This window comes from Pteronotus mesoamericanus, unplaced genomic scaffold (genome assembly GCF_021234165.1).
Source record: "Pteronotus mesoamericanus isolate MK-2021 breed Mesoamerican mustached bat unplaced genomic scaffold, CSHL_Meso_final contig_20, whole genome shotgun sequence".
NCBI lineage: Eukaryota > Metazoa > Chordata > Mammalia > Chiroptera > Mormoopidae > Pteronotus > Pteronotus mesoamericanus.
The window spans coordinates 39,670,338-39,742,426 of record NW_026555085.1 but is presented as its reverse complement, the minus strand read 5'-3'; the positions used below and the strand labels follow the sequence as shown (position 1 = coordinate 39,742,426).

Here is a 72,089-nt window from a genome sequence, read left to right as displayed (position 1 = left end):
ATATTCTCTCTTTTTTCATGGTCAGTATAGTTAAATGTCTCAATTTTGTTGATCTCTACAAAAAACCCAACTGTTGGTTTTATTAATTTTCTATATTTTTTCTATTCTCTATTTTGTTCGATACAGCTCTTATTTTTATTACTTTCGGTCTCCTGGTTGCTATAGGCTTAGTTTGCTTTTTTCTCATATCTTTAGATAGAAATTTAGGTTCTTCATTGATAGATTTCTTCTTTTTAAAAGGTAGGTGCTTACAGCTATAAATTTCCCCCTGATCACTATTTTTGCTGTATCCCATAAATTTTGGCATGTTGTGTTTTAACCTTCATTAATCTTAAAGTATTTTCTAATTTCCCTTGTGGTTTCTTTTATAAATCATTGGTTCTTTAGATGTGTGCTTTTTAATTTCCACATATGTGTGAATTTTCAAAATTTCCATCTGGTTTTGATTTACAATTTCCTTTCATTGTGGTTGAAAGGAAATATTTTGTATGATTTCAGTCCTTTTAAATTTATTGAGATTTGTTTAATGGCTTAACATATGGTTTATTCTGGTGAATATTCCATGAGCACTTGAGAAGAATATGTATTCTATTGTTGGGTGGAGTGTTCTATAGATGTCTGTTGGGTCTAATTGTTCAAATCTATCTCCTTGCTAATCTTCTGCCTATTTGCCTATTTATTATGGCAAGAGAGATATTAAGGTCTTCCAGTATTATTGGTGAATCATGTGTTTCTCTGTTTAATTTTGTCAGTGTTTGCTTCGTATACATTGAGTCTCTGTTAGGTACATAATATGTCTAAAATTTCCTCAACCTATAATGGGGTTATGTCCTAGTTAAACCAATGTAAGTTGAAAACATCATAAGTCAAAAGTGCATTTAACATGTCTAACCAACCAAACATCATAGCTTAGTCTAACCTAAATTAAACATGATCAAAGCACTTACACTGGTCTACAGTTGAAAAATCATCTAACATAAAGCCTATTTTATAATAAAGTATCGAATATCTCATATAATTTATGTAATTAAAATTTGCTACCTTCATGCTGAGCAATTATCTTTCATTTCAACACAAGAGTAATTGCCTTTCTCTTCTTCTTCTCACCAGAAACAGGGGACATATGGGTGTTTTGTAGACCTGAGGAAACATGAAAACACAAAACACAATATCCAGAAAATGTTGGCAACAGAGTTTATTGTACAGTATTGGTTGCTTACCCTCATGATTACACTGAGAGCTGTGGCTCACTGCTACTACCCAGCATCGCAAGAGACCATTGTAACAAATATTACTAGCTGGGGGAAAAAATAAAATTTTGAAGTACACTTTCTACTGAATACATATCACTTTTGCACATTGTTAAGTCAAAAAAATCTTAAGTCAAATCATAGTGAGTCAGGGACTGTCTGCATATTCATTGTACTTTCCTGGTAGATTAAACCTTCATTATTACAAAGTGTACATCTTTGTTTCTAGGAATAATTTTTAACTTTAAGTCTATTTTGTCTATTATTAGTAGAGCTGCTATAGCTCTCATTTGGTTACTATTTGCAGGTATCTCTTTTCCATCCTTTTACTTTCAACCTATTTATGTCTTTCTGTCTGAGTTTCTTATAGACAGCAATCAGTTGAACCATGCTTTTTAAAAATCCATCTGCTAATCTTTGTTTTTTAATTGGATAATTTCATTCATTTACATTTAATATAATTACTGATAATATTTACATCTTCTGTTTTGCTATTTATTTTCTATATGTCTTATGTCTTTTGTGCTTCTCAATTCTTCCATTACTGATTTCTTTCGTGTTTCCTAGGGTGCCATTTTAATTCCCTTGTACTAGTTATAGTATCCTACTATATATTTCTGAGTTATTTTCTTCGTGGTCTTTTTGGAGATTACTAGTAATATCTTACTAGTTAATTGGTTGACACCAATTAACAATCTTAATTCCATCTGCAACTTTAATTTTTCTTTGCCATATAACATAATTTATTAACAGGTTCAAGAGATTAGGATGTGGACATATTAAAGGGACCATTATTATGCCTACCACAAGTACTAAAAGTCAGTTTGTCCAAGACCTTTTCATTAAATACATGCCCACAAACACACATCACCCTGCCACACACACACATATACACAGTAATAGATCCCACAAAATAAATAAGCAGGCGACAAGGAAACTCCTGTATTCTTCCAGTGCTTCCCAACATCAGTGGCTCACTGAATGATCTGTATTGTTGGGTAAACTAGGCCAAGTAGTATTCTTTGAGACTTTACTCTCTGTTATTCTCCAAATCTCATTCATCATCAAATCCTGATGATTTACCTTCCCCAAATTTCCTGCGTTTCTACTTCTATCAACCTAATTGTAAGCCATTTTTATTAACCCTTTCATCACTATTATGGCCTAAGAAGCCTATTTAGACATTTTTTCCTGTTGCCCCACCCATGAAATGTTAATACAGTATAGCTATGATTAATACATTAAAAAAAGTATAAAGATTACTCTTTTTATTCAATACTGGATGAAGAATCACTAAGTAGAATTTCTTAGTTAAAAGATAAATTAAAAAGTTATCAACATTTAACTTAACTTCAAAACTGTACGCTGTTCCAGTTAAGATGGTGACATGAGTAAACATGGCTGGCCTCCTCACAGACCACATCAAAATTACAACTAAATATAGAACAACCATCACTCTGAACCATCAGAAATCCAGTTGAATGGCAGTCCAACCACTATGGATTTAAAGAAATAACATCCATCCAGAATGGTAGGAGGGCCGGAGATGCTGAATAGACAGGTCCCAAATTTACATGTAGATAAAAATTCAGGAGAGATATCTCAGGAGCAAGGAGTCCAAGCTCCACACCAGGCACCTCAACCCAGGTTTCCAGTGCCAGGATGATAAGACCCTGTAACATCTGGCTGCAAAGAACAGTAAGGATTGATTAGTGGAGTCCCAAGCAGTTCCTCTTAAAAAACCCACACACGGAATCACCTTTTCAGATTCACTCTCTCTGACCTTCAGCACCAGAGTAGCAGCTTGAAAGGAAACAGTGGAATACAGGGAGAAACTGAAGTGTCTGGCAACAAGGTGAGAACTGGCGGACAACTTTCTCCCATACAGAAAGGCAGGCAAAGGTCATTGTTTCTTTTCTGAACCATCCCCACTACAGAACCACAGAGCTAGCAGATGGGTGCCATATCTGAGACTCCATCAACCTGGCTCGCACTGTTTGCCCTGCCCTGGAGATCCCCAGAGACTCTGTCCCACTCAAATTAAGGGCCCACTAAAGCTGTTAAAAGAGACTTTTCCATGTGAATGGCTGATCTTGGATCATGCTTCACAACTTCCTAAATCCTATCAAACAAACAACAACCTTCCTCAGAGACCACAGCCCTCCTACCTCTTGCTAACTGACTCCAGGCCAGCATCAGCAGCAGCCAGCCTAGATTCACAGCCTGGAATTGAATGGGAATTGCGAAGCCTAGTGCAAGCAGCAGCCATCGCAGATTGCTTTATAGGTCAGGCAGGGTAGGCCTGAGCAAAACATAGGTGGGGTAAATCTTGGCCTGCACCACCCAAGAAACTCCCAAACCTGTGCACCCAGTGAACAGCAACAGACCACGTCGGAGCATCTATACTCTGTCTCCACACAGCAGATCCTCCCTGGGTGGTGGAAGTGTTAGTCAGTGGTCACAGCCAGTCCTTGCAGCTGACTGGCCTGGGTAAGTCCCTCCCACTGACTTACAACAGCAATCAAGGTTCTACTACAAGAGGAGGGTATACTCAGCCCACATGGAGGACACACCTTGAGTACCCAGCTTGGGCGAGAGGGAAGGCTGTGCCATTGGACCCTACAGGACACCTACTACATTAGGCATGTTACCAAGACAGGGGGCTTTACCTAATATGTAGACATAAACACAGGGAGGCTGCAAAATGTGGAGACAAAGAAACATGGCCAAAAAGACAGAACAAATCAAAACTCCAGAAAAAGAACTAAACAAAATGGAGATAAACAATCTATAAGACGCAGGGTTCAAAACACTGGTTATAAGGATGCTCGGGAGACTTAGTGAGGACCCCAAGAGCATAAAAAATGATCCAGTCAGAAACAAAGGATAAACCAATAGAAATAAAGAACAATTTACAGGGAATCAAAAGTAGAGGGGATGAATCCAAGAATCAAATCAATGATTTGGAATATAAGGAAGCAAAAAACAAGCAATCAAAGCAACAAGAAGAAAAAAAAATCTATAAAAATAAAAGGATAGTGTAAGCAGCCTATGAAACAACTTCAAGCATTCCAACATTCACATCATAGGGGTACCAGAAGAGAAGAGAAAGGACAAGAAATTGGAACTCTATTTGAAAAAATAATTAAAGGAAACTTCATTAATTTGGTAATGGAAATAGACATGCAAGTCCAGGAAGTACAGAGAGTCCCAAACAAGATGGATGCAAAGAGGCCCACGTGAAGACACACCATAATTAAAATGCCAAAAGTTAAAGATAAAGAGAGAATCCTAAAAGCAGCAAGAGAAAAGAAGTTAGTTACCTACAGGGGAGTTCCTAGAAGAGTCTCAAGGGATTTCTCCAAAGAAACTTTGCAGGCTAGAAGGGATTGGCAAGAAATATTCAAAGTCATGAAAAGCAGGGACCTACAGCCAAGATTTCTCTACCCGACATTGCTATCGTTTAGAATGGAAGGACAGATAAAGAGCTTCTCAGACAAGAAAAACACCGAAGGAGTTCATCATCAGCAAACCATTAATATATGGAATGTTAAAGGGATTTATTTAATAAAAAGAAGAGTTCAAAACCATGAACAATGAAATGACAATAAGTACATATCTATCAACAACTGAATCTAAAACGAACTAAACAAACAAGAAGAACAGAGACAAAATCATGGAGACGATTCAAAATGCCCCATCTGGTATTTTGAAGGTTGCCAGATGGGAGGGGTGTGTGGGGTAATGGGTGAAGAGGTGGGGAGATTAAGAAGTACAAATAGGTAGCTACAGAATAGCCATGGGGACGTAAAGTGCAGTGTAAGAAGTGAAGTAGCCAATGAACCTATATACATGACCCATGGATATGAACAATGGTATGGGAATTGCCTGAGCTTGTAGGAGTTGCTGGGTGGAGGGAGGCAAAGTGGGGAAAAATTAGGACTACAGTAATAGCATAATCAATAAAATATAATTTAAAAAACTTTATATGCTAAGCAACTTCAAATGTAATTTATATGCTAATAAATTGTAATGTATCAAATAGATACATACATATACAAACAACATAATAATTAACAATGGAATCAAGTTTTAAAATAACAATGAACTGTTTTTTCCAGCAAAAATAAAACTATTGGAAAATTGAATTAATTTCTTAAAAATAATTTTTTGTGAACTTGTAATTTTTGTTTGATATCAAAAAAATACATCTCAACTTAATCAACTGCTAGATATCCATTCAAATGTTGTTAACATTTTGTCTTTTCAATATTTGACAAAATGAATGACTAGTTGATTAATTTTGTCAAATTAAATAAAATATAAACTATTTTTATTTAATTCTTAAAGTCCAATTCACACACAATACACGAAGATCAAACATAAACAACATCTACAAGGTGACCAATAGCAGTCCATAGCCATTTTTAGGTCATCACTTGAAATATAATTCAGGATCAAATAACCATGCAAGAGAAAGTCTCCAATCATAGCCATCTCTTCTGTAGTTGTCTAGCATTGATCTTGCATACATTGTATACCTTCCATGAATTCAATGCCAATGCTCTTCATATGATGCTCCCAAACAACACCAAAACCCAGTGAGAAAAATCAAATACTAAGGAATAAGATTTTATCAGTCAGGGTTGAGCTACTGAGGGCCACACGTCAAAAGTCCAAATTTTGCCTTGCTGAGGGTAATAGTCACCCCATTGAGAGTTTGTGGTCTAAACAATTATCATTTACCATTAGTAGCCTTAAAATTATTACACCTCAATACCTCCTTGGTGATATTCTGATCTATTCTTCACAATGCTGTCAAATTATTTTCCAAAACATAAACCTTGATCACTCTACCTCCTTCAATACTTCCAGTGGCTCTCAGAATAATGCCAAAATGCCAAGCACTGCCTTAAACTCATGCATGACCTGATTCTTACTTATATCATGTCATATAATGACTTCAACCCAATCTGCACTCCAGTAACACTGCCCTTCATTTCATTGAACTGGGGCCACAGATACTTCACAGAGAAGATGCCTGAAAGCTTCTTCTCTGCCATCTTCACTTATTTTAGTCTTTTCTTCTGACTTTTTCTTCATAATTCCATTAAAGAACCCTTTCCTATTTTCCAATATCACCAAATCTGCCTTAAAAAATAAACAAACTTTGATACCACCATACCTTCCCTTCAATGACACTTAGCGGTTGTAATTTTATATTCATTTGTGTTATTAGTTCTATAGTGTCTAATAAGTTTTAATTTTTTCACCAGTATCACCCAGTGTCTAGTATAAATCTGTCACATGGTAGGTATTTGATGAGTTTATTGAATGAATGCATAATTGATTAATTAATTGTGTGCCAAAGATCTCAAAACATTGAGTAGTTCAAAGCAGTAAGAGAGAAAAATTAATGAAAGCCACAAGATAATAGTCAGCAAAGGCTTGACGAGACAAAAGTAAAACTATTCTAACAAATATAAAACTATGAAAACAAGCAATATGACTCTAGACCTTGTGTCTTCTATTAAATTATATTTTGGAAATTTTAAAGTCCAATTATAGAAATTATGTTTGACTGAGAGCTGCCATATTGTCACCTTTGAATGCTCGCATATGTGGTAAACGCTAAAACTGTTCCAAATATAATGCCTTTGATTCTTTAGATCACGTCCTGGAAATGTACAATGCCTTAGGACATCACTGCAAACCACAATTATCACAGCACAACTCAGCAGTCACACATAACACAAGCTTGCTTTTAGGGATCTGTCAAAACTGCTGCACCAGCGATTTGCCTCCCAGCATTCTGCCATGCTCTCGGCTGATGACAATGCCTGGCACTAGGCAGAGGAGTTCTCACAAGCCTTAGGGTGGGAAGGCAGCCACTAACCTCTATCAACAGAAAATGGTTTTCAGACCAGTTACGGCACAAGTGTTTAATGCTATCCATGCTGAGGACGGCATTAATGTGAGAAGTATGACGGGTTTTATTAGAAAGTTGGTACTCAATCCTGCCTTCATCATTAACCAGTTACATGGCCTTGGAAAATGCATTTGACCTCTTTACCCCTCTGTAGAACATTAAACCAGATAAGTAGTTCAAGCATTTCACTACTAAGCTCTTCTGTTAATAATATTTAACCATGGACCTTGTCCTTCATGTAGAATGATATTTAGATAATAGAAAAGTCAGTTGGTGAGCAATAATTTTTTCACTTTTTGTTTTGTTAAAAATTCTGACACATCTCTAAGGGGGATTAAGAATAGTGGTGACAGGAATGAGGGAAGCTGTGTGAGGCAGAGAGCAGGTGGGTGATTGGACTGCTCAAAGGAGAGGTCAGTTTCCTCAGGTAATTAAGCAACATTTTCGTGTTCTATTTTTTATGGAACAAAATCCTATAAAATTTTGCACCTTAGGGAAAAATGCCCAGCAAGAGTACCTTTCACTTTGTCTGGGCATTTTGAAATATTGAAAAAAGTTCATGATACCCCATTACCACCTCTGTGATTAGTTAGAGATTTCAGGCTAGACTCCATTGTACAAGACGACCCCTGAGGCCCCTAGTAAAAGTGTAGGCCACAATACATTTTCCTTAAATGAGCTTGGGGGTCACTGACTTCTGTAATCAGGGAAAATTTTTTGGAAGGGAGTAGTTATCCCTGTACACATAAAATTACAGGTAAGAAGGCAAAAAATTAAATTACATGATTCAAGAGAAAATATATGTTTCTGGCAGTATGCCTATTATAAATATTTTCTATCAGTGGTTTAATTCATTTACCTTATACATTCTCACTGGGGTACTACTGCATCCAACAGGACAAAAATTGTTTCTTGGGAAGTGTTTTAAAAAATCTTATTATTACAATGGATATGGCCCTCCAAAGCTCAACCTTACCTACTAAAATTTTATTCCTTTGTATTTAATTCCTCTTCTTGGGTGTTGGGTTTTTAGGGATATCACACGAGGAGCATTGAAACCGAATTCAAGAAGAGTGCACAAAACATAGGCCAAATCAGTTCTACAAAACTATGGTTATAGGAGCCCGCAAATCGAGGACTTTCTCTTTCTCCAGCTCAGTCACTTAGTGAGAGGTGGCCTGCGCATGGCTATAGGCCGCTGCTGGCCTCATGTTTTTTTGTTTGTCTTTTATGCTTTTGTGTGTGAGTTGGACTTTAGGAATTAAATAAAAACAGTTTATATCTTATTATTTAATTCAAAAAAGTATTTAATACATTACTAATTATGTCAGGTGCTGGAAAAAATGTCAGCAAAATCTGCATGAATTGCTAACTGCCAAAATAAAGATTATAGTCTCATATCAAGCAAAAGTCTAAAGTTAAGTTGACTATAAATAATTAAGAAATTAATTCTCTTCAATTGTTTTACTTTTGCTGAAAAAAATAACACTTTGAGTGATTTTTTAAAAATTCAGTTACATTGCTACCATTATTCTACATTTATATATTTTGTTAGGTTTTGTCCCCTTTCTAGAATGCAGTTCCTTAAGACTTCTTTGCATTCAACAGCTCTCTGTCTTTTTAAAACTTTGCTTTTCTTAGTTTGTATGATTTCTTTTTTCAATTTAAGTACAGATGTGATTGTCTGTCCCAACTTTCTATGTCCTAACTAGAGCAGAATGCCAACGATTTTAGTTTTGCCACCTTGATAAAGGGAAAAATACTATAGAAGGATTTCCTATATTTGAATTAAACCTTTAAGGAAGTAAGGGCATGTTAGCATCTGAGACGAGGTTTCCTTCTCCTGTTCAAAGACACTAGGCAATTTACTCTGAAAGGGATCCCAGGACAAGAAAGAAGCCAAAATGAAATTTCTAGAAATGGGCCACAACAATGGAGACAATGCTGATTCTCAGGCTGTGGGGCTAAAGCTCTTCAAATTATTCTCATATAAAGCCAGTTGATCCTCATCTTTGCACTAAAATGTCTCATGGTTCCTTTCAGGTCAAAAGCAGATGCGAAAACTCACTAGAGCCTTTTCTCTCGGTCTAGTAAGAGGTGTTAGTTAAAATAGTGTAAGATGCCAGAGTAGATAAAGATCTAGAGAGGAATTCTAGTTTGATGTCCTTGTACGGTGACCCTGTGTGCAGCCCAGGTTATAGAGGCCCAGAGCCAAACAGAGCATGTATCCTTTTGAAGTTATGTGTTCTGATAAGAACCATGTCCCTGAACTGAGGTGTTCCTGTACACCAAGTAAAGAATGAGAAGAGTTAGCTGAAAAATCAGTGCAAAAAAATCTGAATAGAAAAAAATATATAATCACTTTGTTATGTAATAAGATTTGGTTTATTATATTGAATGTTTCTTCCTGCCTTCATCCTAAAGCTTTAAAATACTTCTTTGGAAACCACAGATCATTTCTCAAAGCTTTTCTTCAAGGCCAAGGACATAAGTAAAGCTCCTTAAGCTCCTTCCCCCATCTTTGGCAAACAGAGGCCAGTGAAACCCCTCATATGTTCAGAGTCCAAAATACAAAGAATGGTTCTGAACTTAATCAAAATATTCAAGGCTTTTCCCTTCATTAAGAGAGGCAAAACAGCTTGTTTTAATATATCTAATATTACATAGTTGGAGCTAATATTAAGGAACTGTCCTGGCATCTGGTCTTCCTTACAGCCAAAGGTTTGTGTTTGTGTGACAGCTAGCCATGGTGAAGATCACGCTGACTCTGGTACCTCATTTGCAGAACATTGTAAACTAGGAGGCACACTATCAGGTTTTCATGAGGTAGACAATTAAAGCAAAAACTCTCTGGGTCTATTCAGATTTTTGGAAGCTGACATGCATAGCCCAACACCTCTATTTTCCCCATTAGATAGCCAATGTAGAGAATAGTTAAGGTACCCAAAATGCTAGTGGTAAGTGACTGGGAAATACCAGCCATCCCTCCTCCAGTTGTTTTTTTGATTTCATCACTATGAGCTCTTGATGCACTTGCATGACAGGATTCACTCCTCAATGATCCATTTCAGAAAGACAGCATCATTTATTATAATGCGACTCTACCTAGCTCTACTCACCAAATTCCCTCTTGTGACTTAGTTCATGCCCACAAATCAAGGCTGAGTGCAGCAGAGATGCAACTAACTATGCCCTACTTCTTCTTCAGTAATGGAAGCCCCAAAGATTAGCTCGGCATATAGACACCCAAAATAAAGACTGCATTTCTCTTGTAGCTTAGAGTGGCAATGTCAATAATTTCTTACTGATGAAACAGTGGCTACAACTTCTGGAAGATAACCTTTAAAGAGAAACAGTGAGCCCTTTTCCTTCTCTTTTCTATTTTCTTCTCGTATCTGATGGCTAAGATGCAAACATGTTGGCAAAAGGTGGGGCAACCATCGTGGACCACAAAATAGAACCTGCATATTGAGGATTGATGAAGCCTGGGAATCCAATAATTGTGAAGCTGCTAATCATCCCCAGACCTTACTTGTGCATGAAATAGAAAAAAAAATCCAACCTGTTTAAGCCACTGTCATTTTCCATATCTAACACTCTCAACAAGCCTAATTAGAATTTGGTACCTAGATGGTTGGCACTGCAAATAACAGAACTCAACATGTGACTTAATGAAAGTGGCCAAACAGTGAAAAGTAAGCAAACTAGAAAAAACTGATGATACTTGTTATTCTGTGGCAAATATTGGGTAGTAAAGTGACCATAGGAACCTAAGGGCAGGCAAGGGCAATGGTAAAAAAAATTCAAAATGTAGGCATGTATTGAATGTTTCTTGCTGCCTGCAGCAAAGTCTTAAAAGGAAAAGATAAACTCAGGCTAGAATTGAATGATGCAAAAGCAGAAAAAGAAAGAAATATAGCTTAGCTAAGAGAGGCATACTTGCTTGCAGCTTGCAAACTAACTCGACAACAACTCTGATAATGCAGAGTTTACAGGGCTAAGTGATATGCTCTGAATCAATAGTCATAGCGAGAAATGAGGCTGTGGCCCCAAGTTTTTTAAAGCTATTTTTATTAAGAATTATCTGCTAGACAATGGGAGACAGCCAAGCAGCAAATATCAGAATAAAAGTATTTTTTTTTCCTACTCAAGTCTATTATCCCTTCAGATAGCCATTATTTGTTGAGAGGAAAGGACAGGAAAAGCATAGGAGCCAGTATTTAAAAGAATAATCTTAAGACTTAAAATGTATGTCTAGACAAAACTGGCTATTGTCAATTGCCAGTGGAACTGACTGAAAGTAAATAAATTGGAAGCCCACCAAGTGATAGGAAGAAGTATATTGCTAAAGACAATACAAACTTAGAAAACCTGAAACTGTTTAACCTTCAAAGCAATCCTTGAGTAGTACCCTTAGGAGGAAGAAGTGGGATACATTTAGCAGCTTTCAAATGGGATGATCTCTTCAATGCCCACTTCGTCCTGGTCCTGGGGGACACAGCGCAAGGAAGACCCTCCTTGAGGGAGAGTCGGAAGGTATGCAGGAAAGTGGGCATGGGAGATCCTCCTGAAGAGGAGACTGCGAGACTGTCAAGGCTGCAAGACAAGCCAGTCAAGGAACTTAATGTTAAGGAATGAGTCTTTTCTACCCCAATGCACTATAGTAGGTGTTTGGGAGAGCAGATAACTTGGCTCCATCCAGACCCAATGAAGAGGACGGAGAGGACTGACTATCTCCTGGAGATCCTGGACTTTGAGCTGGACACTGTAAATGGAAGAGAAGGATGGGATTTGACGGGTTTCTCTCTTAGACACAGGTGAGTCTGTTCTATGTTTGAAGATAAGAGTGTGCACAGATATTTGGGTGGCCGAAGAGAAGCACTGTGGCTGAAATGCAGTGTATTAGTTTTCTATTGCAACTGTAACAATGTGCCATAAAATTAGTGACTTAAGACAACAAAAATTTTTATTTTACAGTTCTATAGGTCAGAAGTCCTACATGATTCTCACTGGGCTAAAATTAAGGTATTAACTGGGCTGCATTCCTTTCTCCAAGTTCTAGGGAAGAATTTGTTTCCTTGCCCATTCCAATTTCAAGGAGCCACCTGCATTCTTTGGCTGATGATCCCTTTCTTCTTCTTTAAAGCCAGAAATGGTGAGTTAAGTCCTTTTTTACATGAAATTTCTCTGATCCTCCTTTTGTAGTTACATCAGCCTGTAGGCCACAGTGGGGAAAAGTTCCCTGCTTTTAAGAATCCATGAAATCCAGGATAATCTTCCCATCTTAAGGTCCTTACTGCAGTCTCCTCTCCATAAAAAGTAACATATTCACAGGAATATTCTGGGAATTAGGATGTGGGCATTTTGGGGGAGACAATTATTCTCCCTACCACAGCTAGTTATACTTTCATATCTGTTTTCCTTTTCTTCAAAAGTAGGACCTCCATGTTGTTCACTGGAAGCAGGAAGCATCACTGCCCAGAATGAAGAGCATGTTGCCCAGCTTTCTAGGATATGTTTGATGTGACTAAATTCTACCATGGGATGTAAGTGGAAGTGGTATATGCAATGTCTGGAAGTTGCCTTAAAGAGAGGACATTTCTTTCTCTTTCTCTTTTATCCTTCCAGTTGGCCAAAATGCATGCACGAGGAGTAAAGCTGGATCAGGCATCCTGGACCATGGCATAGAAGCTGTATAATGAGGGTGACAGAGCAATGTGATAGGAGACTGTGTACCAGTTGGTCACGGAGCTACCATATCAAACCCTGTGTTTTTAATGCGATAGAGAAAATTTATTTCTATTTTCTTAGCTTCTGTTATTAGGAGGGTTTGATGCTGAGTCAAACCTATTCTTATCAGAATTAATCAAATAAAATTATTCTTAATTCAAATCAATTCAAAGTAGAGAAAACAAGGTAAATGGATAGGAAATGAAAAAGGGGCTTTGGGGTTTCTCCAGGCTTTGGGCAACTAGAGAAAGAGGAGTCCTGGTATGGCCATGAGCCAGAGTGACACAACAAAAGTCTATGGTTCAGATTGAGCAGTTTTCTCCACTACGGGGACCTCTGATCAATGTGCGAACTTGGAAAAGGCAAATTTTAATTTTAAAAGTTAAAACCTATTCATTTTCACAAACAAGAAAGAAAGGACCCCTAAAACTCAGCGGCTTAAAAATAACAAAGGCTTCTCACTCACTGCACATATTTAATATGGGCCAGTAGGGAGCATTGCTCATTTTAACAATTCAGAGACCCAGGCTGAGAGAAGCTCATCTGCTTTGTTCATGGCAGCAGGAAAAAGGGAGTCTGATGCATCATACATTGCCTCTTAAAAAGTTGGACACAAACCTAATGTCCATTGACAGATGAATGAGTAAATAGAATGTAGGACACTCATACGATAAAATATTATTCAGCCCTCAAAAAGGAAGGAAATTCTATCCCATGTTACAAAGTGGATGAACCTTGAGAACATTATGCTAAGTAAAATAGGCAGTCATAAAAACACAAATACTATATGATTCCACTTTTGTTCACATTTAATTAACCAAAGTAAGTTACATAGCTATGCCTAACTCTAAAAGTCAGGGAAGGGGAAGTACAATCATAACATGGGCCCATAAGAAGTAAAGCAGACATATTTGGTAACAGGAATGAAATATTTCTTCCTGCATCAAAATGCATTACTCACTCTCTTTCCAGGGAAGATAACTCAAAAGTCCCAGAGATGATGTCAAGTTCAAATATAGGATCTCTGGATGAGGCATGGTAGTCTTTATATCAGAGAATAATGTGCAACTAGCCTCTACAATAGGTCTATGTGCAATGCTTCTTGATTCATAGACCCTTCCCTCCCCTTTCCAAACACACACACACACACACATACACACACACACACACACACACACACACATGTGCACAATCCAGTGGTAGAGCAGGGTCAGGACACTTTTAATAAATACTCACATTAAAAAAACAGGAAGAATGGGAAACACATGGCATTTTGCAATTCTAATATTACACTGGGCAGAAGTTCTAGGCTCCCCTCAGCCAGAAGATGAAGAATGCTCTGAATGGGCTCCATGGGGATTTCCTAAGATGGGCTCCCCTGCCTGTTGATCTCCATGGTCCTTGGATTTTCCCTTTGGGGGGCTTCTTCTCTCTAATAACCTTCTGGACCTTGTCTGAAATAGGCATCGGAGACTCTCTCTGCCTTACAGATGGAGCAGTTTTCTCAGCATAATTCTTGCCCATGGATGGTAGGGAATCCCACGATGATTTTAAGTTTCAAATAATCACAGTTGTATTTAATCCTGATTGGTGCCTCTTTTAGCTGTAAAACTGTCTTCAAACCTTGAACTCGGTTGACTTCTTACCTATTCCTACATTTCCTTTCTAGGCATATTTCTTTGGTATACTTCTGTGCTCTCTTGCCCCAATGCCTCTCTCAAGCTTTCTCTCTCTTTCCTTCCCACCCTCGTTCCCTAATTGTAGGTTCCTTCAGCCCAGCAGTGAGAGAAACACCTTGTCAAACCCTGAACCACTTTAAGTCATTTTGAATCATTTGGTCCAATTGAAAGGAATTCCAGGTCACCATACCCTAATTCATGTTTAGTACTCTGATCCTAGCTGCAAAGCTGAGTTTTAACAGGTCTGTGTTGTTCAAAATATCCATTTTACTTTTTACTATTTGTGTTGAGAAGTCTTTTCCAACCTGATAGGTCCTTAAATTTATAGACTCTCATCTCTTTTATCCATACAAACTGACCAATTTTTGTGCAAACATATCTCTTTGTTGCAATATCTTGACAAATGCAGCTAATAGCAATCAAGTTAAATAGTAATAATAATTTATTTTCAATATGTTCCCTAAAGTTAGGTATGCCTTTTACCTCCCAATTTGCTGAAGGTAACATTTTTACCAAATGTTTCACCATTAGAAAATCTGTATTTCCATCCTTCCAGTCTTTAGTAGTAGTTTCCCTGATTCCCTCTGACCAGCTGTTAAGCCAATGCCACAGATTTTAGGGCATATCTTATTATTAAAGCAGCACTTAACTTCTAAGTTTTTGTCACTTCAGAATAAGATAAATAACTCTATGGTTACAAAATTTCCACAAATATCAGCTTTAATAAAAGATTTATTTTCACTTGTGCCCTATGTCCATTGGAAGACCCTTCAAAAGGCTCTGTTCACCATGGTCACTCAGCAGACTCACACATACAGTCTCCACTGCAATATCCCTCTCCATAATCATAGCTTAGGGAAGTAGAGGACCCTACTTAATGCTGAAACTATTTGGTAAGCAACACTTATAGAAGTGCTATAACTCTGAGTTCAGATGCAGGAAACAGAACCCAGTGTATCTAATTTAAGGAGGAAGAGACAGATTCAAGGATTCAATGGCTTATGGATAGTTGGGAGACCTAAATAAATAGACTCGAGGTTGAACTTTCAGAAAACTCTCCCAAAGTCACATCCCAGAACCGGTTATCAAAGGAGCTGTACTTCTTTTGCAGTCGGGAATCCACGACTGTCAGAACTCCACGAGAGTAAAAACACTCTCAATCAGGAAGTCATTATTACTGCCAGTTCTAGACCACACCACACCTGCTACAGTCTATGCCTACAGAGTGAATGCAGGCTCCTGCCTCTGAAAACCCCCAAAGCTGGAGCCTCAGATCTCTGCTGATATTGTCACAGGGAAATGGAAAGCCCCAGGCAAAGCAGACGCAGTTAAATGTGGCCTTCTCTTAATCTTTACTTTCCAAATCTCATGCTAGTGCATACAACTGGCCAAACTCAAATCATGCCCAGAACCTGAGCTATAGTGGGATATGGTGGTTAGACTCCAGTGGTTTTGTTTTGTTTTGGCTAGGCCTACTGCCAAAATTAGAATTCTGTTAGTAAGGAAGAAAGCTAGTGTGAATATTGTTGAGCAGGTAACTAGCAACATTTGCCTCAGATAAACACTATTATCTTCATTTTACAAGGAAAACCAGGTTCGAAAAAGTTAATTTGATCATATCTCAATGACTTGGGATTTGAATTCAAGCCTTTTAACTGGAAATTTAGGACTTTTTGAGAAGCATTTATTTGAAAAATAGTTAAAACTTTATAAAATTTTTGACACATAAAGAAGCAAATCAAATTATTCGGAACACAAACAAACAAAAAACCATTTGCTAAGGATTCTAAAGAGCAGAAGTGGGGATAGGAATGAGAAAAGGGGAATGGATAAGATGTTCTATAGGAATAGCATGATCCCATGCTTTAAAACCACAGCAATAACAAAAAACCCTCTGTGCTTAAAAACAGACAGAAAGATTGTAGCACCATTTGCTGGATAAATATTTACTGCCTTGTGGCTAGAATTCTTTATAACCTGGCAAAACTCATTTTATTGCCTATATTGACTCTTACCCTATGCTTCAGAATAATAACTATTAACCAAGCTAACCTAAAAATCATCTCTAATTGTTATATGGTATTTTCCAGAATTATTTGTTTGATTCTCATTTCTCCAAACTTGGATTTTTTTTTTCTTTTTGCTTTCATTGAGAAAAGGAAATATTCTTACCTGGCCTAAAAGGCAGGGCCGCTGTGAATAATGACAGGACAAGGATGCTGGATATTTCTTACAAATTCTTAAGAATTCTGAGGTTTGAAGAAAATGCTGAAGACATCAGAAATGGGAGGCCAAGATCCCCAGCTCCGGGGGCAGAGGGTGTGGTGCTGCGTGAGAACGTGCTGGCAATGGCGGTTGTCTACAGGAATGCATTAGTCAGGCTGAGAACTCTGCAATGACACTTAACCAGTCTTTGGCAGCTTGCAGCTTGTGGCTTTTCCCCTAAGGGAATGGAATGTGTCCTTACCTTGCTGTGTCCTTGCCTTGAACCTAGAGGAGTCCCTCCTTTCACTTCTCACTCCTTAAACATGGCTGGCTTTTGGCACTGGACATGCTAACAACCTGGCAGAGAGGGATGAGCTACCAAAAGTAGCCCAATCCCTAGTTCTAGCTACCGAGCATAGCTAATTCTTCCCCAAATAGTTATTTGGGAGCTACAAAGAGCACATTAATTACACTCCTGTGAGTTTAAACATCAACAACAAGAAGGAGAGGTAAATAACACAGAGATTGAAACTGAAGAGGACTGGGGGAGGGGAAAAATATGTGTAAAACATACTAGAGATAAAGAATCTGCACATATTAAGTTTGATTGAAAGCTGGGGAAAAAAAAAACTGGGTTGCTGTTGGAAGAGCACAGGGCACCCTGGTCCCCCTTGCCGTTAATGCAATGACAAGGTATGCTTGTACAATCATTGAAGTAATACAGACTTGCAAGGCTGTGGTTTATGGGGCTTTGGGCAGGTTAGGTGCCCATTGAGGATGTGGGGCCAGGGAATTTAATCTTGTCAGGGGCTCCAGGAGCCACCTGCTGCCTGGGCAGATGGGAGGAGGTGTTTTCCTAGGGATCTGGAGGTGTGCAGTTTTTAATCACTCTTCAGGGTCCTTGCAAGATGAGAAGAGGAAGAAGAATGTGAATGAAGTTAGCAGGTAGTGCCAAGAAAACCTGGAATTAAGGAGAGATGAAGCACAAGCACAAGATGAGGTCTGTGGGACAGGGTGGAGTTTCACCACAGAGTTATGCTCTGCTTTAGAAGTGTGTTCATTAATCAACAAACTTTCACAGATATACATCATTGAGATCAAAGTACCAGTAGTAAGTAAATATTTGAGAGCTAATGCCTAGTCCAAAATTCTCAAATTCTAGTACAAAAAAAATCACATGAGACACTTACTTGAAATGCAGACTCCTAGGTCCAGCCATAAAGATTCTGATTCAGTTGGTTGGGGTCTAGGAATCAGCATTATTACCAGGCAGCGCCTGTGGTTTGGGATGGTTGGTTCTTAGCCTATCCTAGAGACTGTGAAAAAGAAATGTGGATTTTTCAAAAGTTAACATCCAATCAAATTAGAGACTTGATCGATAAAACGAAACAGAATATTCTTTTGCCACCTTTTTTTCTTGTTTTGATGTTGTTTTGTTACACTCTTAAATTTATCAACTTCTTGAATTCTTTGGCCTATTTGTTGAACAGTAACATAACCTGGAATCGCAGAACTATCAGAAACAATATATAGATTCTAAACCTGACTTCACGTTATTTGCCATTATTTAGAGCAAAATCCTAAGTGAACCTCCTTAAAAGAGGGAAGGAGGGACAAATCAAGAATGAGGTGATTTGCAAGTGATGATTTCTTTTCAAAATTTCCTTTCAAGATTTGAAGATTAAGGTTCTTTCTTTCAGAGGAAGAAATTGCTGGAGCCCAAAAGATTCAGAAGATTCATTAGGGCAATGCAGTAGCTTTAAAGTTTTTTCACCCAGACCCATCCTAAAAATACATTTCAAGTCATAGCCTAGAAAACACATACACAAACCCACCACCTATATGTACTTGTGTGTGGTGTGTGTTTATGTGGGAATGTATGGAAAAATGGAAACATTTTATAAGATACTACTTATCTTTACCATGTGATATGCACTCTGATACTTTCTATGCCCTGGCTTTTCTTTCTTTCTCTCTCTCCCCCCCCCCTTCCCCAATTCCTTAACGATAGTAGGATAGCATAAATGGTTTTGTCCTGCTGTTTGAAAAACGCTGAGGTAAGTGTTGGATTCTAATCTCTCTGAGTAGGAAAGAAAGGGAGAGGAGTTGGAATTGGAAAAGAAGCTTCTTCATGAGTTTGTCCTTCTTTCTTCCTCAGGCAGTAACTCCATCCTTTCATCCATTGCCTACCTTGGCTTAGATAGTATCCACATCCTTTAGAGAAGAATTTACTGCCCTAAAGGTTGATCTGTCCCAGCAGGAAAAATGCTCAGGGGAATATTCTGATAAACAAATGAGTCTTTACGTTTTACCAAGCTGGCATCCTCACTGTCTTGCATGTGGCATGTTCATTTTTCCTCAGGTGTCTTTATCTTCTAACCTGGAATTCTAGCTACCCACTAAATCATTCTCTTTGCCTATTCTTCTTCCTTTAGGGCTCCCAGAAGAGGTCTGCACTTCTTTTCTCAGACCTTGAAGGCTACTGAAGAGACAAGGAGAACCTTCCATTCCCCGGTGTCCTCTTCAGGCAAGTGCAATCCACTTCAAAGGAAAGAGAACCAATGCTGTTATTTATTTTACAACTTAAGATCTTATTTTCATCACTCATAAATTAACAAAGGAGACTCAAATGACCCAAGATCCCCCAAATCAACTTTCTTTATCCAACTAGCAAGTTTCATTTCAGCCAGTTTACTATGTGCAGTAAAAACATTCACAAATTTTGTTTGCTGTTACCGAGTGTTTAGCCTCAAAAAATATCAAGAAGCCAATTTTATGAGTCAGTTTTCATCACAGAAGGAAAAAACTCACCCTAGCTCCACTTTTGTTGTGACACCTTTTCATCTGCATAAAGAAAAACAACATTCCACCCAGATTTCACTTGTTACACGGTCTCCTTCCTACACACGTATTATCAAAAAAATGTCTTCACTGGCTTTTTTTTGAAACCGTCAAGCACTTTGCAAATTAATTCTCTTCTAAGACAACTTCATTATGAATATTATTTTTACATAAAATTATTAACCTTGATATTTCTATCCAGTTCTAAAGCAAGGAAATGGTTTTATGCCAGGTCTTTTGAGTGTACTATGATCCATTGAAAGCAAAGAATCTATAGACACTAATTTGCAAAGGTTCTCATCTTGGGCAATATGAGCATTTTAAAAATAGCAATAACGGCAATAGATTGAAGCACACCAAATTAAAAATCCATGAATTCCTTAAGATATTATGAAAAAGAAAGTCATTGGCCACTTCTGGAGTTTGCTAGGATACTAATTGATTATTCTGAAATTAACAAAGTCGATTTAGCAATATTTGTAGCATACGGCTTCAACATACTTTCCTGTGATGTAAACTTTTGCCTTCTAATAGGATTATGAAACTAATCTTTCCTATTTTTGCTTTTTCTATAATTTCACATGAATGGAATTATTTAGCATCGTCTTTTGTATTTGACTTCCTTCAGGTAATATTTTGTCTTTGACATTTATCCATGTAGGAATATTTTGTTCCTCTTTAGTGCTGAGTATTTCATTGTATGTGTTTACCACAATTTGTTTACCCATTCAGTAGCGCTTTTCCTGTATCTGTTAAAATCATCATATTGTTTTTTTCCCCATTATTCTATTAATATGGTGAATTACATTGGATGATTTTCAGATGTTAAACCAACTTTGCATTCTCAGGATAAGCCTCACTGGTCATGATGTAATATCCTTTTAAATGTTGTTGGATTTGATTTACTAAAATTTTGTTCAAGATTTTTGTGTCTATATTTATGAAGGATATTGGTCTTAGCTCTTTTCTTTTGAGAAAGAAAAAGCCATGCCATGGCTTTTGGTATCAGTAAAACTGATCTCATAAAATAAATTTGGAAGTGTTTTTGTAAGTCCCATCTAATGCCTGGCAGAACTTTGAAAAACATCAAATTATGCATATTTAAATTATGTATATTAAAATATATGCCTCAAATATAAAATAACCTGTTCTGATATTGTTCATTTTTTTTAAATTTCCATAACAAATATATCCTATTCATCTTCAAGCCTACTTTGAAACAGCCTGGATTAGTGAGTGATTTGAAATCAACAGATTTTAGGAAAATAAGAGCTAAGCAATTTTAGGGATTATTGTCACTAGACATCTAGACGGAAAAACCAAGACCTTTAGAGACTGCTAGACTTCCAGAACAGAGCATGTTCCCACCCTTAGAAGTCTCCATCATACACCGTTCATTTCAGCCTGTGGGAATAACAAATGTAGAGTGTCTGTTGTGTATATACTTATATTATGAAGTTAATGTGTTGTCCGTCCTTACTCTTTTTCTTTTCTATTAAGGCCCGCCTACACTGACACAATCCAAAGAGGGCGCAGCAAAACAATGGAAACTCCAGGGCCGTGTGACTTTGGGTTTACTAGTCTAACTGGGCATGCTCAGTCGCCAGGCAGATTTTTTTCCGTGAAGTGGAAACTACAACAGCGCGTACTGAGCGCGCACAAGTAGGCGTGCCCTCATGGAATTTAGAACGTTGCCGAGCCAATGGGGCCTCGCGGCCGTCTGCCGGAGGTTCTCATTGGAGGAGCGGGGAGGCGAGCGAGTAGAGGGTCCTTGGAGGGAGCCGCCGAGGTACAGGTCGGAGAGGCCGTACCCCGCGCGTGAGCAGCTGCAGCGGCGGCGGCAACATCCAGCGGCGGTACCAGCAGTTCCAGCCCGTTGCTTTACTTTTTAGCTGCACGAACATAATCATTATGCCGAAGAGAAAGGTGAGTCTTACTAGAAAAGATTGCAAAGGCCTTCAAATTGTGCTTACAGCAAACCTTGTCATTGCAATGGCTTGCGCGGAATACGCTCAGTAATAAGTCGGAGATTGCGAATCTCTTTGCTGTCCACGTTTGTTTTCCGATGCTTGTTGTAGACATTTTTCCTTTTTTCTCTCCCTCTCACCGTCCCCATCGATCTCTCAGTGTTACTTTCTGTCAGGCGACGCGGTTTCCCCTCTTTTTGAACTCATTCTCTGTGGAATGATTTCCATCTTCAGTAAGAAGCAAAAGCGATTTACATTCCCCCCTCCATGAAGGGAGTTTTCTCTGCAAACTGCCTAGTTGTTATTAGTGCGGAAGGAAAGCAGCGAGAGGGGAAAAAGCGAGCACTTGCATAGGGAGATCGAAAAAGATAAGTAAGTCGGACAGATGTTGGGGTTATTCCCACGTGGGCCGTGCCCACGGCTGGGTGCGTCGCGATGGCTCTTGAGTCTAAGGGAGAGGGAAAGCCATGTTTAAAATAGCGCTCACCCCCCTGCTCGCCTCCGCTACAGACCCGTATGTACCAACTCTAGTGTCAATCAGGGCTGGGGACGGCGCAGGCGGGGCCCGGGGTGGCCGGACTTGCCCCGCAGTTCGCGGCGAGATCCGCGCAGTTGGCAATGGGCAAAGTGGATGGCGCCTAGAGCCTGGGTCACCCACTGAGGCTGCCAACGGCTGGGGACACCAAATCCGCTGTGGCGACCCAAACCCACACTCAGTCGGGGAAGGCGGGGTACGCCCTCTCCCGCGCTCCTATGTGCTAGAGAGAACTGGGGTCACATTAGTCTCATCTTCTCCTTGAGGACTATTATGTCCCCTTCCGCGCAGGCCTCGGACATCAAGTATATCGCGCAGGGACGTGTAATTCTCTTGGAGTCTCAGGGAGGGAAGGGAAGGCTTCCCGCTACCCAGAGAAAACAGGTGTGTGGCGGCTGTTCCTAAGAAAATGCTTTGCACCCTTCCGCTGCCTGCCCCAGTGTTTCCAACAGTGTCAACCAGTGACAGTATTAAATTTGAGGCAGAATTACAGATAATTTCTTGCTTTATCGGTTGAAGACTGGGCTGATTTGTGTGTCTAAGTGAATGCATTACTTAAAAATACAGAAGCTTTTGCCTTATCTGTCATTATTGAAAATTTGACGGAAACTTGTCTCTTTAAAAAAAAATGAATTAATTACACCAGTTTTTTTTTATCTTAGAGTTTATTTGGCACATACTGTGTGTCTCTTTCTGTGGGAATAGTTTGACTTACAGTATCTCATTTAATTCTCAGAACACCCTTGAGAAGTGTTTCACCATTGAACTGGTATTAGAGACATAAATTACCCAACGTCTTTCCAACCAACAGCAAGTAACAGCGATTTAATTAGATGCTGTAGGTCCTAAGTTGTTAACTTCAAACATTATATACTCATTCCCTTTATTTAGTGCTGGGTGTGTCAAGAGGAATTTAGGAAATCTAAAGATACTCCCAGCCTGAGAAGATGGATGGCTTATTGAGAGTGCTAATACTTGAGATTCATTATTTAAACTTAATTTTTATGAAAGTATTGTTTTTCCAGCCCTGTTCTACTAAAATAAGGATATTAACATGACGCCACCATTTTCAGCCTTTTATCTGAGCTTTAATGACAAGGTTTGGAATTTTAGTAGAGTCAAAGGAACTAATCATCAAGAAATGGTTTACAGGAAGGAGGGAGGGGGGTAAGGAGGAAAGGAGGGGGAAAGATCAAATCAAGGAACATGTATAAAGGACCCACGGACAAAGCCAAAGTGGGGAAGGACTGAGGGAGGGAGGTGAAGGTGAGTGGGGCAGGGGAAAGTGGTGGCGGGAAAATGGAGACAATTGTAGTAGAACAATAGAAATAAAGAAAATAATATATATTAAAAAAAGAAGAAAAGAAATGGTTTAGAGGGTTAGTTGACACTATCTCCTTTCCTGGGAATTATTAACACATTTAGATGAATAGTAGGCTAGATGGGCATGAATCCTTGATGTATAACTGACCCTGACACAGTAGAATCCTTGTTGTTCAAGAGCTGGAGTTGGTGAAACCATCACCTCTACCTCTCCCTCAGTGTCCACCTCTCTTGAGGAAATAGAAGGGAAGAAAAGGAGAGCAGTAGACGAACTGGCTTTGATTATTGTTTTATTTCTCTATGGAGGAATAAGGCAAGGATCCCCCATGAAGCCAGGCATTCTGGGACTAGGGGCACACCTGTGTACAGGCATCTGTGTGTCATCCCTCAGGACATCAGAGTATTCTTCAGAGATGACAAACCTCTCCTTGAGTAATAGGAAGCCTTTTTGTTTATACCTAGAGCTCAAAGACCTGGACAGAGGCAGCTGCCTTGGCCACCCCATCCATCATTTAAACCTTAGAGCTGCCTGATGGAATCTTGAAGTTTAGTGGAACTTATATCGGAAGCCATTGTTGTTAAGTAAAATAAAGCCTGCCTAGCTGCAAAGACAAGAACTGACAAAATCAGTGCCTAACTTTTGGAGATCTATAAATCTGGAGTAACTGTCAAAAACATTTGCATAGTACTACTGGTCAGTGTTTTTTGACTGAAGGATGGCCTGTTCTACATTATAAGTTTTAAAAGTACCCCATGATACTTTGCATTCTTCGCCTCTTTTTTTACCTTTTCCCAGAAATAAAGAAAAATTATTTAGTGAGCACATGCTTAGGCTTCTGCAGAGTAAGAAAGGGCATTACTAATAAAACACCTGGAGTGAAAATATAATAAATAAAATTATAATGCTAAAAACACCTGGAATCCTAGCACTGCTTTAATGCCAGTTTGCTCCCAAGGAGCTTCTATTTAATTCAGTGAGGTGATGAGAGTAGTAGATACAAAACAATTGAATAATATTAAGCCTGTATATATATTCCAGAATATATAGTACAGATTCTAAAAGCTGTAGGATAGATAAGGAAAGAAGGTTGAATTTGGGATGGTCTTGAAAATGTGAGTAGAACTCACATACAAAGAAAAAACAGTCATTCTCTGTTATTAGGCATTTGAATACCTCTTCCGATTGTGTCTTTACATGAGCAGGCCTCCGTTACACAATTCAAAGCCCATAATATCCACATTAATGTAAAATATTCTTATGATATTTCTTAATCATATCTTTGTTTTACCTGTATCTTTGGATATGACAGCTACATTAAACCAAATGGTTTTTTATGACTGATGTAGTATTTTTTTGAAGCAATACATCACTCAACAGTGAGTTCTTCAGTTAGCATTACATGTCTAACTGAGTTTGTGAGATTTAAAGAAATAAAGTCGACTTTCCTATATATTTATTACCTAATGGGTGGGGGGGGGTCGATGAGCCGCTACCTATTAATAGTGAGTGGAATAGCAGGAAAATTATAATATTTATGGACTCACGTGGTGGTGGGACAGTGTGTGGCTCAGTTCTACCTCTTCGGCTCAGGCACCCACCAATGCCTGTCTGTGTTCATCATGTTGTTCAGTGATGATCTGATGTTCTACTAAAGGGTCATCAGCCAGTGAGGCCTAGAGTCATAGTCCAGGCATGATTAGCAACAGCAAACACATTTTTCCATCCTTCTTTATATTTTTCCAGTTTCTCATCACTAGAACTATTAGAAATGCCTGATGTGTCACATCAGAAATTCTCTCATGAGACAGTTTTCCATGAATTTGGGATGTAAACATTAGTATTTCTACACTTAAAATAAAGATGTAAAGGGGGAAAAAAGGCTATCTGTCTCCTGCTTTGAAATTTGAAGTTAGGTTTGATCTTTTTTTCTTAAAATAGACTCAGTAGTGCTTGGCTTGGCACAGGGGATGCTTAACTAGCAATACTCAAGATTTCTGATTAATCTTTCATAAGAATATCACAAGTTATAACACAGACAGACTCTAAATGAAAATACAGATACATTTGACTATGTGAAAATGAATATTTCAGTATGGAAAAAAAAACACTGTTAAAATTTAAAGACTAATGAAAAACTAGGAAAAATATTTGTACCAACTAGCACTGAAGAAAGGTTGCTATTTTTAAAAAATAAAATCTCAAAAGTCTTAATGGAAAAGATGTATTTCCTTGTAAGAAAAAACAGACTCAAATATATGAAAATGTTTTGTTTCACTAGAAATCAAAGAAATGTATATTATTAAGAATAATGATATAATTTTTAAAGATCAGTCTGGCCTGGCTTTTAAAAATGATTGGAAGTACCACTGACCATTGCTGAGTAATAGTGACACTCCAGTAACTCTCAAGCAATGTGGTTAGGAGAATAATTTCTTTAAAAAAAAAAAGCTTTATTGGGGTCTGATCTACTTACCATAAGGTTAAGTCATCTATTCAGAGTATACAGATCAATGATTTTTAATAAATGTATAGAGTGGTGTTACATTACCACAATCCAGTTTTAAACCATCTCCATCACTCCAAAAAGCTCTCTTATGTTGTTTGCACCCAGCCCCTATTCCCATCCCAGTCCCAGGCAACCATTAATCTACTGTGTGTAGGTTGCCTTTTCTGGGAATTTTATGTAAAAGGAATCGAACAATATATAGTCTTTTGTGTCTGATTTCTTTCATTCAGCATAATGTTTTTGAATTCCGTACGTATTATAGCACATATCAGTACTTCATTCTTTTTTATTGCCCAATAATACTCCATTGAATGAATATACTATTTTTTGTTTATCCTCTCACAGGTTGATGAACATTTGGATTATTACAGTTTTCCGTTATTATAAATAATGCAGCCATGAATAAGTATAAGTATTGTGTATAAGTATTTCATGGACATGTTTTAATTTCTCTTGGGAAGTTTCCTAAAGAGAGAACTAGTGGGTGGTATGAAGGTGTCTTTAATATTTTCAAAAACTTACAAACTATTTCCAAAGTGATTGTACCATCAGTGCATGAGAGTTTGTTTCTCCACATTCTTGCTCAAACTTGAGATTGTTAGTTCTTTTGCTATAGTCATTCTAATGAATTTAACTTACATTTCCATAATAACTAATGATAACAAGCATCTTTCCATGTGCTTACTAGCACAATGTCTATTCAAATTTTTCCCCCATTTTCAAACTGGATTTTTTGTCTTATTATTGAGTTTTAAGAGTTCTTTATATTTTCTGGATCCAAGTCCTTTATCAGATATATGATTTGTAGATATTTTATTCCAGTCTGTGGCTTTTTTAAATTAACAAACTGTCTTAATGATATTTTTTTAAAGAACAGAAGTTTTAAATCTTTACCTAATCCAAAGTCACAGGTATTTTCTTCTAGAGCTTTTATCTCATATTTAGGTCTATATTCCATTTTGAGTTAATTTTGGATATAATGTGAGATAAAGGTTTATTTATTTATTTACTTTTTGGCATGTGTGTGTATATATAGTTTCCCAGCACCAGTTGTTGCAAAGATAATTCTTTTTCCACTGAATTGTCTAGGTACCTTTCTTGAAAATCAACCATGAATGTAAAGATTTATTTTGGGGCTCCAAGTTGTGTTCGATTCTCTATATAGTCCATTCTTAACGTTAATAGCACATTATCGTGGTTTTATAGTAAGATCTGAAATGTAATAATGTCAATTCTCTACTTTGTTCTTTTTTCCAAAATTGTTTTGGCTATTACATCTTTCACATTTTCATATGAATTTTAGGATCGGCTTGTAAATTTCTGTAGAAATGCCTATCATGATTTGGATGGGGATGGAATTAAACTTATAAATCAATTTGGAGAGAATTGCCATCTTAGCTATATTGAGTTTCCTGGTCTGACTGATAGTATGCCATCCATAAGTACTGAGTTTAATTGAGTTAACATTGATATTGAACCTACATTTGTGTAAAAACTCCAGAAAGGCAGGGTTGTTCAGTTTATTCACTCATTCACTCATTCCATGTTAAATAGACATTTCTTGAGCATCACCTTTAGGCAAGGTACCCATCACCATAGGAAAGTAAGCAAATAATTATTATTTGTCAATCCTTTTTGAAATGAATGAATAAATGCCCTTACTTTCATAATCTTTCTGTCTGATAGGATAGGTAATCTACATATGCAAGTATTTATAATTCATGACAAGAAGTGATAATAAGCCACAAGAAAAGCAACAAGCATTTAAAGGTTTGGCCAGGGTGCATGTCCAAAGAAAAAAACACTGACAACAAGTTTTTGGTTTAAATGGTTGAGGGTTATAGCTTTTTTTTTTTTTAATCTTAAAAGGATCGGTACTAGTTTGTTACTAAAGGTCAGCTGACATCTGTCTTTCTGTGAAGTATTACTTTCTTTGCAGTATGAGGAAGTTCAGTCCAAGGCCTGTTACTACAGTTGAGATTAGATTGTAAACAGTAGCCATCCTCCTTCATTGTAGAGATTCAGTGACTTTTTGGCCCTTGTCTTTCTGTTAATGACCCTCTCGTATTGTAAACGTGGTTGTCTGGCTCCATCTTTTTAAGTTGGCACACCTTGATTGATTACCTAATTTTGAATTAATTTTGTAATCCTAATTCTGCTTTAGCATGAAGTCTTTGATAGCTCTCTCTCTTTCTCTCTCTCTTCTTTTTTTAACTCTCATAGCTTCTAGCACAGGTACTGTAACTTTGTTGAATAAGTATATGAATGAATGGTTTTCAAGAGAAGAAAGTCTAAGCTTAATTATTTCATATACTTGTTGGGGAGATAGTCCAATTTGATCTGGCTTTACTGTTTACTAGCTATGAGTTAAGGCAGGTTACTTAACTTCTTCCTAGCTTCTAAATTTTTAAATCTCTGACACTCAGTTTCCTCAACTGTAAAACCAAAGAGAGAATTATGTTCTACCTCATTGGGTTGTTGGAGGAATTAAATGAAATATTGAATGAGCAGTTCACAGCACAGTGCCTGGCACATGTAGAAGAGTCTATGGATGTTCATTATTGTGATAATGATATTTTTAATTATTAAGAGAATTACAGTGAAATAATAGGCTTATAGTAAGCACCGAACTTCCATTTTGCAGGAGGGCGAATGGCACACACAGTGGATAGGGAGCAAGCATATCTCACCCTGGATGTCCAATTAACTCTAATTATAGGAGTAAATGTTCAGCAACCAAATAATAAATGTAGTGCTTTTGAAAGAACGTAAGCTTTAATCTGGTGCATTTTTACATGGTTTGTTTTTCTTATAAAAATGTGTTTAAAAATGTCTTCATATAACATAAAAATTCTCTTGGCAAATCAGTTATCAAGTGATCCTCTTTACCTGTATTTTCCTCCTAAGACACTCCTTTTGTTTACACCAAGATTAAATGTATCCCACTTTTCTGCAGGGAACAGTTTGGAAATAGTGACTGAAAGAAACGCCATTTAAGCTGTCTGCTTTCACAGTATCTAGTATGTTGAAATATGAGGTTAGTCTCTTGAATAATTTAAAAATCAGTGTTGAGAATAACAAACCAAATCAAAATGGTGAATTGTTTTATCACTGGCTGCTTATTGTACATTTCATTTTATTTTCATAAAAGTTCACTCAAATCACATATCGTTCCTAGTCAAGATTTTTATTGAGTCTAGTGTTCTTATATCTGTGGAACTGCCCAGAAACAGTGCCATTTACGTGTGCCCAAGGCAAATGCATATTCAGTTGCACATAAAGTAAATGATATGCATATTCAGAAGTAGGGAAATAGAGGAAACAATTTTAAAATTCGAAATTCATTCTAAAATTTAATATTTTAAGAGAAACATATCACTAACAACATATGCATACGTTTGTTACTATTAAAATGTAAATAGCTACCATTTATTGAATGCCTGGATGTGCCAGGTCTGAGCTATATGCTTTATATTCATTAGGCACCTTAGTTTTAGTAAGAACACGTGAAGTTACTAGAAATATATATGGGGAGTATTATGGTATAATTTCATATTACTTCATTTTACCCTCACAACAGTTCTGTGAGGTTATCCTCATCTCACGGACAATGATATGACAGCAACGTTAGGTAGCTTTCTATGACTCGGGCACTGTTCTGAGCACTTTGCATTGATGAACTGAATCCTCCCGGTAAGGTGGGCACTCCTTACACTGCCACGTTGCAGGAGGCCCAGTGACAGGAATGGCCAAGCTGGGATTGCAGTCCTGGCCGCCTGGCTGCGGAGCCTGCGCGCTTGACCACACAGCCCTCGGCCTGTCCCACACGCAGTGAGAGAGAAGGATTTCCACTGGGTCACACAGCTAGAAAGTGATAGAATCAGGATTCTAACCTAGCCCTTTTTTACTCAAGAATTTTGCTCTTAACCATTCCACAGTATGTTTCATCAATGTTTATTTCTAATAATCTGATGTAGCTTTATATAAAGGCGCTCAATGAATGAAACAAGGAAGAATCGAAAGGTATATAAACTTGTGAGAGTTTATTTGTTTAAAATGTTGTTTTTATTAACATGTATGCTGATGCCATTGTTGCAAGGTGCTAGTCAGAGAAAGTTACCCAGCAAGTCACTGTTATCTGTGCTCATGCCCCATGGCAAGAGCGAGGGTCCAGGCCTCAGCTTCTGGGAGAGGCACATTATCGTGGAGTCTCCTGGGTATTTCAGTAACTCATGGTATAGGGTCATATACAATCTCCTCACCCAAGTATTGAAGGCTGTCAGTACCAAGAGTCTAAGGCTTCATATTTTTTCAAATTCCACCATGAACTGCGGATTTACTATTGCCAAGATACATTGTTTCCATTCATTTTTTATGTACAGAATAATAAGGATACTCCACTATGGCCAGAAACATGTAAATACACTTGGATATTATACAGTCTATTGAGAGATTGTAATATAAATATTAAGCCACCATTATTTAGACATTGGATTTAAAAAATTAGCAGATGCTTTTGTTTTTCGAGCTCATCAAATAAGAATAAAAGCTTTATAGCTAGGAAAATCTATTGGACCTAGGACCGAATGGATTTTATTTCGGTGTTCTGGATTACCAGTTGATTAATTTTTAATAATAAAGATTATTTTTAAAGGTATAAAATGATATTGTTGTAAAATTATATCGTGATTATTTTGAGCCAGTACAAAGATAAAAACAAAATCTACCCTGAGAAGTGTTTTTTTTTTTTCTGAGTACTTTACTTACCTTTATTTATTTAAAAGATATATTACCACTGTAAACTGTGAATTAGGTATTAGAGATTTTCATTTTTTGACTTTAAAAAAATGTTTATTTAATCTTTATTATATTTTTTGCCACTACCATTTAGTCCCCTTATAGCCCTCTCCCCCCAGCAGTCCCCACACTGCTGTCCATGGCCATGAGCCCTTTTTCCTTTTTGCTCAGTCCCTCCACCCCGTCACCTCCCTGCATCCCACTAGCTGTCATCTTGCTCTTTTATCTATGAGTCTGTCTCCATTTTCCTTGTTAGTTCATTTTGTTCATTAGATTCCCCATATGAGTGAAATCATATGGCATCTGTCTTTCTCTGACCAGCTTATTTGAGTTAGCATGATTTTCTCCAGGTCCATCAATACTGTCCCAAAAAGTAAAATTTTCTTCTTATGGCCAAGTAGCATCCCATTTGTGCAAATGTCCCATAGTTTTACCCACATTGACCTAAGTGTCAATGGACTGACACCTAGGCTGTTTCTATATCTTGACGATTGTAAATAACGCTGCAATGAACATAGGGTTGCTTATATTCTTTTGAATTACTGTTTTGGGTTCCTTTGGATATATTCCCAGAAGTGGGATACCTGGGTCAAAAGGCAGATCCATTTTTAATTTTTTGAGGTATGTCCATACTGCTTTCCTCAAGTGCTGGCAAGAATGTGGAGAAAGGAGATCCCTTTAGCACTGTGGGTGGCAGAAGTGTTTTGTTTTGTTTTTTTTAATTTCTTTTTCTTTTCTTTCCTTCACTCTCTTTTTCTTTTTGGGTGTAAGCTATGGTTTTTTACAATACCAGACAGAATTAGTTAAAGTCTACTTTGTGGGGAGTTGTGAGTATTTCGCATGGTATATGTGAGAGATAAACATATTATAGAGTTGAGGTGATCAAGGTGTGAAGCTTTAAAGACTGCTTCTGAAGTTTCATGTATGTGTCATCTAATAGATTTTTTAAAGATTATTTATTTATTTATTTATTTATTTATTTTTAGAAGGAAGGGAAGGAGAGAGGGAGAGATCAGTGTGTGGTTGCCACTTGCTCCCCTCCCCCTACTGGGGACCTGGCCCACAGTCCAGGCATGTGCCCTGATTGGGGATCGAACCAGCAACCGTTTGGTTTGCAGGCCAGCACTCAATCCACTGAGCCACACCAGCCAGAGCCCATATAATAGATTGTTTTTTAACTATATTTTTTCTTTCTACTTTTCATTGCTTTCCTTTACCTATTCTCTTGATATAATTTTTCATTTTACTGTCTCCCCCCTTTTTATTGTTGCTCAATTAAGAGTTGTCCCATTTTTCCCCTATTACTCTCCCTTGCCCTACCCACCCTGCACCTCCTACATTCAGTGCTCCTCACTGTTGTGTTTGTCCATGAGTCCTTTATACATGTTCTTTGACTTGACCCTTCCCCTTCTTTCCTGTTACTCCCCTCTCCCACCCTCTCCAGTCACTGTCAATTTGTTTTTTATTTCCACGTATCTGATTTTATTTTGCTTGCATGTTTGTTGATTAGGATCCACTTACATGTCAGATCATATGGTATTTGTCTTTCACCCCCTGGCTTATTTCACTTAGCTTAATGCTCTCAAGTTCCATCTTGCTGTCATGCAGGATAGGAGCTCCTTCTTTCTTTTTTGCTGCATAGTATTCCACTGTGTAAATGTACCACAGTTTTTTGATCCACTCATTTACTGATGGGCACTTAGGCTGTTTCCAGCCCTTGGCTATTTTAAATTGTGCTGCTATGAACATTGATTGGGGTGCACAGGTTCTTTTGAATTGGTGTTTCAGAAGTCTTAGGGTATAATCCCAGCAGTGGAATTGTTGGGTCAAAAGGCAGTTCCATTTTTAGTTTTTTGAAGAAATTCCATACTGTTTTCTACAGTGGCTGCACCAGTCTGCATTCCCACCAACAGTGCACTAGGGTTCCCTTTTCTCCACAGCCTCGCCAGCACCTGTTGTTTGTGGATCTGTTTATGATGGCCATTCTGACCGGTGTGAAGTGGTATCTCATTGTGGTTTTAATTTGCATTCCTCTGATGGCTAGTGATGCAGAGCACTTTTTCATGTGTCTCTGGGACCTGTGTATGCCCTCCTTGGAGAAGTGTCTGTTCAGATCCTTTGCCCATTTTTAATTGGATTGTTTGTCTTCCTGGAGTGGATTCATGTGAGTTCTTTATATGTTTGGAGATCAAACCCTTGTACAAGGTATCACTAGCAAGTATATTTTCCCATACTGTTGGTTCCCTTTTCACTTTGCTGATATTTTCTTTACCTGTGCAGAAGTTTTTTAATTTGGTATAGTCCCATTTGTTTATTCTTTCCTTTATATCCATTGCTCTGGGGGACATATGAGTGAAAATATTGCTATGTGGGATATCTGAAATTTTCCTGCCTGTGTTCTCCTCTAGGACTTATATGGTGTCATCATGACCTATATTTAATATTTAAGTCTTTTATCCATCTTGAGTTTATCTTTGTATATGGTGTAAGTTGGTGGTTTAGTTTCTTTTTTTTTGTATGTAGCTTTCCAGATTTCCCAGCACCGTTTGTTGAAGAGACTATTTTTATTCCATTTTAAGCTCCTGCCCACTTCGTTGAATATTAATTGACCATAGAGGCATGGGTTTATTTCTGGGCTCTCTATTCTGTTCCATTGGTCTATGTGTCCGTTCTTTTGCCAGTACCAGACTGTTTTGATTACAGTGGTGTTTTCCCCTTTTAGTGGTCACATATCAGTCACATCAGAGCCAGCTGATTAGTTTTGTAAAAATACAAGGAACATCATAACTGTGTTTACCAATTCATATCTGAGCCAAAGTAACTGTCTGGCACATCCTTTAAAAGCCCAGGTATAAAAGTTGGTAGACTTGTGTTTATGTGGACGCTACTACTCTTTACCAGGTGAAAGTAACTTGACCTCTTTAAACCTCCACTCTTCATCTGTAAAATGAAAATGTTGATTGCCCCTGTGTATCTGAATGCTATTGAGAGGACCAAATACAAGATCAATGTGCAAGTACATGGGAAAATATAAAGTACTATAAAAATTATAGAAATGATTTGGTGTTTTTGTCTTTAGTTTTAATAGTACTTGTATCTGTGTATGTAACCATTTAAAAACCCAAAATAGTAAATTTATGTTCATCTCAACATACAGTATTTTTTAATGAGAAATTGCTTACTGTTATTCCAAGAAGTTCACAAATGAGAGGGAATAAGAAACACTCTGTTACATTTTATGTGCCCCTTGGCTAAGTGTACAAATTAATATATTTCCCAAACCAAAAGCCCTTTGGTCTTCTAGCATCCCAGACCTGCATCCGGTTTTGAAATTAGGACAATTTAGAGTGGTGTAGTGCGAAAGAGCATAAACTCTGGGACATCCTACCTGAGTCTGAATCCCAGCCTTTCCACTTACCAACAAGATTGCCAGCTTGGTTAATCTTGGGCAAGTTACTTAACTCTCTGGTCTCAATTCCTCATTTATAAGGTAGACATGATGCTATTTTAGCAGCCTCACAGGGTTGTGATAAGGATTAATTCATTTAGATCATTGTCTTGCATGTAGTGCAATATGCATATTTATTAAGATTATGATTATTTCTCTGGCTCTCTTCTCTTGTCCTTTTCCAAGACCCCAGTACCTGGAACCCCTATAATATTCATAGAACGCTTTGCAGTTTGATTAATAAGTATACAAGTAAGTCAGGCAAGTGAGATCATCATGTCCATCTTCTTAATTTTACTCTTGAGAAACTTAGACCCAAGGCCATGAGTGATAAGGTCGAATAGAATGCAGGCTCTGACCTCAGTCAGGGCTTCCTCCATGATCCCACGCCATACAAAACCACAGCACATGAAGAAATGTAACTCATGAAAGGGCAACTCATACCAAAGAGTTGTGTAAAATATTTTGAATTATTTATTTCATATTAATGATATACCCCCATTATTTAATTATGTATATTTATGCTAATAAAAATTTCACTGAACCTAGCTGAACATGGTTTTTTCTTTACTTTCAGTTTCCTTTTATAATGTGAACTATTTTTCCTAAAAAGTATCCCTCAGAAAAGAGAGAGTTGCTGTTTATTTCAATTCACCCAAAGTCTTTTTTTTTTTTTTTAAGATTTTACTTATTTATTTTTCAAGAGAAAGGAAGGGAGAAAGAGATCAATCGGTTGCCAGGTGCCTCACCCCCAACTGGGGACCTGGCCCACAACCCCGGCATGTGCCCTGATTGGAAATCGAACCTGTGACCCTTCAGTTCACAGGCCTGGGCTCAGTCCACTGAGCCACACCAGCCAGGGTCATCTGAAGTATTTTAAAGCAGAAGTATTAACTCAGTTACTTTTATCTTGACCACAAAATATTACTCTGGGAAGATTCTAACCTGACATAACTTTAATAAATGTAATTTGGGTTTATAGAGATTGGTTAAATTAATCAACATAAGCAAAGGAGGAGGTAGCAAAGAAATTTAACATCCATTTGATTATTAATCCTCTGCAGGTGATCTCTCAATTCCAGGTACTAGATTTTTAAAGATTTTTTTAAAAGCAATACAATAATAGAAGGTCCCAAAATACACCTTCAGGATGAATTAAAAACAACCATGCTAATGTTAAGCAATGGTCCTGATGGATTTGAATAAAAATTTTAGTGTCTATTTCATGTGTTATAGGAATATTTGAATTTAAGGGAACTGTTATTAGAAAAACCTCGTGATACTTCATAGGCATTTATAGAGGGAAATTAATGTTGCATTACTCAAATATTTGTTTGTTAATCTTAGCAGAAGTGGTTATAGACACATTTCAGTCTTCTCTGGATGGGTTATTTGGCTTTTCTTGTCCTAGAATGGTTGTCTTCTGCTAACCAGCTCACTATCAGACTGCTTTCTCATCTCCAACCTTGCATTTGTAACATAGATTGAAAATTAACTTTAGAAGAAATTGTAAATAATAAAAAAATTAAAAATATTGGCCAGCAAATTACAGAAAAATCACCGCCACGTAATACATTCCCCAAGTTAAAAGAAGTGATTATTGGTTATACCTACTCCCAGCTTTTTCACATTATAATGGATAACCCAGGAGTTGAGACTGGATTTGTTCTATGGCTGCTGGCAAATGGTTACAATAATTCAATTTCACTTAAATTATAAAGCAATAATCTTTGTCAGTAAAAATCTTAGAAGTAAAACTCTGAGAGCGTATATTTACCAGTAAAGACTTTTTAGAACTTTAATATAAGGTCCAGCTTGTTGTAAGAATCCTGAAGTCCCCTCTTCTTGTGGTTGAGAAACATGGCACCAGAGGGTACTAGACTTAAACTTCCCAACTTACTGTCATACCCTCAGTATACGAGGAGGGGACCCCCCAAAAATGGAATTTATTTATGAAAAATTGTGTATTTATTCTTACATATCACCTTCAAAACACTCTCTATTTGATGCAATATATCTATTGAGACTTTTTTCCCACTGCTCAAAACAGTTTTTGAACTCGTCATTTTTTATGCCATTTAGTGCTTCTGCTGTTTTTTTGTTTCACGTCTTTCACATCAGCAAAACCATGGCCCTCTGAGGACTTTTTTCTTCTGAGAAACAAAAAAAAGTTGCTCAGGGTGAGATTTGGGGGCACAGGGGTCATGCCATTTTTGGTCAAAAACTGCTGAACACTTGGTGCAGTGTGGGCCGGTGCGCTCATAAAGACCTCTTATGAAATGGGCAAACATGTTGAAAGAGTCTTCGAGAACAATTCACTGAAGCCAAAAGCAGCCTCTCACAACGCTTGCAGGTACACTGTTACAGATGGGTTCCTAGAACATCCACCTAGCAGGGGACGCCTGTATTACAAGGGGGCTGCCCTCCAGAAGATAATTCCAGTTATTTGGTAGTCCCGCCTCATATCTCCCTCTGCAGTGACAAATCTACAGGCTATTGCCATCTGGAAGTGTTCCCAAGCAAATGTTGAAGGGCATAAGGATTTTGTCATCTTCTCTGATGCCTTCCTGAGTTTGGAGGGAAAAAATTGGGCTCATGACCCCCACAGTACTCTCTGTAAAGTGGTAACTGCCATTTATTGAAAGAGAAGCTCAACAGTTGGGTAATTTTTTTCCTGTTGATTACTCATAGAAGGTCTATAGAATCAAAATTCCAAATTTCTTTTCTTGGTTTCCTGATAAGCACTGCTGGTCCTGTTGTGGTCTTAGGAAAGATACAGTTGTGCCCCTTCAGTACACTTCAGTTCCTCAGAAGCAGGACCCAGGCATCTTTGTGTGAAGAAAGAAAGGGTTTAGTACAGTCATCAGCTGCTAAGGATTTCTTGTTCCCCCTACCCACTCTCCTCCCACACTGGTGCAAGAGGGAGAGCTTTGGATCAGCATTTACAGTTCTCTTGGCATCCAGTCTTGGCCTACTTTGGTTCCTTCATATAAGCACAAATGAAGCGATTATGAATTATATGTCTTTGAACAGAAAATGAAGAGGCAGTGTATGAACCAGATGTATAAGCCATTTAAGAAACAGAGAAAATGCTATGAGTAAACCTAGTCATTGAATTTGTTTTAGGGAATAGACATGGCACTATTACCCTGGGCTTCGCTTCCAGCCCCACCCCCCAATATTGGTAATATTTTTTTTGGAAAAAAATTAAATGCAGAAAAGTCCAGGAAATAATATAGCATTCCTATTTACTCACTGCTCAAAATATACAAATTTGAATATTTTTATAGTATTTGATTCAGGTATTGTTAATAAATAAAATAAAACATTACAGGTAAAATTCAAGTTTGAAATACCCACTTGGTTCTTCTCTCTTGTCAGCTTCCCTAGAGACAACCATTATGAATTGGGTTTGTATCCTTCCAGTCCAGGATTTTATGCATTTATGACATGTATGCCATATATAAATCCATAATACTGATTTGTTCATGTTTTAAAATTTGTGGAAATGGAATCATATACATATGTTCTTGTTTTCTTCCTTCTGTCACTTGACATTATAATGAATGGGTATAATCTGTTGAGGTATATTGTAATGCTTAATGTATCTGGACTTTTTCTGTTGACTTAATTTGTGGTTTCTATTTATCATGTGTTTTCCCTTGCTTTGTTATTTTTTCCCCTTGCCTTTTATTTGTAAAATTTGCTTACTTTTTTATTCCTCCTGATTTGTAAGTTTAGAGATCCTATTTCCTTCCTTAAGAATTTTAATGACTATGTTTAAATTTCATTTTAACAAAGTCTAAAATTTTTCTGTATTGTCTTTCAAAACAAAACCAGAACCTTTAACTTCTGATCTATTCTACTCTCATTTTTTATGGTGGTTATTGTTGAGAACTGTGCTGTCCAGTATAGTAGTCAGCAGTTTCATGAGGCTGTTAACTACATAAAAAGAATGAGCTGAGTTTTTAAAACTTTAATTTTAATCCATTTAAATTAAAAAACCAGTTATTGGAAAATTTTAAATATCTTTGAAACAACCTGGATATGTAAAACCACTATAAACTTTATGAACTCTGAATACAAATCAGGTATCCCTAGTGAAAACTTAGCACTTGAATAAAGATGTGCTAAAATGTATAGTGCATGCCAGGTTTTGAAGATATAGTGCAAAAATGTTTGTGTAATATCTCAATAATTTGTATATTGATTACATGTTGAAGTGATAAAATTTTAGGTATATTTAGTTAAATAAAATACTATTAAAATTAATTTTATCTATTTTTAATTTTTCAATGTGGCTATTAGAAATTCTAGAATATTTCTATAGGATAGCACTGATACAGGATTTCTACTGAAACTTTTAAAAACTCACACACACATAAAATAGATGTATTATCTACAGGTAATAGATTTACCAACATATTTTATACATTTTTCTTACATACTTTCTTTCCATCTGGATTCAAGCTTTTAATGGCTGAATTTTACTGTTTAGTAATAGGTCCATATTGACAGAAAGGCTCCCTTGGTCTTTATAGTATTCTGCCCTTATCCTTAGCTGGGTATAGAATTCTAGTTTGATAGTCTTTCTCAGGTCCTTGAACTCCATTATTTTTTTACCTTTGTAGTTGCTGGTTAAAAGTAATTTTTTATAGATAATCCATCTTTTAACTCTGATAAAAGTTATTCAGCAGTTTTTTTTTAATCCTCACCAGAAGATACGTTCATTGATTTTAGAGAGGGGTTGTGGAGAGGGAGAGAGACATAGACATCGATGTGAGAAAGATCAGTTGGTTGCCTCCATTATGCACCCCTACTGGGGCTCAAACCCACAACCTAGGTGTGTGCCCAGATGGGGGATCAAACCTGCACCCTTTCTGGTGTACCACGTGATACTCCAACCAACTGAGCCACCCAGCTAGAGAAGCATTCTGTCGTTTTATTACAGTATTTCCATTGTGGTTTCCAGTTCATTCCTTCCTATGAGCTTTCAATCTGGAGACTCATGACTTCAATTTGGGAATAGTCTCAGCTTTATTTAGGTCTTTGCCTTCCTTCCAGTACCTCTGTTCTCTGCTTTCAAAATAACTATTAGGTATATGTGGAGCTTCTCAATTCACCACCATGTCTCCTAACCTCTCTCATATTATTCATTTCTTTATTTCTCCTTGTTGCATTGTGGGCTAATTTCTCAGCATTCTGTGACAGCTCATTATTATTTCTTTCACTTCCCCTGGCTTAGTGTTTATGTTTCAAGTTTTTCTTATTTCAGTGAGCCTACTTTTATTTTCAAAATTTGTAATAAAAAACTTTCAGCTGCCTGTTGATTTTTGCCGAAGTTCAGGCCTTCTTGGACAACCCTCTACCGTATTCTGGTCTCCAGGTGTTCAGTGGTCCGCCTGCCCGCTGACTTGCCCCAGATCAGCTCTCAGCAGTGCTCTAGACTCCCCGCATCCCTGTTGGGCCATTCATCTGGCCACTATGTATGTCCCCCACCCCATGCCAACGCTCAACTCAGGACCCATGACACTTGGGTGCTAAAGGAGCCTTAGATATATGAATGAGATCTTTTCGTTTGACCATGATTCATGATCCTGGAATGGTTTGACCATTCTAGGTTCAGACTAGATTAGCATAAACCTGCCCTGTAGTGAGGAGTGGGGTAAGAACCCATCTGCCTTGGAAGGCCCCGCCCCCCCATCCTAGTCACCTCATCCTTCCCATCAGCCTGCTAGAATATTGAAATATGTCTGAGATCATCTATGTACACCCTCAAGATTTGTTTCCCCCTTTTCTTTGTTACTATTCTTCACAATCCTTTGGGACAGAAAACTTCAGACTTTTCTTTTTATCCCTTCATACCGTGCCCTCTTTGCTGTTGCCAGCCTCATGGCTAAATGATAACATTTGACAGGGTGTGTGATAAGATAGCCTGAAATGGTTGGCCTTTCTGAATCGTATACCTGTTCATCTATGCAACAAAAGCATGTGACAAGGTTGCAGAGACTCTGGATGTAAGGGAATGTGCTCAAGTCCAAGGCTCTGTTGAATGTAATTTTATATTTGATAATTCAGGAGACTCATTAAGAGCTTATATCTTTTGTTGCCTAATATCTATATAACAATTCACAGCCTATGAAATGCTCTCCCCGGCACCTCGCTTGATCACAAACATCACCCTTTAAATTACACGTCATTATCATCTGTCATTCACAGGTAAAGAGACAGCCACAGTGATGAAGGCACTGCCTTAGATCACACAGCTCCTAGGTAGAAAGCCAAGAGTTAAGCCGGCGTCCTGACCTGCATCTGTGCCACAGTGCTGCACTGATCCCTGGGCGAAGATTAGTTGGGTTGTTCCTGACTGTAAATTAGTTACACGTTTGTTCACAGAAAGCCCCTGTGGAGAGATTGCCTAGCTTTGCCTAGAGTTGTAGTTGTTTACATGTCTAGTCTATGTTCATTCATCTGAAGACATTAATAATATTTTCAGTTATTCCTGCTTTTTTATGTGGCACCTTTTCAAGTTTCCCTTTTTCAATAACTTGCACCCAATTCAAACGTTGTTAGGTCCGTGTTTAGAGCGTAATCCCTCAGTCATATTGCTGTCACTATCCACTGCATGGAAAAATATTGAAAATAATGTCATTAAATCATTTTTTACTTTTTCAATGTCATTTAGCATCAGCAATGGTTATTTGCTTCTCCTTTAAATGTCTAACAGTAACAGGTAGAGGGTACCCCAGATAAATCTGCTGAGTGACCTGACAGGCGGAAAGGACAGCCCAGCAGCACTCTTTGACAGAAAAGGGTCTGGTTTGTGGCCAGAAGGGTCGAGATTGTAGCCAAGAAGTGAGCATGGGCAAATGGCCTACTTAGGGATTGTCTTCACATGATCAGACTTTTCAGGATTTTGCCCTCTCTGATTTGGCCGACTGATACAGCGCTAGATCTGTGAACCAGACAATCCTGTGCAAGAGGGTGGGAGGACAGAAGAGAGCAGCCCTGTTTCCCTTCGTGAAAGAGAAGGTTCCATGGAGGAGGGAGAAGTATTGATTTGGAAAACAGAAGAGAACTCCATGGACCTGGGAAGTTTGAGAGAGGGAGGAGAACTGGGTAACAGGAAACTCTAGCATGAAAAGGTTTGTTGTGTCCTTTGACTTGAAGAAAAGCTCTTTCTTTCTCAAACACTTCATATACTTCTGACCTATGTTTTACATAGTATGTTTACAAGCTTTCTTAATTTAGCATTATCATAGCCTATTTTTAATCCCATTAGTTACATTGTTCACTTAAACATTTCCAGTACGTCATTTCCAGTTATTCCATATAAGAAATGGTACAAATGAAACCATATTTTTGCAGTCTTCCTTTGAGTCCTGGTTCCAAAATTGGAATTGCTGGGTCATTTTATGATTAGCCCTATATGTCTTTTTCATATTGCCAGGTTGTTGTTTGAAAATATTATGTTAATTTACGGTGTCACTTGCACCAACAAACAGTGGGTTTTATGATCTTACATTTTTTTCTCATTTTATCGGATGAGACAATACCACACAGCTGTTGTATTTTGCGAAGCTAAACATTGTGCCAAACATTGGTTTGCTACTTGTAATTCTTCCTTATGGGAATTCTATTCATATCTTGTGTTAAATAGCTCAACTTTCTAATTAGTTTAATTGTTTTAATCTTACTATCTTTAGCCAATAAAAATATATTGTTGTAGTTGATATGTCATATAAATCTAAGTATATTTTCCCCATTGTATGCGAGCCTGTGAAAGAGGCAGGTTTATGCTGTCATGAGAGTGGGTAAGTGCTGCACAGGGGCTGGATTAAAATCAGGGAACAAATGAGCTGGGCTGGCCTGGCACTTGGCTGTCCTGTGAGGCTGGGAGTGTCATAGAGGTGCTGGAGTTGACAATGGGAAATAACAGTAAATATCAAGTCAGGTCATATCAAGAAATGGGCTGAAATCAAAGCCAGGCAACCGTGGGATGAAATATGCTCTTGCAATTGCCTGGGCTTTTCCAGCATCTTGCTCTCATCTCAGAGCATCAAAGTGACTGGAACATGCATGTGGAACCCAGCCGTCCCACCACTGACTGCTGGATTCCTGTTCTTTCACCCACATGGAATCACCAAAGAATGAAAATTACTTAGGGTGAATGTGCATTGAGAACAGGAACGCAGAGCAGTTCTTGCTCCACTCCTGGTTTAAAATGAGAGCAGTTAAGCAGATAAGTGCAGTGTGTATGTGCATGTGTAAAACATATCCTCTTACAAACTTACTTTTTCCCCTCAGCATATCTGTTAGTTTATGTAGTCCAGAGAATTTAAATAGCTTTTTAAATTAAATAGCTTAAATGTCCCTCTAATCTGTGTTTTCCAATATAAATACAATTCACTGAAACATTTTTTTTTCTAGTCTCCTGAGAATACAGAGGGCAAGGATGGATCCAAAGTAACTAAACAGGAGGTAAGTATATCTTTGACATCCTGTATTTAATTATTCAGCTGGAATTTTTAATATTGTTATGATTGTCTGCATCTGAGTGAGTGGTATTTTTATACGAGGATGTTGAGAGTACATAAGCCAGAGATAAAAGTGTCACTGTGTTGGTCTCCCTTGACCTAGGTCTATTTCAGTTAAGTTCACAAGTAAGGCATTTTCCACTCTGTTGTTTTATGTTTCTACCTGCCAGTCCTACTGTCTGTTAAAGCAGATACTGAGAATTCCTTCAGGGCAAAAAGTGAGATAATAGGTAAATTCATCAAGGAGAACAAAGTCTGCCTTTCACAGCAAGAAAATGCAAGGCTGTTGATTTAATAAATTCTCTGCTCCAGGGAGTGAATTATAGATTACTTTTTAGGTCCTGAATATTTGCCTAAGAGGAGTCATCTCGAAAGTCACACATTATGGAAGATACACAAAATATTAAAGTTGGGCTTTTTACATCAGAAAAATTCTTAGGGCTTGTGATAATTAATCAGGCAATAATTCAAAGAATCTTTGTATTAAAATACAGTAACTTCCAAAAAGCTAGGTCCTTGGAAGAGATACTTGCATTTGACCCTCCTTGGTAATATCATAAGCTTCAAAAAGGAGATGGATGAAAAAGTAGCTTATAAACTAAAATGGGTCTTGAGAGAGAGAAAAACAATATCTAGTTACAGATTCTTTGATTGGATGATTTGTATTGTGGATAATAATCCAGAGGAGTTTATCATGATAGTAAAATCCCTACATAGGATTTGTACAAGGAAATTCATTATACCAAATTCATTACGGAAAACCTTTAACAGAATCTATAGTGAAATAATTTAAAAGCAAAACAAAACTGTCTATAATTATCCAAGTCCCCACCATCCATTTACCTAGCATTCAATGTCCAGCAGTTTGGGAGGTGAAGTTTGTGACCCAGAATCAGATCACTATACAAATGATAGAACCAACCACAAAATGATGAATGTTTGAATTTCTTGAATATAGAAAAATATAATTTGTAGAACAGTTGGCTAAGTGTAATGAACCTTAATGTTTTTAGATTTGGGCACAAAATGCATTTGGGTGTCTCCTTAGGGACTGCTATTGAAATTGATCTGTCAGTCAGAAAACCTAGAGACAGTCGCACACAAAAGATCTGGGATGGTGAAAACAGCCTTTCCAATCTTTCTTCACTAAAAGCAATCAAGCTGTTTATAATACATGTAAAAGAATACAGCTATCTCACACATATTATTTTAGCCCCAGAAGTTTTATGGTCTATAATACGGGCATACCTCATTTTATTGTGATTCACTTTATTGTGCTTTGTAGGTCTTGCATTTTTTTACAAATTGAAGGTTTGTGGCAACTGCTGAAGGCTCAGATCATGATTAGCATTTTTTAGCAATAAAGTATTTTTTATTAAGGTATGTACATTGTTTTTTAGAGGCATAATGCTATCGTACACATTAATAGACTGCAATATAGTGTAAACACAACTTTTATATGCACTGGGAAACCAAAAATTTTGTGTGACTTTATTACTATAGTCACTTTATTGAGGTGTTCGGAAAGGCATGCTTGTATTTTTATTTTTTTATTATTTTTAATATTTTACTTTATATTATTATATGTATTATATTATTGCTAACAAAAACCTTTTCTAGATAAGACTCTACCTGTCATTTAAACCAAAAATTAAAACTCATGATATTCCTTCAGGACATCAGCACAATTATTTGAAAAGTGAAAAGGTCAGAGGGTTAGCTGGTGGTTTAGGGCTTAGGCTAAGAACTGTCAGACACTATATTGATTGACTTTTACCCCACTGAATCATTTGAATCTTCTAGTTATCCTATTGATTGTGCACAGCCTTGACTATAGCAAAGATAATCACTTACAAAGGATTTGAAAAGCCTCTGTCCCTGCTGTGATACTTGAAGGGTGTGGAGCAGAGTTTATTAGTATTTAGGAAAAAATGACCAAAACAATATATTACAGACATTACACTCAGCAGTTTACAAAGCCCTTCCACATGCGTTATTTCATCTGATCCTTACAATATCCCTGAAACAAGGGCAAAGCAGGTTCATTCCTTGATAGAAACATACTGAGCAACTATAATGCAGCTAGCACTGTTCTATGCTCTGCTAGATTTCACAGTGAATAAAAGCAAAAACCTCTGCCTTCATGGAGTTTCCATTTTAGCGGGGCTGGGGAATGGGGGAGAATGAAATAAAATAATTGGATATTTGCTATAAAGAAAAATAAAACAAAGAAAGGGAATAGTGAATGTCAGAGAAGTACTGTGTTTGATAACAGATGTTACTGTCTTCATTTTCACTAATGCAAACAGCATCCTCAGAGACATATATGATTTTCACCACGTGTCACACCTTCTAAATTGCAGAACTGGGAAAGATAACTGAATGTCCCGACGCAAAGTCCTCTGTCCGCATGCTCATTTTGTGGTCATTGTAAAAACCTGATTAGCCCGGTGCTTTTTCTCTGCCAAGGCTCTGATTTACATCTTTTCCTACCTCCTACTTTTGCAAAGAAGGCCATTTCTCTTTAGTTCATCGTTTCTGTTTGGGAATTAAAAGCAACTTGAATTTTGGGTTTTGTTTAGAAGTAAGTACATGGTCAGGCTCAGGAGCATTAAGAAGTCTCATAAAAATAAACGTACTTCCAAATTCCAGTGGAATGACTCATATGTTTCAAGCAGTATTCAGCAAAGTCCAGTGATTCTACTTGTATCTAGCTATCTCTATCCCAGTGAACTTTATCATAGCAAGATTAGACTTCCATGCCATGTTGTTTTTGCCTCCAGGACATAAAAGTTTCCATGTCTTTCAGGGTAGCCTTCACCAGAATTTTCTCCAACCCAGGGAATGATTAAGTTAATTAGTAAATGCTTAATGAATAATTCCATTGGGCCCAGCACCTGTGGACCACAGGGACCGATCCTCACATTGCTTCTGTAACTTTCTTGGTGACCTGTCATTCTAAACACCTTCTGTCTTTCCTTGAGAACCATCCTTTTGGCCATTTTTTCTGAGGATTCATGTTCAACAAATCAAGAAAAATTTTTACTGTATTTATTTTCATAGTGGTCCTGCCCAATAGCCTAAGTCTCAAATGAATGTTTCAAATTCTAGTGTGTCAAAGAGGAAAAAAAAGGAGTCTAGTCTATTTTATATCTAATAAATATAGTCCAATCATTTACAGATTCTAGGGCTATAAAAGCTTATGGAACTCTCCAGGAAGGTGTACACACTTGCATGGGTACCCAGTCCTGCTAACTGAGTGAAAGGTTCGCCTCAGCTTCCACTGTGTACACTGAAAAAGAAGACGTCTTCTGTTGGTTACCAGAAAGGGAATTTTTTTTTTAAGCATAGAAAGAAGAGTAGTAAATTGTAGACAGGTCGTAAAATGACTTTACAATAGAAGTGTTTTTTGGAGATTAGTTGCTGTAGATAGCCTAGAGAAGCAAATATTTTTTTTGCATTAATTTCCTAGTCTTTTGATTTTGCAACTCTCCTACTGGATCTGAATTATAAAAAGGTAGGGAGTTCTTTGCATCAGAATCGCTTTCAGGCCCTGCAGAGCAGTGCTTCGGTTGGAATGCCTTTCTTGAAATCCCTAAAGGCTCTCTGACATCGCCTGCCTCTTCATATGTTTAGGTGTTCACACTGGGAGGGAAAGAGCAAGAGCATGAGTTGGGGAATTTTTCACATGATTTGGCCCCACTTCAGTGTTTATTGGGACAGGTAGTTGGCAGACAGGGAGGCAGTCATGAGTAGCGGTTAACATATTTGGCCCCTTTTCAGGCCCCAAAACAAATAATACCTGAGTATAGACATACCTCGAAGATGGTGCAGGTTTGGTTCTAGACCATCACAATTATACAAATATCACAATAAAGCAAGTCACATGAATTGTTTGTTTACCAGTGCATATGAAAACTTATATTAACACTATACTGTAGTGTATTAAGTGTGCAATAGCATTATGTCTAAAAAACAATGTACATACCTGAATAGAAAAAGACCTTATTGCTAAAAAATGCTATCACTGGAGTCTTCAGCAAGTCATCACTTTTTTGCCAGTGGAGGATCTTGCCTTCCTGTTGATGAAAACACAGTCATCTGCAAAGTGCACTAAAATGAGGTAGTGACCTTGGCACCTGTCCCAAGTTCACACTTGCTGTACATTTCTTGTGCATACCCATTCTGTTCAGCTCCACATTTACTGAGGGGTCCTGATAGGCATTGGAATGACAGAAGTTGAGCGGCACAGACGTGAGACGGATGAGGTGAACAATGAGGTAAAGCCAACATGGTTCACAAAAGTTGACGCCAACTGGAAAGAGGTTCAGATAAGGTCTGTTCACACCTCTTTGGCATAGACTCTGCCACTTATCCTCTCAGAGAGTCTCCTTCTTAGCACACCGATGCTGGCTGTGCTTTATTTGTGAGATGGTGTGGGTAGTTCTTGAGGCTGCCCAGAAGCGTCAAAGCTGAGCTCTGTTTGGAAATTGCTGGATACTCATTGCTCCTCCTGGCTCTGACTCTGCATTGAAGCAGCACAAGTCACCCACCTGCTGCCCTGTTTAACTGATAATGTTGCCTTTTCTTCAGTGATACTCAGTTCCTGCAATTAACCATCCTGAGAAAGGCATCACAGAATTTGGGTTCTGGTTCCCAGTGACTTGTGGTGCATCTGCATGGTGATCCTAACAGGCATGTGGTATATTCCCCGTGGAGCGTCTGGTGCAGGCTCTCCTCTGTATTGTGCGCCGAGCGGTACATCCTCTTTCCCTGTGCAGTGAATATATTGACAACCACCATTTAACCTGCAGTCCCCTGGTCTTGGCACATTCTGCTAGCTGGCCTTATGTCCAGCTCTGGTCTTTCCCCGAGAACCCAGGGTTAAAATTATTCATGAAGGCTCTGGCCCTTCGGTTCCTTCTGTAGTTTAAAGAAAGGTGAGTTTAGCTTCCTGTGGTTATTTTCAGCAAGAAATTTCTTAGATCTGGAGATGGCAAGAAATAATTCTTTCCATTTGGCCTGACCAGCTGACCTAGACCAACCCAAGCACAGCTGTAAGAATTCCATGATTCCTTGCACTCATGTCATGGGATGTTACCATTTTGGTTGACCCCCTTAAAAAAAGTAACTGAAACATTTAAGCTATCGCAATGAGGCAAAGTGTCAGAACGCAGCAAGAATTAAGGAAAAGCTTGAATTCATTTTTTTGAGCAGATGTTATTGAGTATCTACAATATCTTAGGTGGTATACTACTAGAGTTAGAGCAGTGAATAAAACAGACAAAAAGTATAGAGTATTTACTTCTGGGATACTTTTAAAGACAGGCAGTTGTAGAATGTGAAGTCCCTTGAAGAGCCATCTTTTGCTGGTGGTAAGTAGAATATCAATTCTGTGTGCTTATTTCTGAAATGCCTAGAAGGCTACTGTTACTTTAAATTTTCTTTGCCATCTCATTTGCTAACCATCGCCATCACTGAAGAAGAAAAGACATCAATCTCAATGCAGTTTCTCTTTAAATTCTCTGAACTTCCAAATTAAAAGATTAGTGAACTTTTTACTTTATTTAAATCTTTAAACATATGCATTTTTTTTTTAGTAGAGAAATAAGTGGGTTTATTTTGTTACAGGTAAAAGGAAGTATTTCATTAACTGCCTCAGACTTGTAGTCATTCTCTTTTCGAACATAGTAACAAGGTGGGGAACTCCTGCTGTTTTGGTTTCTACACAATTTTGTAACTTTCTTGTATTATCTATAAGCTTTAGTTCCAATTGTAAGGAACAAGAGTCAGACTGGAAACTGGTTCTTACATAGCACCTCAATGTTCCCACTGTCAGTTTTATTACAAAAGTAGAGATTATGGTTTGGAGCCTGAATTCACCTTCCTTTTCTTTCCTTAGTCTCCTTAACCAGGAGAGGCCATTTCTTTGAACAGGGTGCCTGCACCTTTTCAGAAGCACTTCTTCTTGAGCATTAGGGCGCCCAGGTTTACTTGGGGTGTTTCACTGTACTCACCTGGAGAAGATGATGGGAGTCATACATTATATTCTTTCAACAAATATAAGATATTAAAAAAAGAATTTTTAAAAGTCAACTTACTTGTACATAATCACCAAAAACTATGTATTTTTCCATTTTCTTTGTAGCCCCCAAGACGGTCTGCCAGATTGTCAGCGGTGAGTACTTTAGAACCCTAGGGCGTTAGTTCCTGTGGGTACATGTTCCCTCTGTCCAGAATGAAGCAGCAGAAGGAAGATTGTTTCCTTTGAGATTTTTGTTTGTGTTTTGGAACTTACATGGTCATAATATATAGCAAATTCGACCATTGTTGCCAAGCAGTTCCCTTGATCAGATTTGTGTTGGAGAAAAATAGCGGTCAGCCCCATTACCAAGACTATAAAGCCCAGAAATTGTGTGATATTGCTAGATCTCTGAAACAAAGAAGTGCATTAAGCAAACTCGTAGCAGAATTCTGATTCTGTCTACAATCACACTGTAGAATGTTCTGAAAGTTTTCTGACTCCATACGCTTTAGCCTCATGAATCAGAACTAGAGGATCTTTGAAAAAAGTACTGATTCCACTTTGCCACATGGAATGCCCTTCTGTGGGCCCGGCCCAGGGAGCAGAGGCGGGCTGGATCGCAAAAGTGGAGATGGGCACGTGCGCCACGCCTTGGCGACGAGCGTGCTGTCACCCTCGTGGCCACGCTGCGCTCCTGGCTGGCTGTTGCGCTGCTTCCTGCTGCCCTGCTCCGTGATGTCCAGTCTTCATTCTGCCTACACAGGTCAGCCTGGCTCTCTGGTGGAGGCTTTGGGTTAAAACACCAGCAGCCCACACTGCCCACTGAGATGTAGGGGAAAGGCATTGGCCTCTTGGCTGACAGCTTATATCCCATTCTAGATAGTATAAGAGCTGCAAGTTCCTTTGGCCTTTGTGGAGGCATGGATTTCATCCTCAGCCAACACCTGTGCCTGGCTCAGATCAGGAAATCAAAGCAGAAATGAATATTAGGACCAGCCACAAGTTTAAGAGTATAACTGGGTTTGAGTGGAGTGAGCCAGTGTTTACCGTGAGTCCCAACCTAAGAAGGTGATAGCAGAGTCACCAGGAAGATTAAGAACTGGGAGGCGCTCTTGGGTGTGTACACAGTTAATCCAGATTCTCCCCAAAGCCCTCAGAGATGATGTGCTCTGTCTGATAGTAACTTTCACTAGGGTTCAGAAGTTAGTTTTCCCTCTTTTTAGGCTTAACTATAGATTTTACTGAAAGCCATTGTGTTCCGTGGATCTCTAGCCTTTTAAGGGGATGGACCTTGTAAGTCAAATAGTACTCAAGTTTTAAAACAAGGCTTTCCCTGAGCACCAGGAACCAGCAATATAAGCACCTTCCACTGAGATCATTGCGCGTGGTGCTGACGCTGCGGGATCACAGGCTGTGAAACACCCTCATCTCCTGTCCCATCGGAACACTTGAAAGCTGAGTCAAGGGGAAAGAGCTGTCTTACAGTAAATAATATAAAAAGAAATTACTTGCTGTAAACTGAGAAAACAAGCATATGTCAATATGCTATATCAAAGCTCGAAATAAAATTGTTAAAATCCTGAAAATACTTTAGCCATACAAGCCATTTTTGGGGGAGCAGGCTGCAGATTTAGAGTGGCAAGAAGATTAATAAAAGCATTGCTTGCTTTTCAAGCTCAGTTTTCCTTTTTTATTTGAAAGGTCTTGTCTAGCAGCCAGTCTTCAGGTATTGAACTGGCTACAGTTTTACTTTATGCCCCTGATGAAAAGGGCCAGATTCAGTGTGAACCTGAAACACCTAGAGGCTTTGGGGAGAAACATGTATTTTTCTCCACAGGGGGAGAACCTGGCCTGTGTTTTTAATTTAAAAACCATTCCCCCCCCAGTGTCAGGAGAGATGAACACGTATTTTTTTCCAGCTCAGTGAGAGAAATATCTGCCCGGCTATAGCTGTGGAAAACTGTCTTTCCCAACGTCCCCATGTCCCACCCGTGCTCAGCGCCCGGGAAGCAGGCCAGGGCTGAAACCCTGTGTGGAGGGCGCTGTGGCCACAGGGCAGGCAGGCACTGCTCCTGGGAATGGGAAGGAGACCCATGCGAGGCTTTGCGAAACTAGTTGCCTAGTGGACTCTTTGGCTAGTAAAGTCTGTGAAAAGTCTTAAATGTTGGGGGCTAACAGTGAACGTTCCATCGTTATAATCACGTTCTTAATAGAGAGCTCTAGGGACAAAAATGAGCCCAGCCTCTGGGTGGGTGAGGGATTCTTCTTACCTTGAGCTGGCATTGGAGACGATGAAAATAAGAAGACACTTGGCTCCAGAACTGAAAGCTACATCAGAGGTGAAAGGATTTGGAAATGATTTGAAATGCTTCACAGACAGCTGCAGTCTTCATTACTGGATGGGCTTTGCCTGTGATTGTGCTGTGATTTCTAGACTGTTGGGAAGGCTAGTGTGACCGAATTCATTGAGTCATTTGGCTGAGAGCCTGAGTCATCCCTCTTGCTGCTGTGCTGCGATAAAAGGAAGTGCAGAGACATCAGAGATAGAAGCTTAAACCTGTTCCCGGAGAGCTATTCTGGACCGGGAATAATGAGTCGGCTTTTAAATCTCACCTGCCGTTCACTTGAGAACCCAAGTATGAAAATAGTTATGAAGTGCAGAGATCTGTATGCTGTTATCTGATGCTGAAAATAGAACAGAATATTTTTAAATGAACAAAATCATAGTCAAAGTGGACTGTTGTCTTTGTAGCCTTTGTGTGTTCCTTTTGGTGCCGAGGGTTGTCTTTGTCAGTATTTGTATAATTTATTTTATTTCTGCAGAAACCTGCTCCACCAAAACCTGAACCTAAACCAAGAAAAACATCTGCTAAGGTAAAAGGTACACCCACCCCCACTTTGTCTTTTTAAACAATGAATAAATTATAATATCATATCCAAAAGTCATCCAAGGAAAGATCGCATTTAATGATTCAGGCTAAATGTGCTGCCTAGAAAGCTGCTACCCTGCTACAGACTTTCTCAAAAGGCATAAAGCACAGTTTTATGCTTTATCAGGAGTGTGTTTACCATTTGGTTAATAAAGTAAAGAAAGTCAGAGCATGTTGCTCTGAGAAGCCTCATGTCCAAGGGGCGTTGGTAGCTTCCTCACGAACGTGCTGTTCACACAGTGCTCAGAAGGGGTAGGCCTGGCCATGGGCAGTGCTGTTCCCCGCAGCTCGAGGACACGGGCAAGGGGCTTCTGACTTCATATCACTGGTGGTCTTAGTGGGCCTGTCTAATAACTAGTAATAATCACGTAATAATTAATACTAGCAAATAATTAATACCAGCAAACATTCATATGACTCTTACACTTGCCAGACCCTGTTCGGATTGCTTTTCTCATGTAACCCTCACGATTGCCTGTGAATTGTTTGAAATGATGTGAGCAGTTGATTCTGAAGCAGAACTCACTTCTGTAGCTTGGTCTTAAAATTAGGATCTGGGTCTTCATTTTCAAGTTCCCTCTCAGCTTTCTAGTCAACTACTCAAGTCCATGTCCCTTGTGAAGTGTTTCACTTGGTGGCTTCTTCCCTGGCTTCCATCTCATCCTTCACCAACTGCTGTTGTTCTCTTCACTTCTCACTTCATCGAGAGACGAGGTTCACCAAACACATGCAGGAGGAGAATCATCATCATGTTTTCCCAGAAAAGAAGGTCCAGGGGACTCTCTAAACAGCCTGTTACATTTCAGAGACTCGGTAGAACTCAGCTGATTCCCAGCAAAATTGGGTTCCCCCTAAAAGCCACCATGTTGGCCCTGGTTGTGCTTTTACCTTGTGTTTAGACGGAGGCTGACTGACCTTAGCTAACATCACACCATGTCTAACATACTCTGTGCTCTGATCCTCTGTTAGAAAGAACCTGGAACAAAGATTAACAAAGGTGCTAAAGGGAAGAAGGAGGAGAAGCAGGAAGCTGGAAAGGAAGGTACTGCACCATCTGAAAATGGTGAAACTAAAGTTGAAGAGGTACTTTGCATAAATACCTCCCACTGACTGAATCAGTGTCTTAAGAAATTGCTGGATCCTTCAGCTGGTGATAGCATGTTCTTAATGTCTCTTTTCATTGCCTGTAATGTTATTGCAGATCCACATCTCTCGCTCAACTGTTAGTGTCTCAACCTCCAGAGGTGCCCTACCCAGCACACTGTCAGTAAAAGGGCAGATTGAAACAGTGAGAGTTAAGGGTACAGTAGAAAATTCTGCATGTTTGCAGTGACTAGAATCAGATAGTGGTGTGGTGTTGTTTATTATAAACAGTGGGAGCTTGCAGCAAAAGCTTCTGTGGCCGCCGTTTGAAAAGCAGAAAGCAGTAAATATACCAAAGTGTTTGTGAAATATATATATATATACCTGCCTTGTCTGTTTTATACCCAGAGTTGAAATAGGTTTTCCAGTAGAGCTGCTAAAAAACAGACGTTTTAAAGTGTGTGTGTTGGTGGGGTGAATTTTTATTTGGCTTCTAGTAGTTTTAATAGTAATTGTATCTTTTTTTTCCCCTTTCTTCTTTACAGGCACAGAAAACTGAATCTGTAGATAACGAGGGAGAATGAATTGTTATGAAAAGTTTGGGTTGATTTTATGTACCTCTTGGGACAACTTTTAAAAGCTATTTTTACCAAGTATTTTGTAAATGCTAATTTTTTAGAACTCTACTAGTTGGCATACAAAAATATATAAGAATGGACATTTTACCTTCTCATAATCAATCTTTTTGGAAATTTACATCATCCTCAAGTAAAATAAATTTAATGTTGGAAGCTGTGTGTAAAATTGATTCAGCATTCCATGCATTTGCTTTAAAAATTTAGTCCTGTGCATACTGTGGTGTTTTTACTGTGCATATTTGAATTTTTCACGCAGTTTTCTAGAGCAATAATCAGTGGTGCTTTTGTACCTAGGTTTATGTGATTTTAATGAAACATGGATAGTTGTGGCCACCTGCTGACTATTTGTGGTTTAAAATAAAAGGTTTTCTTGCCTGCAAAATACCTGCCTCTTAGTAGTGTTTTACTAAGTTTAGACAGTGTTTTATTTTATTGTTGCAGAAGACATAAAGCATTTCTATAGTCTGTGCTGAGATGGTATCTCTAATAAGTCAAAAACAGTTGTTACTTAATTTTCTGGCATTTAAAACTGTTATTATTTTAATAAAATCATCTGTGAGTGGCAGTGGAGAATGACATCTAATACACCTTATACAGAATTGGCCCACAATGATTACCATATATAAAACTTCATAAAAACCACTTTTTTGAAGTCTTTATAAACAAAGAGCGTTCTGCTAAACCAGAACTAGTGAAAAACCATAAACTTTGAAAATTCCCCACTTTCAAAATGAAACTGAGTCAGATTTGTACTAAAACACTTTCCCATTCGTTGAGGACTTAACAGCTTTGAAAACTCTACCCAACGTGACCACATTTCAGCCTTGAGTCAGCCTAAGAAAGGAGTTGGCATAGGTGTTATTAAAGGTCCTTTCAAGGCCAAGAAATAGGGCCATGGAGAGCATGTGACTGACTTCAGGCCCACAGAAAGAAGAAAAAACAGAGCTTGAGCTTGATCTTTTGAATTGTATACATAGTGTCTGTCTTAGTCTTTTCAAGCTGCTAATAACAAAATATCACAGACTGAGTAATTTATAAATGACAGAAATTTCTTTCTTACAGTTCTGGAGGCTGGAAGCCTGAGATCAGGGTGCCATTCAGTCAGGCGAGGGCCCTCTTCCAGGTCGCAGACTTCTCATTGTGTCCTCGATGACAGAAGGGGCTAGGGAGCTCTCTGGGACCTCTTATATAGGCACTCATCCCATTCATGCAAGTTCCACCCTCGTGACTTAAGCACCTCCCAAAAGCCTCACTTCTAATACCATCCTGTTCGGATGGTAAGATTTCCACATGAACTTTGGAGACACATTCAGACCATAGCAATGTCCTGCTGTTTCTGGACGGATACAGCCGTGCTAGGTGCAAAGGAGCTATTTTATGAATGTACATTGTTTTGTTCCTTTACATTCCTGAGAAGTTTGGTAACTGCATGAGTACCTGGGAAAGCTGGATTCTGAGGATTCCTCTTCGTTGAAGACTTGAATTTTTTAAGATGGTGAATAGTGCCTGTGCTGCTTAGGGACTCTTGCAAAAAGGCTGTTGTTCCTCAGGGCCTTAGATGCTTTTCTGTTGTGATTATCAACCAAAATATAAAATCCATCATTTTAATATTTTGTGTCATTGTCCCAAGACTGTCATTAATCTACTGCAGATAACAACCATTTTATACAGAATAATCTCATTCAAAGTTTCTGTGGCTTCTGATGAGGAAATGTACCTTAATTCGTGAGTGTTAGATATGCTGAAAACCCACTTACCCGAAAGAAGAATAGCTGATATCCTGTGAACACTTTACAAAAATGTTTTCAACGCTTTTTAGCACACAGTTGAAGTACATTGCTGGCTAACTGCCAATTCAGAAGTGGAATATAAACTCCATAGATTTACTTTTTAGAAAATTATGAAGGTGCTCTTGCCAGTGTGGCTCAGTTGGATGGAGCATCATTCTGTAACTGAAAGGCTGTGGTCCATTCCCCATCAGGGCACATGCCTGGGTTGTGGGTTTGATACTCAGTCTGGGCGTATGATCCCCAGTCTGAATGCCTATGGAAGGCAGCCAATGTTTCTCTCTTGCATCCATATTTCTCTCCCTCTCTCCCTCTCTCTCTAAAAACAATGAAAAAAATGTCCTTGGGTAAAGATTAAAAAAATTTAATGGTGCTATAGGTGATTTTTAAAAAATATCGGACACTACAATAATATATAAAGGAGAACTTTGAAAAATCAAAGTTCTCCTTCCCCCCATTCCTGAGTTCCAGAGGTAATCATTGCACACCACTTTCTCTATCACTGTGTAAATGTGTGTATATATGCATGCGTGCAAAACGATATTTGCATGTAAATTTCATGACCTTGAATGGTTTCTTAGGTATGATACCAAAAGCACAAAACCAAATAAAATACAGATAAACTGGACAAAATCAAAATTAAAAACTTTAACAAAGAGGCAACCAACAGAATGGGATGAACGATTTGTAAATCATATATCTGATAAGGGTTTTGTATCCCTAATACATGACACTCTTACAATTCAAAAATAAACAACTAAAAAAATTTTAATAGGCAAAAAATTTCAGACATTTCCTCAAAAACATAGCCAATATGTAAATAAAGGGTTGCTCAATATCATAAGTCATTAGGAAAATGCAAATCAAAACCATAGTGACTTAACACTAGAATGAGTATTTAAAAAAACAATGTGTTGGAGAGGATGTGAAGAAATGGAGCCTTTGCTTACTGCTGGTGGGAATGTAAAATGGTTCAGCCTATTTAGAGAACAGTTTGAAAGAGCCTCAAGAAGTTAAACAGAGAATTAGCAAATGACCCTGTAATCCCACTCCGAGATATATACCCAGGAGAACTGTAAACATATGTTAATACAAAAACTTGTACATGAATGTTTATAGTAGCATTTTTATAATAGCCAAAAAAATGGGAAAGAACCAAATTGTTCATTAACTGATTAAGTGGATAAACATAAAACAGTATTCCATGCAGTGAAATATTATATAGCAAAAAAAGGAACAAAGTGCTGATATATGAGGTCTTTCCAGAAAGTATCCAGCCATGTAATATGACAATAGACATTAATTGAAGAAGATACAAGAAACATTGTACATAAGATAAGTACTCCTCAGTCCCCTTCAAAGTAGGCACTCTGGGACTTCACACAGTTCTTCCAATCACCATCAGCTGCCCTGTCATATTTTCCTGAATCTCATTAATGGTCTGAAATCTGTTCCCTTTCAAAGGTGATTTTAGTTCTGGGAAAATCCGTAAGTCACAGGGCACCAAATATGGGCTTTAGAGGGGCTGAGTCGCCTGGGTGGTTTGATGTTTCACAAAAAAACCTTGCAGGAGACGTGCATGATGTATGAGTGGGTGGGTTGTTGTGATGAAGTTGCCAATCAGTTGCCTATAGCCGCGGCCTTCTGAATCATCTGAATAGTTTCCATGGAGAAATGTTCAAGCTTAACACAAAATTTGATGCAGATTTGTTGCTCTACTTTGTCATTTTGAATGTAACAATCACACGGTACACACGCTCACTCAACTGTGTCTACAGCCCCCACTGACTAGTACAGTGAAGTCATCATTGTTCATACATGCACATTCCAGTCCACTCTCCTTGGCTGCTGGGTTACATTGATGTCATGCAAGCCATTCTCGTTACATTAACAATGGCTGGTCTTTTTTCAGACAGATCCCATATGCTACTGCGTGAGTGAACTTTGAAAACATTATGCTAAGTGAAAGAAAGCAGTCACACAGACACACAAAAACACATTATGTGATTCCGTGAATATGAGATGTCCAAATGGGCAAATTCATAGTGGTGGAAAGTAGATTTATGGTTGTCAGAGGCTGGGGAAAGGGAACAGTTGGGAGTGATAATGGGTACACAGATTCTGTTTGGGGATAATAAAAAGGTTCTGGAATTAGTGGTGATGGTTGCACAAACTCATAAATACATTAAAAACATTTATGAGGCTACTGAAAACACAGGACTTAGAATCATGAGGTCTAGGTTTAAATCTCAGCACCATTTCCCACTAATTGTGTAAATGCAGACAGATCGCTTAACTTCTGCCTCTTCATTTTCTCATCCTTATAATAGAAATATCTGTTTGACAAAGTCGTTAAGATTGAATGAGGTAGTCACTGTGAAATCACTGAGTGCAGAGACTAAGTGGAAAACAGTAGGTTTTCCACAAATGCCAATTGAATTGAAATTGGATGTTTATAAATGAGCCTTGTAGGCATGTTCTGATGAATACATACCATGTATTTGTCATAGGCAGTTAGCCTCAGGTCACTGTGTCTCCGTTGAACAGTGCAAAAGGAAGAATTATGCTTTGTTAGGAAGGCAATATAGTGCAATGGCTATGCTCGTGAACTCTTGAAACTTTCTGCCTGGATTCAAATCCTGTCTTTCCATGACCAAGGACAAGTTACTCAGTCTCTCTTTACTCCATGTACCTTAGAGTTCCCATATAAATGAAAATAAAAATAGCACGTACTTCATCGGGTGTGATAAGTGTTAAATGGCACAAACTAAGTGTTTGGAAAGTATAATTAGTCAAAACATGTGGCTGGTAAAATGTTAGCTCCTGAAGGCAGGGAGCATTGTCTCATTCTCCTTTGCGTCTCTGGCCCTGACACATAACAGAGGCCCAGTAAATATTTGTTGAACTGAATGTAGCCTTCAACAAGGAAGAACCAAATTGCTTGTTACCATTGCTATATCCATTTCCAAAGTAAGCTAACAGGATAGTGTAACCCAAACATATAAATCACAAATCTGGCCAATATTCCTTTAAGTTAATGAAAAAAAATTAAACCATCATTATTTCATTTAGTTTGTATTAGCTAATGCCTTTTACAACACCAATACCATAACTTTAAGAACATCTGAACGTGTGTTTTGGTACTATTCTTGTAATGATATTTGTTCAACCTGTATAGTCACATTTTTAATTTAGACCCCACTTTACTTTCTTAAGAAAAGTCATACCATGATCTTTAATACCTTTCTATATCTGGACCTAGGTTAATGGGTCTTACTGAGTTCTTTGAAACCAAGTCACCTAGATTCCCCTTTATAATAAGACCAGCAAAGAGTTTCTCAGACTTACCAAATAAGGTATGAAGAAGTTATTACTCAAATAGCACTGAGAGTTAGAAAATATTTTCTTATTGTTGAGCCAAGAACCATCTCTTGTAGCTTCCAATTTTAATTGTAAGTTTACTTACAATTCTCCTGGAATCAAGGACATATAGAACTAATTGACCATTCCCACAGCAATCCTTCAAACATATAAAAACACCTGTTACAACCCCTCAGAAACACCTCAGTTTCTCTCACCCATCCTTATAGATTATTGCCACAGGGCATAGATCTCTTGACAATACAATGCATTTCAATTAGCCTCATAAAATTTGATGGTTGGAAATAGGCACAGAAATTTTCAAAACAATCACATTAGGTTGAACTATATGAAATGCCTAGGTCATCATCTCTTTTGGAGGTGGAAACAGCAATTTCATGTGGCTTAACCAGGCTTCCCTCAATTTTAACCCCTTTTGCAAATTTGATCAGTATATCTTCTGAGTTCATCCATCTCTAGTCAGTGTGTTTACCGAGCTTAGAGCACTTTGGAATTGCACCAAAGTCTTGTCTTCCAGTTTTACCCATTCATTACATCGAACATCTAAATGCTGGGTGTTTTGCAGCATTAGGGACACAGTGGAGAGCAGGTCAGTGTCCCTGCTCTTATGGAGCTTAGAGTCTACTAGGGAGACCAACTTTAATTTCTTAGTAACACAGGTAAATGTGTATTGATAAGAGCCTCACTGAATCCTAACCGTTTCCACAGAAAACCCTTCGTGTACCTCTAATAGATTCCATTTTGAGAAAGATGTGAGCCACAAATAAATCTGCAAGAATCTGAATAAGCTATCTTATTGAATAGCGCTTTTAAGTATTATTCACCTGGGTGTTAAACAGCACCAGTGAAACCAGTGGCAATTTGGGCTTTGTATAATGAATGTTTAGTTGTACTTTCAGGAAATAATTGGTCCTGTGCATTTCTTGGGACTCTTACACAGATGTCTTTTTGATTAGAAGAGTCCAGCCTGTCACAAAAATGACCTTGAAATTTGAATGACTTGACAGTTAAAACAGAATTTGAGGGGATTAAATGATGGGAGGAAGGTAGCCTCAGATTTGGGAATCACAGAACTGGGATACACCTTTGTGGGTATCTGATGTTATTTCTTTCTTAAAACTGAGTCTCCTTTGAATTCCAAAAGAATTACTTTTATTCCTGGGAAAATATTGTGGTCTTCTAAGAGTAGGCTCCAAATCAGGAGAAGGTGATTTTAAAACATGCACTCACATTTCTTGATAGAATTTAATTTGAGAAATGGGTAATGGCTGACACCCTTAAAAACTGGTTTACTCAGCATATTACAAAGTCCTAAAAGCTGTATTTAGTGACTGTTAAGCAGCTACTGGGTTATGAGCACATTGCTGGAGAAGTAATAGCAACCCCCAAAATAGATGTAATTTTTGGTTTTGTTCTTACAAGACAGGCCTTTAGCCATATGCACTTCTGCATTTTTTTTTTTACAGAAAACTTAATACTGATTCATCAAAACTGAGACACAGTGCAGTCCTTGAGTGTCTACAACGTGCCCCATGGTGGATAGGAGCAAATGAGAACTTGACTGATCTTCTCTGACACAATGGGTTGCTTTTCCTCTTGCATTCACGTAACACCTTTCTTGACCTATATTTTGTACTTATTTTATTTTATCTGATACTGTATAATGATATTTCCTTTTCTATTTCCTTAAGTAGAATTTGAGCCTCGGTAGGCAGGGAGTTCTTCATCCTTATATTCTTCGAATTACCTGCCTGGTGCCTGGTACATAGTGGTTACTCAAAGAATGTTTACTGAATGTTTAGGTGAACTAATTGTAAGTCAGATTGTTCTCCCAACTATCAAAGTACTACTGACCTGTGAGGGAGGCAAAACTAAAACATATAAAACAGGAAAAAAGACTCCAGGTTATAAAATTAAGTGTTAAGTGTGTTCGTTTCAGACTAAATGCTCTAGGAGACCAGAGAAGAAGACCATCTTGGGCAGCTGGGGAATATTTAATGGTGGCAAAGCACAGATGCTCCTGATTTTTAAGGAGGCGTGAATGAATCAGAAGGGACTGAAGGTCCGTCAGACAAGGTAACGACCTTCCTAAAGGCTGGAGGGAGTATGTGGAATCAAATATACCTGGAGTAAGTTCATCTTGCAAAACCATGTTTTAGGTACCTGAGCAAACTGTTTCACTCTCGTGCTTCTGTTTCTTTTGTAAAATGATTGGGTTGGATTTCATTAATGGCTGGTAAAACCCATTTTGAAAGCAGTAAGATACCAGTATTTTTTTCTTGGTGGAGGGGGTGGCTGCAGGAGAGGCATATGACCCACTCTCTTGGCCACTACTTCACCCTTTGAGTTAACTCCTAAGGCTTATTTGCTGAGCCAATGGAACACAATTTGAAGACTTGTGAATCAGGGGACCTCTAAAGGTTGGGGTGACAAGATGACTTCTGTCACCTACCAATAGGCACAGTTTGTGTAGAAAGACAAGGCACCATGATGAGTAGAAAGTTGCTGGTGGGAAGCAGTGGGAACAAGCGGTGAACATAAAATCCTCAGGACCATGCCTGGCGCACAGTAAGCTCTCAGGAAATGATATGTAAATATATGTGGGAATACTGTGGAGGCTAGGAATGTGAGGTCCGCCTGGTCGTAGAAGCCTTGAATGGTGGTCACCGGTGTTTGGACTTAATTTAACAAGAAACATGTGGCTTCCCTAGATTCTTTCCCAGGAGACAGAGGGTGAGCATGACATCCAGGAGGAGGAGCCTGGCAACTAACTGGATCCCTCAATTAACCTATATTTTCCCTTTAATTAGAATATAGTCTGGATATTGTATATTAGAGAACTATTGTTAGTTTTCTAAGATGTAATTATGATTATTTTTAGGAAATGTGTGCTGAAGTTTTTTAGGGATGAAGGGTTGCGATAGCTGTGACTTATTTTCAAATAATTATATATATAATGTATATTATATATGCAACATATGTAGACATATACCCATCCTTATCAGCGGTCCCCAATATTTTCAGCACCAGGGACTGCTTTTGTGAAAGGTAATTTTTCCGGGACAGTTTAGGGAGGGCGAGACAGGAAGCACTCACTTCCTGCTGTGCGCCCCGTCCATAGATAGAACAAATTTGACAAGAGGTTGTTAGACCTTGTGGTAGGGGTTCCTGATAGTATACTTTGCTGTATGCTTGCATATTTTCATAATAAAAAATTTGGAAAAAAGCGTTTTTCTTTGATTCTCTAGAGGAACAGGAGGACAATTGATAATGATAATCATACACATTGGGAGAGCACTTACTCTGGGCCAGGCTGCATAGGACAGAATTTGGCCTGACTCAAGGAAAGGTCTGGCCTTTGTCCACAGTTCCTGAAAAGTAATGTTTAAAAAAATTTTTTTTTAATTTATCGATTTGAGGAGGTGCGGGGAGAGAGAGAAACACTGAAAAGTAATCTGTAAACCCTTTGAATTTCCCAAGTGATAAAAGTGTCTTTGTTATTCATGTTATTCAACTGTGGACAGAGGTGGAGGGCGGGGGTTGGGGGGGGACTGGAGACTTTGTTTAAACACTTGGGCAATCAGTCAATCAATCATGCCTATGTAATGATGCCCCAGTCAAAACTCTGGATTCCAAAACTCTGGTGCACATCCCAGGTTGGCAGAAGTCCATGTGTATCGTCACACATCAACACCAGAAGCGTAATGCGTCCTGAGGACAATGGAAGCTTTGCCTTTGGAATCCTCATAGACTCTGCTCTACATGTCTCTCCCTTTAGCTAGATCTCATTTGTATTCTCTCCCTGTAGTAAGCCATGAGTGTAATAGCTTTCAGTGAGGTCTGTGACTCCTTCCGATTTTACGGCATTAACCTCAGGGTGGTTCTGAGAGCTCCCCGAACTTGCGATTGGTGTCAGAAGTGACAACAGTCTTCAGGGCTGTGCCCTTAGCATTTGCATTTGGCTGCACCAGGCATGGCATTCTCCTCGTGTATGAATATTTAATACTCATAACATGAACATTAATGAGTTGGATGGGGTCTACTATTTTGCCTGTTTTACAGATAAGGAAACTTAGGAACAGATAACTAACTTGCCCAAGGTGATACAGTCAGTAAATGGTGCAACTAGAATTTAAATGCTGGCAGACTGCTCCAGAGCTTGTGCGTCTTGCTGATAAGAAAACAAGCTTATTTCAGTGATGTAAGTGAAAAGAATTCCAAGGTAGGCAGGCCCAGGAAGGAATGTAGATTGAGTCCTGTCTCCTTCATTCTCTAACTGAAGTTCTGTATAATAATAACGCACCTTCAGAGTGAAGGCCCTGAGGCAGAAGGAGGCACTGTGCCCTGAAAGATTCAGTGACGTTTAATACTACACACTTTGTTTTCTAAGGCCATTAAGTGGACTAATTAATTTTATAAAGAAGTCCAAGAGTTCTAAAAGAAAGGGCTTTCTCATAAACTGCTCCTTTATCCAAATAACAAGACCGCCACATTCTCTGACCGTTCCTGTCAATAGGGGGCCAGTGGCACGGAAAACATGTGAGCGAGGGGGAGAGCGCGGAGTCCCACAGCTCTTTGCACTGATTGACAATTGACAATAATCCAAATCTAAATAATACGTGCCTCAGAATTCAAAAATATGAGTGGTAGGCATTTCAGTACCATAAAGAAATTATTTAAGGAAAGATCTATGTAATGAGTGATGCTCCTGTTATACTCTTCTTTTGTAAAAGTTCTAATTTTAACAAACCACAAATTTCAAGACTTTGCAAGCACTTTGGTCATTTTCTAAACCAACTAGCTGAATCTACATTAAATTTTAATCAAATCATCACAAAAGCTTCCAGATAAATAGTACTATACAAGCTTCCAGATAAACGGTCCTATACGAGGTGCAAGCAAAATCTGTGAGTGACTCTGCAGTAGTCACCAAATTTGGGCATTTGCTCTTTAAGTGTGTGCATTGATGGGTTGACAGTGCCCTTACACCGGTTGTGAGGATGCTATTGTTCTCTTCTCACCCGCAAAAAGCCTGGAGGTAAGCTGGGTAAAGGTGGGGTAGGGAGGGAGGAGAGGCAATGCCAAGAGCATATGAAAACAAGAGAAATATAAGAGATTAAACCTTTGGTTTATCTAGCTGCTTTATTCTACTAAACAGAGCCTGGTGGCCAGATGAACTTATAAAAGGTTTTAGTTTGTGCCTTTCTATGGATTCCTTAAGTGGCTTATATTTCACCTAAAACAAAAAGGAGAAAAACCAACTCTAAACATTGTGTCTTGAGATTATGCTCTGTATGTTTTTGTTAAGGTCTCTACTATAGTCATTTTCTGATTTTTTTTTCAATCACTAAAAAAAAAAAGTTCTAAAACACAATTATGCCCTGTTGTAAAACCTTATGTACTAAACAAAACAAGAAGGAGGGAAGGGAAGGAAGGAAGGAAGGAAGGAAGGAAGGAAGGAAGGAAGGAAGGAAGGAAGGAAGGAAGGAAGGAAGGAAGGAAGGAAGGAAGGAAGGAAGGAAGGAAGGAAGGAAGGAAGGAAAGAAAAGGAAAGGAAAGGAAAGGAAAGGAAAGGAAAGGAAGAAAAAAAGACAAAATTTAAAAAAAACTAAGAAATGAAATAAACCACCACTGAAGGAAAATAGGCAACAGTGTTTGCCTATTTGCACAGTTCCTCAACTATAAAATAAGAATGAAAAAAGTGCCTGTCTCACAGGGTTGTTATGATAATTAAATGAATTAATATTTTTAAAGTGCTTAGAAGAGTATCTGGCACATTGGAAGCTATATAACTTTTAACAAAATTTTAAAACACAAGTGAAAAAAACCTTTACAGGCACAAGTGGAATAAAGGGAGTGAACATTAGAAAACCTGCCTCTATCCTCCTTGCAAGTAATTAAGTACCGTGAGGCAGTTCTGGAGGCAGAGAGAATTGAGATATAGTGGGAGTAAAGTGTTTCAGCAAGTCTGAGCTAAGTGTGTTATCCCTTGGTTTATTTTCATTATATGAGTTTTTTGGGTCCTGCATACTTTGAAGTTTGCCTCAAGGGAAAAAGTTGAATTGGGACTCTTTGTGACTAGAATCTTTGGCCTGGAAGGTTGGCGCCTTCAACGGTTTCTCATGCCAAGCCTTTGAGATTCTGTTCCCGTTCCAAATGCAGACAGGAGCTTCCTTGCAAGTTTTTCTGAAAGAAATGAATGAGACTAAACTCCAACAGATTTCTGCCTTTATGGACTTTTAGCCTAATTAGTTGGGTGAATTAGCGCCACGGCTGGAATGCAGAGTGCAGCAGGCCCCAGTTCTGGGGTGGAGACATGAGGCCCCACAGACTATGAAGCAGGACCGGGCCTGCAGCTGGTCAGGGACACTCAAGAAAGGCTGCAGTGAAAAAACTGCAGAAAAGCTACCCTATCTACTGGCGGATTCCACAGGACTACAGATTTTGAACTTTGAGCCATGCAAAATTATATTTATACCCAGAAAAGGCTTTGTAATACCAAACTTAGCACAGATATCATATCATTTACACTTTGAGACTTGAGAAAGAGAAAGAAAAATTCAAGGTGATTCTGAGTAGCTCTTTCCCATATCCAAAGGGAAGAGGAAAATAACTGAAAATGGAAAATGTCATTAAGCAGCAACATGAGGGATCCAGTCAAATACAAAGAAAAACTCGCAGGCCTTCTTAAATTAATTGTACTGGACCCAATCAGACTTGTTCACATTGTACACCACATATTTGCCACTATCCCTTTTACTATAACCTACAGGCATAGTTTCGAAAATTCAATGTACTGTTCTAACTGCAAAATGAGAATAATTTTTTAAAGTAATTTATAACAAACTATGTATTTTAATATGTAAATGTTTGGGCATGAGTTCACAAGAAGATATAATGGAGTGGATGGATACACAAAATAAGTTGAGATTTAAGAAAAATAAAACATTCAGTGAATTATCAACATACTTTGTTATACTTGAACCTTTAAAATAGGGGATAAATATTTTCATAGGTATCATGGAATCACTGTGATGCAACAGCTGCAGTTGTAGTGAAGACACAAATACTACAGACTGTTGCTGTTGGTGACGTGACTTTCTGAAGTGCATCACAACAATTGTTAAAGTTGCAAACTAAGCACAATGTTTAAAACTGTGCAAACAGTATTCAGAATATTGAATGCGTATATGTTAACACAGAGTTATGGTCTAGGCTTAGAAATTTATCAGCAGCATTATTTAAAAATCTACATGAGTGTCCAGTGGGACAAGTGAAGGTCGTGAGAGACGTAAGACAAGGCTGTTCACATATTGCAGGATGTCTAGAATCCCTGCTTTCTGCCCAGTAACCACCTCCCCATCCCCAGACTTCCCTCACCCACCTCTCCATTTCTGGTCATTGGAACAGCTAACGAGCCCACAGAAGACCAAAACAGCCTCTGAGAGCATAGTGCAGCCCCCATTAAGAAATACCACTCTAGAACCTTGCTAACCTCTCCAGTGAAGTCAGGGCAGAAGTCTGGGTATGAGGTCAAGCCTCAGAGGATGCTGTGTCTGTGCTCTCGTTAGGAGAATAATGGAACAGAGGGATCCCAATCACAAACTTCCTCCTCTGTGTTTCCCCACTCTGACTTTTAAAATTTTAACTTTATTTTTTTAATGAAATGTTTTAAAAATCAAGTAGTATATAACAATGACCTGCTGCACACATTTCCATCAAACCCTCTCCCCAAAGGCATATACTTTCAAGTATTTCCTCCAGTATTTTTCATCCATAATTCTAAATAATGTGGTTTTCTCCCCCCATGGTCTTGATTTGTGAAGTCATGATAATTTTTGTATATATATAATGTATGTATTTATATAATAATATACATTATATTATTAAACTATTTTGTAATTATAAATATTATCTATTGGGTTTTAAATAAGGAATAGAAACTTTAAGGTAATGAAGATTTTGAGGAAGGAAAAGAGTTAACAAAAAAGGAGGCCAGTAAAAGTATGTTCTTACAAGAACAAAGATGGAAAATGATTTTGGGTGGATGGAAGTGATGTGAAAGGCCAACAGGAATTTATATTAATGGTGAAGGGAAATTGTAAAGGTGTGGACTGATATTCTATCTGGAAGGATGTGGAATAGTTTTAACAACAAAAACACTATCATTGTTTTTCTAAGTGGTCAAGGAGAAACAGAGGAATAATTTAAAGAGATAAGCCTTCAGCAGCAATATGGTATGAGAGAGAAGGAGTAACATTTAGCAATAACTAAGTAATGGATTTGATGTTGAAGGGAGTTTATGAAGTTATCAAATCAAGTGCTATTGAAAACTTATGAAGAAAAGAGAGCAGACAGTTTTTGTGGTGGGTAACTATTTCATTGTCCAGTTGAGTAAGAAGCAATGGCAATGAACTCCTATTAGAAATTACAATATTTAGCATACAGGTTATATCCGTAAATGTCATCAAAAGATATTCGAATTACTGTACTTGCATTTCTTTTCTTTTTCAACCTAAGAAGGAAAATACTCTGCAGTTATAAATAAATAATGTAAAGAAGTAACCTCTTCTCTTTTTCTTGGCTAATTTTTTTTTAATTTAATATTTATTGTATTTTTTTCCATTATTGTTTAGTCCCCTTGCACCCCGCTCCGTCCTGCAATGACCACACTGCTGTCCATGGCCATGAGTCCCTTTTCCTTTTGGCTCAGTCCCTCCACCCAAAACCTCCCCCAACACCAACTAGTTGTCAGCCTGCTCTCCATCTCTGAGTCTGTGCCCATTTTCCTTGTTAGCTCAGTTTGTTCATTAGATTCTGCATATGGGTGAAATCATATGGTATTTGTCTTTCTCTGGCTGGCTTATTTCACTTAGCATAATGTTCTCCAGATCCATCCATACTGTCATAAACGGTACAATTTTCTTCTTTTTTATGGCTGAGTATTCTTGAAACCAAGGAATAAGATCTTGGTTTTTAATCACTTGCTACACGGACACTCCCCATATGTTCTATGGGCCAAGAACAGTACCTCCTCCTAGCACCTCCTTCCCATGAAAAGACTAGATTTAATATCTATTATTGGATTCAAAATTGGGAAACAAGTAAAACTGTCTTCATTCATAGATAACAGAATCCCATATATAGAAAATCTTAACCACATGCAAAAAACTACAGAACTTAAAAAAGACTCAACAAGATCTTAGGGTATAGGACGAATATACAAAAATCAATTGTATTTCTATATGCTAGCAATGAACAGGCTGAAATGTTTAAAAACTGGATTTTAGCAGTGGTTACAAAACTTGGTAAATTTATTTTAAAAATCACTGAATTGTACACTTAAAATGAGTCTGTTTTATGGTGTGTAAATTACACCTCAATGAAGTTTATTTTTTTTTAAATTGAGAGGTGTCAAAAGGGATAAAGACATCTTTTTCAATAAAAAGAGGATTTTATTCATTATTTATTCCTAATTTGTATGTTGTAATCTCCATGTCAAATGCTCTAACCCTGAGGAGTAGAAGCCGAGTTGGGAAATTTCTGGGCCCTATCTGGAGAAGTCGAGATGTAGGACTACCAGTGTCTTAAATATCAGCACGGACACCAGAGGGCAGAGCTTTGAAAACCAGCTCATACAACTGTTTACCTGGAAGAGCACCGAGGACCCTGGTCACAAAGAAACAGATGGAGATGGAGTGAAAAGTCGAGCCTGGTGGTCGAGGACAGTTGTGGGAGGGTCAGGATTCTTATTCCCTAGGGCTGGGGGGGTCACACCCTCAAGGGACCAGAGGCTCTGGCTGTTCGGAAGGAAGTTCTACCTCTTTACTTCCAAGAGCCAGTCACGTCCTCGGAACAGAGTGGAGGTCCTGGCTTTGATGACCCAAAATAAATAGAACACTCAGAAGTCTTAACACAATTCTCACCGTTTTCGCAGACAAAGATAAAAACACAGTCATCATTGCAGAAATTTCAGTTGCACGATCCCCACCAATGGCCCCCTGCCTTTGGCTTGTCAAAGCCCTACCCACTTAAAATGCAAATCACATTTGTAAACATACAACATTCCCAGTAACAACTGCAAGAATATTTAATACTTGTATGAATAATTTGTATTTCCTGCCTTGAAATATGAAAACCGTCAGTGAAACGAATTTAAATTCTGGGCTCAGAAGCAAAGTTTTTAGAGAGAATCCTCCATGCTTTGGTGATTGAAATAAACAGGTGCTCAGCAGGAAAAAAAAGTTTACTTTTTTAAAATACAACAATGCAGCTCATAAACTTATTGTGGGGTATTTAGCCTGTAGCTGTTTTTATTTCACTATTGATTTGTTAGTTTTTTAATCTATTATTTTTTGAGAAATATTGATAGACTTATGAAAAATGCAGCATTCCTTTGTTATCCATCATAGTTTGGGAATACTATGTCAGCCAAATACTCTGGTTCAAAGAGAGTTGACTATCTGTAAAGAATAATAAGAATAGGCACAATAATAGCTACATACACGTACCAGGCCTTAACACAAACTTGTCCTAATTTTCTGCAAAGTTTTAGTAAGGAAACTAAAGCAGCTTGCCCATGGCCACATGAGGCAGCTCAATGGATTTGCAGTGTCAGAAACTGTGTTAAGCATTTTATATATATTATAACCTTTAGTAAATAATAAATGCATTCATTTATTTATTATAATTAAATGATATATTAATGTATCATAAGAACTTCATAATAAATCTAAGAAGAAACTATTCTAATTTCATAGATGATGAAACTGGGATTCCTCTCTTCTGTGTGGCATCCAGCAAGTCTTTGATGATAGAGATGTGTGTATCAAGTTCTGCAAGGGTGTCAATGTGAAAATGAATTATTATAATTTCCAGAAAAAGCTAGTTAAATAAACTGACTTTTGTCAAGAAATCATTATCATCATTGATAACAAACATCTGCCATTCCCATAAAGAAGCCAGCCAATTTTCATTAATGACACTGAGCTGTAAAAATTCCTCATACATGGCAAGTTAATGGCCACTTTGGATTCAAAATATGGGCTCAGTAAGAGGAACAGCAAAGGCAGACAATTCTTATGGCTTCTATGCAAAGCATGCATTACAAAGGTAATTTATAAGAAAGGCAGCCTGAATAAATTTTAGAATGAAATACACATGTTAAATTAGATTTTTTTAATTAAATAAAGGAAGTATCAGAGTGACCAAATACCATTTTGTTTTCTTTCAAATTTTCTTCTTTTCTGTTAGCATTTGTTTTAGAATACCCAGTTACATATTCATATCACTAGCTTCTTAAATTAAATAAATTGATTTAAGAAGAGAGTTTTAGTAAAAATACCTCTGTTCATGATGCTTTTGTGTCTACATCCACAATGTCTTCTTCACAGGGTCCAGGAGCTAAAGAGTAATTTGGGGTTGTGGCCTTTCAGAACCAGGCAAATTATCACTGTAATGGGGTCATCAAAGGGCCATATTGCTTTTCCTGAATTAGCATGTGAAAAGAACGTGGGCAAATTAACTGTGTATGACTAAACTCCACTGTTTGCTACTGAGTGATATATTGCTAGAGCCAGATTCGTCTCCAAAAATGGAACTCTTTGGGGGATCCTCTACAGGTTCACTTCACTTTCTGGTCATTAGTCTGCATAATAATAAAACTCACAGGTATTTAGTACTCACTACATCCCAGGCTTTAGTGTTTTTCAGCTATTATTTTATTCTCAAAATAAGCCTATGAGATAATTGCTTCATTGAGATGCGTTATAGAACAAAAGGAACAATTCTCAGTATTTTAAGCCAGGTGATATTTAATACAGGGAATTGGGTGTTTACAAAATTGTGAGATGGGCTGGAGTAATAAGTTCTAGACCCAGCCTCCAGAACTAATTCCCAGAGAAATATCGAACTGACCCACGGAGAGAGCAAGCAACTACGCTCCAGGTCATCGAAGCTTGTAAATTCACAAACATGCCCCAGGAAACTGGCTTAAGAAGCTTCTACTGCCACAGCCTTTGACACTTAGGAATCTGGAACCCTGCTGAAAATGAAATCTCACATCTTCAGGATCTTTGCATGCCAGTGAAAGAAAAACAGGGCGGGGGAGGCGCGGGCCTGAAATGAGAGGATGGCCTCATGTTTCCAAATTTCAAACAAATCCATCTAAATTACATGCAAACCTCTAGCTGCAAAGTGGTTTGAGAAACGCAGACTTTTAGCTTTTCAACCTCTGTAGGAAAGAAAGGATCCAAGGAGGGAGGTGGAATGTAAGGTAAGCAAGGCACTCCACAGTATTCATCCCATGTGGGTACTTTATTTCAGTCCTCATGCCCCCTTTGATGGATAAGGAAACTGAGGCACCTAGAATTAAGTAAGTAGCCCAGGGTCACACCGAGGTGGTCTGCTCTAGAACTTGTGTGGACTAACTGCCTCCCTACAGCCAGGTTACAGTCCTTTGTCCACGTAGGCTGAATGAAAATCCCAGTAGCATCCTTGTTCACCAAAGGTGAAACTTCTTTTAATGATAAAAAATTTCAAACAAGGTAAATCAGGAAAGACCCAAAGCCATAGTACACTATTGGATTCTTCCTGCCTTTAAAGTGCTCACAGAGAGATCCATCAAAGCTCTTGAATTTTGCTTTTTCAGAATCTCTGGCTATTGATTCAGATACTACTAGACGCTACTGAGATGGTGTTTCAGCCTGGAGAACCAGGAACACCCAGGCATCCAACCCCAGATAAATCCCCATTAATCATTCAATTCAAACCCAAACCTCAGAATTTACTACTAAAATATGGAGCCTCTTCCAGAGAGAAAGGAATCAGGCCTCCTTTCATTCCCTAGCCCAGAGATGATGTGGCAGAGACAATGCTAACTGTTCATCAAGCCCATTTTACTCTTCCCTTGGGCTCCTTTGCAAGGAGGTTGGAGTCATCTGAGTTCTGTCCAATGGACGTTGGGAAGCAGTGATACACAGTACCTGCAGGCCTAGCCACCCCTTCTTGATGGTCATGCTATGTGTTGACACTGGTGGCGTCACAAGATAGAAGGAGCCTGAGCTTCTCCTGAATGACCACCAACCACATTGGCCTGTGATGTGAGCAAGCAATACAAGTTTATTGAATTAAGTCATTGAGGCCTGGGTCTGTTTGTTACAGCAGTTAGGCTGACTAATGCAGTTGACAAAAACCTTATACAAATCTTAGCTTTGTAAGGGAGTATGAAAAAAGGCATTACTCTCTGGATTGCCTCAATTTCGTGACATTGCATCTACCTTCTCGCTAACGTCAGACTCTTTTGTAAAAATTCATCCAAGGGTTGCCATTCCCTTTGCTTTGCTTCTGCTTTTCAGACAGGGCAGCAAAGCTGGACACAGCGCTGGAGAAGAGAAAAAAAAGAGGTAAATGGAGAAAGGGAAAGAGGACTACCTGAAATTGCTGGATCTTTATACTCCTTTGATAGCTCCATCCCTGGGAAACAGTACCTCCTTCTAT

The 72,089-nt window shown here is 38.3% G+C and overlaps 1 protein-coding gene across 4 annotated transcripts; it reads left to right on the top strand.

Moving 5' to 3' along the window:
* The first annotated feature begins 21,375 nt into the window (after positions 1–21,375).
* On the top strand, positions 21,376–53,806 carry HMGN3 (high mobility group nucleosomal binding domain 3). 4 transcript variants are annotated; one of them, XM_054569648.1, is made up of 7 exons: positions 21,376–21,560; positions 42,642–42,692; positions 48,897–48,926; positions 51,597–51,647; positions 52,673–52,786; positions 52,905–52,991; positions 53,332–53,806. In XM_054569648.1, exons 1-7 carry the CDS (start codon positions 21,546–21,548, stop codon positions 53,368–53,370), a joined length of 387 nt encoding a protein of 128 aa, XP_054425623.1. In that variant the 5' UTR covers positions 21,376–21,545; the 3' UTR covers positions 53,371–53,806. The 4 variants fall into 4 exon arrangements, with proteins under 4 accessions (XP_054425623.1, XP_054425622.1, XP_054425624.1 ...); XM_054569647.1 differs by having other exon boundaries at positions 52,905–52,997; XM_054569649.1 differs by having other exon boundaries at positions 52,905–53,004.
* The last annotated feature ends 18,283 nt before the right edge of the window (positions 53,807–72,089 follow it).

Bases quoted from the DNA above. Each gene is read 5' to 3' on its own strand.
- HMGN3 (XM_054569647.1), top strand. The intron at 48,927-51,596 runs GTGAGTACTTTA...TTATTTCTGCAG, and splicing joins GGTCTGCCAGATTGTCAGCG to AAACCTGCTCCACCAAAACC. The intron at 52,998-53,331 runs GTTAAGGGTACA...TCTTCTTTACAG, and splicing joins GGCAGATTGAAACAGTGAGA to GCACAGAAAACTGAATCTGT.